Genomic DNA, 72089 nt, shown 5'->3' on the forward strand with positions numbered 1-72089 from the left:
GTACCACGGTTTGTTTTTTATGTATAACGTGTTACGTAATGGATATTGTGATATGATTAATTTGGAATTTATTGTTGATACCTATTATAGGTCAATTTTTTTTTATTACTATAGATAAGTATACCTATAATATGTATGTCTAATAACTAGACTGACAAACCGTCTCCGCTCAGAATCGTTTTTCTTATACAGTGATATTATATCATTGAATTCAAATTTAATACTATCCATTATACAGTGACCCACTTGTAACCTACTGTACAGCAGAGCGACATCCACTTACCCACCTTTTTTATAATACAAATGAAAACGAGTGTGAGAAACTCTCTCACTTTTTAAATAATATATTTCAAAAAGATTATTCACTTGTTTTTTCAATTAAAAATGATCAAACATAAGTTAATCTAAATTACTAAATATAATTTAAGATAGGTAGTATTAATATTGAAGTACTTGCCTATATTAAATATATTTAATACATCTAAGCTAAGAAGAATTGAAATTAAAATGATGATCACTATTATCAACGACAGTATCTCAAACTATCAATTATATTTGAATATATCAAATACTTATCTATATAATAACTTGGTTAAATTATATAATTATATAATTGATTAACTTAAATGAAAGATTAAACAAACTAAACAATGATATTATTGTATGTGCATTTTATTAATTAAGTACCTATCTACCTACCTATATGTTGTTTAATAACTGTTTTTATTTTGATAGAATAGAGTAGAAGAGAATAGAATAGAAACCGTTATTTAGAGAATTGTTATCTCGTCTAGTAGAAAAAAAAAAATCAAGGATACCCATTTTGGCGGAAAACGGTTATGTTTTTGTACAAAGTTTGCAAGACGATGGTTTTCTGATAGACGAAGTATGTTTAAAACAATACTTAAACAAGTACCTATATATTCTGTCCACCGGATTTCGTACAACAACTGTGGTTTGGGTCGAACTAGTCCGGATACGGAACTTACTATACCGTAAATGTATATGATACTGAATCAATATTATTAGTTATTATAATATTACAATTTACATGTTCGACAACCAATGGCATGTAATATGTGTATTATTTAACTATTTAAGAGAAGGAAACAATAGGTGAACAAGTCGTGCAGGAAACACTGCAGTGACGATATTATAGTCTTCGGTCGGGATAATATCATAATTTATATGATTATAGTCATTATATAAAATTTATAATATTCCATAATCGATGTGAAAATGCGATCCGACGACGATTGACGAACGATATAATTTTACATTGTATAATAATAATTGTTAATAAACCTCGGCAGAAAAATGGATCGCTGACCGCTGTAAATCATAATATTATATTCATGACTCATCGTACTGGAAGTTTGAACCTAACCAGAAATTCTTTTGATGGAAAAAAAAATAAATACGTATATTATATTATGTGCCTACTGCATATTGTGTACATATATATAGTATATACTGTTCACAGTGTATATTATATAAATAAAAACCCCGCACGATTGCGGTCTTCTTCTTCTTCTTTTGCGCCTTTATCCCATCTAATTGGGGTCCGCAAATACGCCCTCTCCTACACATCCCCTTCAACCAGTCGTCCTGCACCCGCGATGTACCGACATCTGTTCCCTTTCAAATTCTCTCCTCTCTCGCACCCCCTCGCACCCTGCCGTTACCCCTTGACGTCACATCTATACAGATCAGTCGAAATACATCATAAGGTAAAGTTTCAATTGAAATGTTACGCTGTGTGTGCGTGTTCTCGGGAGGCTGTATGAAACTCCGGTTTCTTAAAATTAAATGGCACTCGGGGACTTTGGATTCATTTTGGCGTTAAATGTGCTGCACTCTTCAACTATAGGCCAGGTGATTATTTATCGTATAAGAGCGACGATGGCACATTGTGTCGAGCACATCACGTACTGCAGCAGCGGCTTTATATATAATATAATATTTAATTAATTTTTAATAACATAGTATTATAACTTAACATTTTACTCTTTACCACTCAATGGATGAGTTAACTTGCCATATATAATATTTCCCCCATAAAGTATAATAGTTTGAGAATCTACAATATTTTGCACCATTAATTATTATATAAATATATATGTAATGCTCAATCATGATAAATCATGGATTTGAATACATCAGTTTGGATTATATCTATTATGTATACATTTATATTAGTACTATTCTCGGATTTTTTTATTAGGCTTAGAGTGTTAAATTTAAATGTTCCATACATTTTCTACGTAACTATGATAAAATTGATTTTTTAAATCAACTTTATTATATGTTATTGTACTAACGCTAATCTCCCTACCATATTATAATTTAATATACACAGATAAAGTAGAACAGTAAAAATACCTATCAATTAAATAATGAATACATACGAGAAAACGTTCGGCAGATTAACTGGCCGTTTTAATTGAGCTTTGTACGTTGTAAATTAAAAATCTTAGTAAGTCTTGGATACATGCCAACTACCAACTGCGAGAACCAAAATAAAATATAGGTATCTATGTAAAGAAAAATATATATCATATGACGAAATTCCATAAATCCATTATTGTTCCTTCAATATAATAACCCGATCTGACAGTTTTCTTTAAATTATGTATATTAAAAATGAAAAAGAGACGGATATAATGTAAATCATAATATAATATAATATGTATACACTATACATAATAATATATCACTCGTGTCCACAAAATTTCTGAGTGTAATTCTACTAAGTAAAAAAACGTCGAGGGGGTAGTATTCGCAGCGAAACGAATAATAAATTCCAAATTGAGGGTATATATATTCGGACCTAAAGATTTTTCCTCGTTGTTGTGCGGCAGTTTAATAACCGCGTAGGCACCTATATATATATATACACGATATATTATATATTTTCGGGCAGTTTCTTTTCGCGGCCGAACAATACCTATGAAGTGGATAATTGAAAATACTCGTTTTTGGGTGGCGGCGGTACCTCGAATCGAAAATGATAAAGTATGGCGCGCGCGTCCGTGTTTGGAATCGTATGTACATATTATTATACACACATCGTACGACCTAAATATACTGCACACTGTAGGTATATACTCGTATGAAATAGCTGCGGTAACAAGTCGAACGCTAATCGGCGACGGCGGCAAAAGGTCTTTGCCTACCTTTATTATGCGTATGATTTATCATCGGCGAATGCAAAGTATAAATATATATCGTACACAACGCGTTTGTATATATAGGTTCGTATTATTATTATAATAATAATAATATTGTGTTCTCTCTCGCTCTCACCGTATCGCGTCGTCGGTTCATTAGGTTGAACGATGTCACACGCCGCCGCCACCGCCGTGTGCGGTTTTGATACGGTCCCGAGTTCGTTTGACGGAATATAAATATTATAATATTGTACAAGTAGGTAGGTAGGTAGGTACGAGCGGAAGAGGGACGCGAAGAGAGTATATAATATTTATTATGTATATATATTACAATATAATATACGCTTTGCATTTAGTCAGTCGCGAGCGCGCGCCCGCGGTGTTAATGAACTTGGCCCCGGCGGAGTTTTATTTCATTTTCGACCGGCGGAAAGAGCAACAGAACGGTCGGACGACGGCGCAGAGGAGGAGGGGAACACACGGAAAAAGAGATTGATTGCCCATTGTGATAGTAAAAATAATAATAATACTATAACGGGCGGCCGCGTGGGATTGTCAGGGGAGGGTCATGTGAAGAGACTATACACACACACACACGGGCGCGTGCGTATAATATAATATATATACTATGCGCTTGTTCCTAAGACCTAAGTACACACACATATATATATATATATATATATATTATACAGGCACGGCCGCGAAGAGAACCACAATATATATAATATCCATGTACCCATATTACAATATATAGGTATAAAAGTATATAAACCTACCTGCGATGAAAGACGGTGGTCGGAGGGGAAAATAATACATACCAAAACGCCCACGACAATAATATTATTATACTGCAGACGACTCTGCCGCAGTGATGTGGTTTAGATATGGACTGACGACGACGGCGGCGACCATCGCGACTCACGACGACAACACCGCGGCCATGTGAATATATTAGAATAATAATAATATATCGCATTATTACTTTTAAAATTTAGGGTAATACGCTCGCGCATAATTTATCGATGGCGTGTGTAGGTATATTGCGCATATTGAGAACGACGTCGATCGGCTATCGCTGCTAATATTGTATTATATAATATGTTAACGTGCAACAAAAAACAAATAGACCGCGGCAGTAGGGTGGGTAGAGCGTTGATCTCGCGATTTCCGTGCGACGATGGTGACTGGTTTAAATTATTATATTATTATGATATTGTTCTGTCGAAACACAATTTTTTTATACACTACGCGTATCGACGACATTCGACTATACCCCTAATGAGTATTAGACGTGTTTATTATTTGGAACACGCACTGCAGTGACATCATTCATATTATTTACGTATGCCTATATTATAATATTTGGTTTCCTACAAAGTGTCAAAAATTCGCCGTGGTACACTCGCCGGTAATTTAATTAGTACATATTATACGCCTGCACGGCTGTCATCCAAATAGACGTAGTGTACCAGTACATGTACCTATACATATGTATATTAGGTATGCGTTCGATTTATCGGCGTAAACATCATTCCGAACGAGCCATTATATTACACAACAGCAAGTGAAATATTTGTTCGGCTCGCGGGCACATGCGTAAATAAAATGGCGTTCGTATATATATTACATATGTACGGTCTATGTGAAAATATCGTACCCAGACGTGGCGTGGGAGAAGTCGAGTGGAAAGAAAAAATAAAAATGGTCGAAAACAACAAGTGGTAAAACAATGATAGTGTAATTATTATCATCATCATCATTATTATTATTATCATTGTGCAAGTAGGTAAGTAAGCTCGCGCGTATTCGATAATATTCTATACATTTTATCATATTATAATATGTATTATATATTATATTATGTATTTGTATAAGCGCACCCGTAAGTGTTGCAAGTTTATAATGATAATAATAATAATAATAATATAGTGGAGGCGACGACGACGGCCGAGAGGCGTCTGTCCGCGGGAGACGGACGGTCATTATTCACGGGGCACACAGGACCGGATTAGTGCGCGACGCGCGTACAAATTAATATCAATAATAATAATAATGATAATAAAAAAATGAAATAAAATTATCGTTTATATATTATATTTTTTCTCGATATTTACGACTGTAATACGTATACATATAATAATACGGCTGTATTAATATTATTTTATACGACGATAGTCGTTTTGTGCAGCGCGCATACCATATTATTATATACCCTTTGGGTGTCCCCGCTGAGCGTGGGCCAGCGCGCACAAATGCGTTTCAATTATATGACCCGGCGTGCGCGTTATAATAATATTATATATTATATTATTTTATGTATAAATGTATACACATATTATACGTATACCTATACAAACAAATAACAGATAATAATAATATGAGCGCAAACGAGCGACAGAGAGCATGATATAAAAGACAAAAATAATAATAAAAAAACAAAACAAGAGCGTAACTTATTTTAATAGATTAGAAAGAGATTTAGCCATAAATCCTGTTTGATTTTTACATTTTTTTTTTATTTCTCTCCTTTTCGTTTCTTTCTGTTTTTTTTTTTTTTTAATCAATTTAAACGTTTCTGTCGTATATATACGACGGCGCGCAAGGCAATAACGATCGCATAATATATTACCGTGTACGCATTATAATAATAATATACACACACGTCGGACGACGACTCGACGACCGCCGCCGCCGTCGAACTACTACAACTACAGCAGGGACACGTTTTGTGGAAACCCGTTATTGTGTGTGTCAATCGTGTTTCCTCGCCACCATCAGCACCGCGTGCCACCACCCCCGCCACCGTGGCCGACAGCCGACGGGTAGTTATACTATCGTTCTTCGCTTATAATATATTATTATTATACGAGTTACCGTACCACATGTATACGTATAATACCGTGTGTGTACGTAATATATGTATAATATATTGAATATTATACTACTTAAGGGAATGCGCGGTGCGAGTCGGGCGTTTATAATTGTGCAGTCTGCAGCAACGCGGAGTCCGCTGGGGGGAGGGCGACAAAAATCCCTCGAAAACACATCCCCCGCAGTAAATTCGTCGCGTCTCGTATACACGACCATAATACGTATAGGTATAACGAACCGATGATGATTTTATATTATATTAACGCGGACGTCGGGTCACACGCACATAATATACATAATGTAATGCGTACGACGCGGTGTATCGAATCGTGCGATATCCTTATAATGGCATTATTCAAACGACGCGGCGGCATATATACCTGAGTTGTATTAATAGTAGGTATACAATAATAAGTACAGAAATATAACTGAAATCGGATAAGGTTTTCTGGTCCGCTGCAATGCCCATTGTGGAAGTTATTACGACACGTTTCGTGTATTACCTATATGTATAATATAATCTCCCTCTATAATATTGTAAGTGCGGCGGGTTAGGGCTGATATGCGTATAATAATAATTTTATATATTATTATCATACGACGACGACCGGACGAATGGTCCGAAATCAGACGTTTGAAAAACGTGCTGCACCTGATATAATATTATTTCATGAAAAATGGTGGAGTTGCAGCTTCGTATGTGTGCAGGCCGATGATGTGTCAAACGGGTGTAATAGTATAACTGCGTAAGTTATATTATGGGGTGTATTTTATAAAACGTTTGATGTAAAAATATAGAATCGCATTAATCGATTATTTTAATGGGGTTTTATTCGACCGTCCGTGGCAATGACAAAATAATTAAGGCACGGAAAAATTCGACGAAGTGGCATTCGTCGTTTTATTCATATCAATCAAAGCACGGATAGAACGAATGATGAATATTCTGTAGTTTTAAATTCGATTATAAAAAACATTTTTAACGTAAATAATAAGAAAACGATAAAAGTTTTAAATAAATTTAAATTTAGTACGGCGGAAAACTTCTTATCTAATTTTAGAAAGTTCGAAAATTTAATGATAATAATATATTAGCTATCGTGCATTCATGGACACAAATTACAATATTATACATTATAAGTTATAGTGCTATATATTATTATAATAGGACATTCGCGGAAGATATCAAATTGTTATCAAAGCTAAAATAACATTTTAAAATCGTGACTATAAATCATTATTATTAAATTATGAAATTTACGGACGCTTTTCAGTATTTTCTTAGTACCTATATATTATATTGCATAATTATTTGAATATTTGAATATTACATAGTAATGTAATGTATGCATTCGTAGTACGGTATCGGTTTTCGTCTGAGAGAGCAATTATTATTATTGGAATAACAATCATTCCACCGTTAAATTAATTTCTAAAACAATAATAATTAAATTATTTTACCCGTCATTAAAATAAACGAATGAAATACAACCGTAGACATATTTTTAAAATATGTATAATACATAAACATATTATTATTATGGTATTTTCAACCCGTGTACGTATACCGGATACAAATTCCCGAAACAATAATATTGGCATTTGATTGTTATTTTCAAAAGTCTCGTGTACCAATGTGTGTACGAAATACAATACCAACCAATTATTTTTGATATAAGTAAAGAACGGATTTTTAGGTTTTTACATATTATATGTATTAGCTTTATGCAGCTCACCGAGGTAAAATATTTACTTTTCCAGTTCAGAACTCATAGAAAAAAATGTATTATTTATATTAACGAACATTTTGTATGTAAAAGAATACTTAGCCTATATTTTAGATTTAGGAATATATTGTATTATTTTTTCATAATAAAGCATGTGCTCATTTTCTATTTTCTTGAGTTGAAAATATGTTGAATTGAAAAATTATAGAAATTTATTGTTTAATAATTTGTTTGTACCTAAATTGAAAATTTTTCAAGGTGTTTGTTTGTTTCAATTGTGACTGAATTACCAAAGAAAAGTTATGCAATAATTATTTTCAAGTTTAAATATAACAATGATGTGCAATCGATGGTAAATGTTAATGTTATAAATTTATTATCTTGTATAAACATATATTACGATGTACTGTATATTTTACATAATAATGTTTCTATTGTAACTAGTATACAGATATTTAAATTATTTGAAGTAAGTATAAAAATAGTATATTTTCAGCATATTTTACCTGTTTAAGGATTATTAAAACAATACTTTAAGGTTTTTTTTTTAGAGCATATTAGAATCATATTTCAACTTTTAAGGACCTAATATTTCGCTCTTTAGTTATAACTTTATAAGGAATAACCGAATAAACATGGACAATTATCGGAAAAACGATGCAGATATTATATAATAATATAAGGTATGTTTTAGCGTTTTTGTTTCTTTCGTACAAATAATATTGTTTAAATTTCCGAGCCATTGCGTTTTGGCTAATAACGTTTTTGACGATCCAATTTGTAATTTCACATATTATTTGTCATGATTCTGATAAGTATCGCTTTATGTAAATACTATATTATATACATTGTACTCTTCATATATTGGTAAATTTACTTATATTATAGGTATGTATAATAATACATATACTATACACATTATAGAAATATTCAAATAGTATAATGTCGCGTCATAATAGGTACATCGTACATACACACATACCTACACCTAGAATCGATTCGATAATTCCTTGTTATTTACTATTAAAAATAGGACCATGACGTGATAAAGAAAGTCAATAGTCCGACTTCGGCCTAATTCACAATATATTGTCATAACTCCATATTCATAATATTATTATATCCTATTGGTTACTTTTTAGGAGAGATGAAAAACGTCTCATTAAAATATTTTTCAGGAAATGTTAATATATTAATATTATATATGATAATATGCTATGATTTATTGGAATAACATTAACATAATATTTAATAAAACAAAAAAATGTCCCCATGATAAAATTATATTCAAACGTTTGGAGTTTGGCTGAATTCGTCGGATATTTATCTGGAGAAGAAATCTTTTAATACTTATCAATAATATTATTATTATCAGTATTCACTATTTATAATCAATGTTAAAATAACCTAGGTATTGAGAATTTACTTTTATATGAATCACCCCACGTAGGTATGTAAGTATGTATAAGTTATGACGAATAGTTACCAAGTACTAAATAACAGACCTATATGGCTATTATACATAATTGTTATTGTGAATGTAAAGCCTATATTTACCTAGTCGTAAAAAAGGAATTAATTTTAGAATTCGAATTATTAAACAAATCTACTGCATCAATAACACTTATAATGGTTGATTTGCATTATAAATCTTAACAGCGATAGTGTTTCCATTATACTCGTTTTCTTTAAATCTACAACCATTTTAACCTGTCACACCGAATACACACGAACGCAGTCCTGTTAGGTATAACAAAGCTCTGATACTTCAATGAACGATTTACATAATAAATCGAGGCTAGAGTACATATTATGCGTTTATACCATTTTAGTGTGCTCGATAATAATATACAACAATTTAAAAATTACCCTGGATTTCTGTTAGAGTAGAATAATTCAAATTAGGGCTGTCAGTCGTCGCTCGTAACAACAAAAACAACAATAATAATAATTCGTACCATACGAACCTCATCGCCACGCGTGTTGTTTCTTATGTATAGACGTACACATAATATTATTTGAAGTTTGAACGATATATTATTATCTATATACTTTGTAATATTATAGAACCCATAATATTATTGAATATAATACTATTGAATATTCATAAAACTTAGTTGACGCCCCTCAGTAGACTAAATAATATGCGTAAATTAGGTGAAACGAGTGAGTTATTGTAATGTTTTAACCATGTTAATGTTAAATTGTATACTATACAATATAATTTAATGTTATTATAAGTCGTTCAACACTCGAATGATTTGTAAACACTATTCAATCACAAAGCATAATATAAGAAAACAATTGTCTTTTTTTCAAAAATTAATTCAAAACGTTGTTTACGTTATTATGAAATTTGATCGAAGAATAATAATGTATCAGTCAACGAATATCTGAACATCTCACAATTTAATATCAATATGCGTAAATATACACATGTTGCTAACAGATACCTAACACAAAAGGTGGAAATGATGGTTGAGGCATTGAGATATAGTCAAGAGATTGTTGTGTAATAATTTATAAATATTACCATCAATAATATTATTAGGTAAGTACTCAAAAATACTCGAAAACTACATTCAAAGAATTAATTTAAAAGTAGCCAAGAGTTACCCACTTATAACAGTAATAACCAGAAAATTCATATACAAATAAAATATGTAGGTATTCCTAAAACAACAACGGTACTAACAATGTCGATATTCGTAAACATTCTACTATAATATACCTATCAAAACAGTTTATTGTACTGTGACGTTATACATGTTACATTATGATATAGCCATTACTATATTACTATTATCATATAATTCGTCAAATTAACATTATTTAATTAAAACCAGATTCTTCAACATAATATTATGTGACTGAGGAATTTTCCGAAATCGACCAATATTATTTATTCGACATCAATTTACTCATACAATAATACTATAATATGAGTCTCCGGAATCCGGACGCTTTACTAACGGCAGCAGTGCAGTACGCGTCTACATGGGTCATATTATATGAAATCTGTCACATTTATTATTTCTGTAAACACTTAACACACACATGCCCCCGGTGTGTATTGCTTTACAATGGTACGTTTCAACGAATTATAAAATATTATATTATAAAGAAATCTTAAGTTGAAAAAATACGAAGAGTGGCCTTGCATTATAATAATAGTTGTAGGTACGAAAATAATATTAATATCTCATCTGCTGGTTTCGATTTTGCGCACCAACAGGTGGGCACAATGGTGTCGTCCCCGTACCACCGCAGAACGCGATTACTCGACGACGACGACCCCTTTCTGCATTGTAGCTGCTCTGGCTTCGTGCCTTACCCATCCATTTACGTAGTATAATACTTGCATCTACCCAACCTTTCAGCGCCTATACCCTGCTACACCATATCACTTATTATCATTAATATTATTATTATTATTATTCGACGAGCGTACGCATATCGTACCCACCCGCGGCATCTCTGCAGAAAACGCGCGTGGGGAAGACGGCGGAGAACTTATGACGACAACGACGACGTACGACGGTTATAGGAATCCTTCGCCGTATTATATTGTGTACCCATGTTAGCGGGGCTTACCTGAAGGGTATTTTAATCTGCTCGCCGCCCGACTACGTGAATTTTTGTCGTTCGACGGCAGCTGCTCGGGAAATATTCGTAAGTGCTCTCGAGCGACGGCCGTGCACAAAATAAACACACTCCACCTCGCGGGCCACGGTAGTCGTCACTCGTCCAGAGATCTACCGGTGCCGATAACGCGATAATATTCGTTATTGTATACATCGCAAAAGAATAATAATATAATAATACACAAACGGGGACCAGTTTCATTGCACCACCGTTGGTACCCACGTCGTCGTAGGTACCCCGCACAGTAACGATTTACGAATTGTGTGTGTGTGTAACTGTTTAATTCCCCGCTAAGACCAGCGTGCGTGCACAATGGGTTCTTGATATTTTTTTAATACGATACAGATATATTTATTATTATTATTATTTTTTTTATACGTACCATTCTCCTTCATTCGTTATTATTGTTATTTGTTACTAATGTAACCGAGTATTATTTTACTTTTTGTCGAAATGTCCTCAAAATACACAGATGTCGCGAGAGATGCCCCGAGCAGATTAATGGTTTCTTTATATTATTATATATTTTTATTATATTGTATACAAGCTATAAGTTTTCATCATTCGTCGACCGCCCCGGCATATCGCGCTGCGATGTTTGTATTGTGTTTTTTTCTCTTTCCCATTATTCCCATTCTCCGTCTCCGCACATTTATTTGTAATTTGTCATGTTTCAGACGAGAGACAACGACGCAAACGTATATTATATGTTATATCCGCCGCAAACGGGGTTGCCACCCACCGGCTCCAGGTGATTAGCAGATCCGCTCCGCGTGGATATGCTTCACAACGTCATTATATACCTACTTATTACATAATATCATATCATACACATAATTGCGGGCACAATTCTCGCGAGCCACCGACGTCACCGAACTGCGTGGATGAATGTCTCGTTAACTAAGTACGAATTCAAAACTCGGTGGAAATATATTAAATAGAATATTATTATGTATGTTTTCGTATTATTATATGAATGGTATACGCGTTGTAGCTATAAGTGCCTCTCATGTGTGTGAGTGTGTGGTTACTGGTTATTCTGTGCATTCAAACTAATCACAGGACTCGCGGAGTATCTATGATAATATACCTAATAAGTAATACTGCGTAATAGGCTTTGGGTGATGGAAAATATACAGTTGATTATTCGTCACCGACACCGAACGCGTTTTTGACGATTCATCAATGATTTCGAAAAAAATCAATGAAGGCGTCAGATGCGATTTTATAGTTCTGGTTGCTGTGCTTCGATTCTAAGAAACGATGAACAAATGAATATACAGTGACCATCGCTCGTCTCGTATAATATTGTTATTGTAACTACGTACGCTAATGATAAACGACTATTCGGATGATGGTTTAACATTTATGTGGAAAAAATGTATTTAATTGGGACTGTGTAAATCATCGCTCGTGCGCCGTAGTGTTCTTATGTTTTTAAACGAATTTTTTTCCTAAGCAATGTACATAATATAATAAGTCATAAATCATAATAATAGATACAACAGAAAAATGTAATGATAATTATTTTTGTTTTCTTCGTTTGTATAACAGCAAGAGATAGAGAGAGATAGTTAATAATTTATACGGCATAATACCTAACCTGGTTTCTGGCTGTATAATGGTTTCGACGTGTGGCCATAATAATTTAAAATCAACCGTCCTAGGACTCACTCGCGGTTTACATACTGGAAATATGTTTTATAATAATATGTAGGTCTCAACTGCAATGAACCGAGCAATAAACACTTTTAATCACTTATAAGTTAAAATAACCGAAAAAAAAGGCTTTTAACAGGGTTAATTGATTTACCCCCTCCCCCAAACACTTTAACCTTAAATAATGAATTTATTAAATTCATAGGTAATTCATAAGGTTTTCATGTATCATACTTAACATTTTTTGTATAAATTATAAAACATAATGTATTTTAGAAACGCCAATAACCTCAGCAGTTGATATAGCAGACACATTTATAAAAAAAAACAAAAAATTAATTGTATTATATAGCACATATTAATATATTATATTGTATATTATATATTATGCAATATGAGTGTTGTATATAACATAGTCGTCGCTACATATTATTTGAATAAATGGTTAAATTATAGATTCTCTATATTATATAGATCGTCTATCACAGGTCCACAGGGTTTATTATATCACTGAAAACTACAATGGTTTTATGGTATAATTGGGTCGAGTGTGAATGATAAAAGAGCTCCGTCTACATGATTTTTTAGTCTTTAGAGAACGGTGCATACATGTATACTGTATATACCACCTATATAATTGTCATATTATATCATATGCTTTGATATTGGTAAAGTACTTGAGTAGCATCGATGGGCATACATTTAAAAAAAATGTAGACTTTATACTTATAATAATTATATTTCTGTCATTAATTCGATATTTTATTTTAAAGTATTTTTAAACACTGCTTAACAATGCTGTTTGATATTAAGAATTACCTATGTATAAAAAAAAAAGTAATTAAATATTATCTAATAATAAATTTTATAAAAACAATAATGTTCCTATATAACTTTCGGTGTGAACTGGTTGTGATTTTGCAATATGATTTTTTTCCAACTGGTTCGATGTCCAAACGTGCTTTGAGACGACTCCTCGCACTCGACCTCTACCCTTTTCGATCACCACACCCACCATTCCACCGCGAAATGAATATTATAAAGTAGGTACGTAGGTTTATTACATATATTATTATATTATACCCGTCCAAACACAATAATTAACTACATCTTATAATTAGCCATTAGGGTTCTGAGCGTGAAATATTTCATGTGAAAATTTCATGTTGATAAGTAAGAAATAAATATAAAAATATATACATATTTTTTTAATATTACTTTTATGCACATGCTTGTATAATAATAGTATGCATTTTATCTATTATATACAAACTATAAACGTATAATTTCATCTAGAACCGATGCGAATTAGATTTCCTATTGATCATTGATGTCGCAGAGATGTAATATAATTACTATATTATAACATGAAAGTTACGGTGCGTTCCATATTGAGTCATAAATTAATACGTGTAATAATAATATTATTTCAATATGAAATTTTCAAGTGTGTGTGTGTGTGTGTGTGTGTGTGTGTGTGTCGGGTATGATTTATTTAATAAGTTGCAGAAGGAAAATCTCGAATATAGGATGTACGATACACATTTTTTATTTTATATTACAAAAATTAAATATTTCATAAAACTTTAAATCGGTTTATGAAATAATATAACATATAATAATATATTTTATGCACGAATGTTTTCACTGCGCGCTATATTGACGTTTTGTTTTTCAATTACAAATAGGATTTTTATCCATTTACTGTTGTAGACCAGTAAGTTGTACCCGTATACATTTTATATATTAATATTGTAATTTATATTAATATATTATGATATTATATTTACAATACGTGTTTTAATATTATGTTTTTCATATTTTCCTCGGCGGCGATGGCGGCCGTACACAAAGTACCCGAATCGAAATGATGATTTTTTTTTTTGTTTCCAGTGAACTTTGTTTTTTCACAACACAATATTTGATCGGCCAAGCATGCAAAGTGATTATTTCCGAGCCGGGAAAACGCGCGTGTAAAATATGCAATGTAAATTCAGAACCATTTTTCGTTGGTTTGTTTGTTTTATTTTTTCCTACTCGAAGAATATGTGTGTGTAAAAAATAATTGCATAAGTATAATGCGTGCATTCGTTTAATTGGATTTAATTAAAATGCAACTGTCAATAACGATTAAACTGACGGATAAATGTTTAAATGTATTAACACGATACACATGCGATATACATAATAATGAGTATTATTGTAATTTATAATTTACAATAATATAATATATAATCAAAGTGTAATCGCTATGCAGTGTTTGCAATGGGTTATTACTTATACATAGATATTAGGTATAGTACTCTTTATAATATATGATTCGTTAGGTATATAAACATCCTATCGTCCGAAAAAACATTGTATAATAAGGATATTCTAACCGTCGGATTTTCGACCGATTGCTTTACATTATACACAGATAATAATGACATATTGCACCTAGAACAATTTTTGCATGTCAATCTTTAATAATTGTTTTTTCTAAAATATGTTTTTTTCATCCTATGATGTACATATGAATAAAATTGAGTGATTAGAAAGAATTAATGTTCAGGAACGCTATGCCCCTATATACTCATCAGAAATGCGATACATCTGAGATATATTCACCAAGTTTTAACAGACCATTGATATGGATATCATAAATAATTCGCCAAGTACAATAATGTATAATAATATTATATAATGGCAAAATATTGTAAGGTTGCAGTAGTTGCTGGATGTGTTGAACACTGTCAGCGTATGTCATCAATTTATAAAACGCGTTTAATCTAAACGAATCGATAAACACCGGTAAAATCTAAAAAGGTTTGTACTTTGTGTTCCATCATACCTAATGGATTTTAATGGGATCGATTTAAAAAGTGCGGCGTGGTTACGAGTTTACAACAGAGGGTCCATCATCGTGACTAAACGTTTTTCAATGGCAAAAAGGTCATGTCAATGTTTCGCGTGGCTGAATGAATTAATATCAATTCCTAATCCAACCATGTCTATTTTACTATATAGTATACCTAATAATAACTGCTACTACCTTTTTTCTCCATTCAAACGATAAACTTCTGCTAGAAATGTTAAAGTATTATTAAATGAATAATTGATATAAGGCGGACGAGTGCCTACCGCAGTACCCTAACAGCTAACCAGCAATGCTCATCTTTTGTGCTATATATTATATAATGTAGGTACCGATTGTCAATATCGAACACTGCTATAGTCAGAGCTGCATTTAGGGAGGGGGGCCCTGGGTACTACTGCCCCGGGTGCCAAAATGTTGTAGCCGAGAAATATGTTTATTTGTGAATTATTAAAATTGTATAATTTTAATTATTTTAATAACAGTATTATGTATGAAGTTTATTAGTATTATGCTGTTTGGCATTTTTTTAAATTAATATTAATTTGCATAGTTTTATATAATTTTATTTTATTTATTCATGAATACCTACAACCTACTTAAATATGTTGAAAAAAAAACAATTTATATGATGAATTATAAGCATGGTTTAGGTGACATAAATTCAAATGTATTTTTGCGGAGAGAGAATCAAGCAATTACTAAACAATATTTTTAAAAAAAGCACACATTGTAAAACAAATATTCTTTTCTGTGCTCAAAATCTAAAAGGTTAATGAGGATCTAGCTCCTATATTTTCCGTGGGTAGGCCCCTTGGAGGGAAGCGATTTTTTTTCACCTGAGCTTAGGGGGCGCCAATTTTTTTTTGCACCGGGGCGCAAAATGTCTAAATGTGGTACTGGCTATAGTGCACTATAATGCGACAATAATATTATATTGTTATTTAATATTACTTCGTATTCTCATTAACCCGTAAGCCACAAGATTTCTGTATCATCTACAATTTACGAATCACGGGCACGAGGTAAAATTATAGATTTAAATTTTGAATTGTGCAAACAGGACAATTTGAGTTTTTTAAAAATAATTTTTATACTCAGACAAAGTTCTGATTCTATATTTAGCTGGAAGCTGTGTAATATTATAGCTTTAGTTGATACAGATTTAAAAAAAGATAATCATATGGCATGGGGTGGAATATCATTAATAATACGATTATCTGCTCCTTTCCTATCTGATATTTTATCATATTCATTCATAGTTGTTATCAGTTTTGCACATACGGATATTTTTTTTTACAGATCCATTTATTGTAATAAATGAGTATGAAATTAAAACCTATGTTAGCCTATGGCATCCAAATAAGAGGATGTGCCAATAGCCTTCCCAGATACGTACCTTCCAGTCAATCTCTCTTCGCCAAATAACATCTCCACAATGTCTCAAACCTTTCACTACACAAAGTACTAAAAATTTAATCCAGTTTCTATTACAAAAACTATTACTAACAATTTCACACCAAATCAGTCAACCCCGCAAATCCACTATAGTGTCTAATCTAGCCAGTGAATCCATCCCAGATAACCACATCGTTTAAAAAGACACCCGGTATCAGGATCTGTTGAATCCCGACATGCATTAATTTAAAGCAATAAACTACTAACCCCCCTCCCAAGTCAGAGAGTTTCCACAATAGAGGTCCTCCCTCTTCATGTGATTTTAATGTTGTATTTAATCTTATTTTTTCAAATTTACTTATTGTATAAAAAATATTACAGATTGTAAATATACTATTTTGTTAAAAAAAAAAACAATATTCTAGATTTTATGTATGGTAGAAACACCGTAATATTATATTCTACAATATTCGTCACTTATTAATTATTTTCTTTTTTTGTACAATGTCACTGAATCGTATATAATATGTAATATTAGTATATTATAATGTTATAAATAGATAAGCAAATCGTTGTTTTTGGACGAAAAAAATTATATTTTAAATATAATACAAATAATAGTATTTTTGGTATATGGTAACATTTGTCCAAGTTTATAGAACACCGGCGAGGTTTAGCCGAGTAGACAATGCAGCACTCAAGTCACAAATACTCAATACATTCCTAATAAAATATTATGCACACATTCGTATATTGCAAATATAGTATACCTATAATCTATATATATATAGGTGCATGAGTATGTCAATTATTCCATCTTTTCTATATAGTACCCTTTTATCTCAAAAACTGTAATTTTAACGATAATTTTTGATAATGATATTGACGAGATTATAGGGACCTATATTATAATATGCCTAAATACCTAGTACGATAGATGATATATTACACTATGAATATTATACGATTGGACGATATTTTGTAATCGTGTGAATATAATATTACAATATATCGCATGATAACAATATGGCGTATCACAGGTCCTGTATATACGTATACTGCAGCGAACACATTATAATATATCACATTATCATCACTAACAGTGGCTTTCTAATAAACAATAATAATTATATTGTATGAAACGTGTATATATATATATATACATCACCGTATAGGCATAAATAAATAACGCCTTTATAATATTATATTATAGTGACTATAACGTGCAGTATACACATGGGTAATATTATTTATAATAATAACATACGTGTACACACCTATGCACCATCAGCTGATGATATCGAACGTTTCGCAACGCATATAAACGCTGCACGCGCCGCTCGTTTATCCTGTGCGTAGCTCCAGGACACCCGACGGTCGTCGTCCGGAGCGGTTTCGGCGCAGAACGGAGTATACGATGACTTAAAAGGATCGTCGCAGTGTCGTGTACGATACATGTACGCGTATATATTGTATATTATATGTAAATACTGACCTCGTGTTTTCAGCCGAAGGAATGCGCATGCCGCAGTATATGTGTATACGAAGGTATATATATATATATATACGAATATTCTCCGTCTTCGCCGTATATATCGGCGCACGCTGAACGCCGTCGAAATTGTGTGCATAACTGCGCACAATATCCGTAGAGTAAATCTGACTGTATAACGTTTTAAATGTTCGGAATTCGCATAAAACATATAATATGTGACACAATAAGACGTATGGGCGATGCGAATAGCGATGTCGCGCGCGGTCGTCGTCGTCGTCGTCTTCTCGCGCGGTTCGCCGACGGGCCGATTTCGACGATTTTCTCATATTATACCTATTATTACACCTACGGACAAACCGCCTGGATCACAAAATCTATCGTCCAAATTACGAACGACGAACTTCTACAACCGTCAGCACAACTGTCAACGATCTGTGTAATACAGGGAGCGTCATAATATTTCTGTAATTGACTTTTCCATGAGAACGATTTCGTGGGAGATGTACACCTTTATATTGGTACAATAACCATATAAATCCGATTATTTTCTTCATAGCTATCGAAAGACCTATAAAGAAATGTACTGCTGGTAGAAAGAGAAGACTACTGAATCCAACATTGTTAGGGCCAGATGTACCGTCTACGGTTAAACTACGATTAAGCTTAATCAGCTGATAACAGATATTTAACCGAGCGCATTCGGCCGATTAAACTCCAGTTAACTTTAATCAGAGATGTTACAACTGGCCCTTAGAAGGAAACAAAGAATAAAATAAGATATTATATAGAAGAACGAATCATTTTCCATCGACCTCCATCGCCAAAATTTGCTTATTACTTCATGAAATATACCTAGTTTTTTTATTTAATATTTTCTTAAACTATAATATGTCTCTTTCGTATACATATTGTTAATATTTATATCTATGTTTCTTCCTAACAATGTTGACACTTGGCAACCTATAGTGTGGTATGGCGGACGCGCAGTTCATATTATAATATTAATCAGTGTATGGAAATATCATACATTTCGATTTCGTTAGTTATTATTTTCTGTGGTGCATGATAAATGGAATAACGAATTTTGAAACGGTCGCCCTGAACAATTTCAATATATGGACTTGCCTGGTTGTTGGCAATCCTATTAGTTTGATAATTGTTATATCATTGTCTATGCGTATGCACTCAGAGAGTTAAGTGTTATAAATTATAATATTAGCATTTAGCATTAACCTAGTACCAGTTTTTTTTTAAAATGCTGGCATTATAAAAATTATTATATTATTATAAGAGTGATTTGATGATGGTACTGCGGGATTTTTTGTCAATATTATCTGGAGTACCTACTTACGATAGTAATAATAGGTAATAAAATAATTTCAATTGAAAATGTTATTTTTTAATTTATTCCAATATAAACTTAATATTCTATCGCTTGATGACTCTGACACGCACTTTTTATTTTATTATTTATGCTTGCCTTATGACGATCAGCAGTTGTACTAATTATAACATGTGATTTTTATGACGCGAATACACAACAGTATAATATGTGTATTCGTAATATTGTATCGTTCAGACTATTATATTATAATCATTTCTATATAATAATATGATGGGGAAAATATCAATACTCACAGTTTTTATTTTTTAAAAAACTTAAAATAATAACACTTGTAGAGCGGGACGGGCTTGTGCAGGGGTGCCCGAAACTGTATAGTGCTCGCTGTAGCAGTACACAGTATTTTTCAATTTTACGTTTTAATAAAACTTAATCTTTAAAAATCATCGAGAGGAATGACAGTTTGTTTACCTCGAGCGAGAAACGGCGGCATATATGACTTGATGAATGTTGACAAAAAGCTCAGAAATCCGATTGCATTTTCTTAGACTTTGACAATTCCCGGTAATATCTCACTGATTGTTCGGTGAAAGGTGCGTTTCCGTATGAAATGCTCGACACAATAAAATGACGACGCATAAAAAGAATCCTTTATAGGAAAGAAGAATCGTGTCCGAATGACAAGTCAGATCTCTTCGTTCATTGTGTTATCAATATAATTTCCTCCCGATGTCGAGTGGCGCGCCACCATTATAATATAAATTTATTATTATGTATTATAATTACGTATAGACGTATTATGTACATAGTATACTCGCAGTGTACAGTGTAGTATAATGTAGCTATATATTATAACACGGTAGCAGACAAAACGCGATTTGCACACATTATAAAGTAAAAACGGATTTTAAATAATGGCCGCAAACAACGCGTTCTTCAATTCGACGAGAGTCGTGTTGTTATATGGCAGTAGTTATTATATTATTATTATTATGTTGTAATCGTTTAAGGATTAACGTGTAATAGTAATCGAGTAAAAGTGACTTTTCACGATCTACAAATAATAATATAATAGCGACATTGATTTCAAAAGACGTGCGCGTATAATGTTGTTTAAGCCATCAGAATATATTATATTACATAATATATAAGTATAAAACTCCCCAATGTTTTATTTTTATTTTTTTGCATGGCACGAAAGTTTATGGTAATCCAAAGCATAAATAAAATACCATAGAGTCATTTGGTTATAGCAGCGTAAAATGCGAACCCTGTATCGATCGAAGATTAATTCCGTTTATTCGTCGCGCCAGAATAATTTATTTTACTCGATACGGTCTTATAAATCGGTATTTATACGAAATTGATCTCTCTCTCTCTCACACGCTCTATCTTTGTTCATGTATTTAAATATGTCTGTAAAGAAGAAAGATAATATACATATTTAGTTTATGGTTATACGAACACATTGAGGTGTATATAATAATATATATAGGTAAAATACACTCACACACACACACACCTATAAGTTGTGCACAACCACGGTGATCATAGAAAAATGCGAATAAGTTGGGATAAGATTTGGATAATATCGGAACGAGTCATTAGGTTTTATGGACACTTTTTTACCGGAAACTGTTCGTTTGAGCGTTTTATTTTTTGTATCGATTCTATATAATTTAATATTATTCGAATACAATGTTATTTGTATATTATTGTGTTGTATAAGTAGGTACGATGCGCGACATCTCGACGACATCGACCGCGCATATGGCGCTAGACGCAAACGTGTTTCTTTACCTCACAATGTCGTCGAATGATGAAATTGATTAAAATGTGCAATCGTTGGTTTGCTATTACAGAATTAGGCGAATGAAATATTCTAACACGCGAAAATAATAATTATGTTTGTTAAATACGTTTTAATCTATTGCATGGCGTGCAGCGAAAATAATAGTCGAAATTATAGGTTGGCGCATAATCCATGTATTATTAAGTCCACGTACACGCACAAAGTATCAATACGCCGCGCCACCTATGTAAGGTATAATAGATATATAATACAAATTGTACATGAACGGTCACATAATACAAAATCGTGGGTTTCTTGGTGATTTTGGCGTCGTTTTTTTGTCTCTGAACAGTGTATTTTTCCGGAAGACATCTATGCCGAGTAAAAATCTTACCTACGCTGCGCGATTAATATTATAATAACACGCATATATTAGTATATTATACACGTTTACGATTACTGGCAAATTTTATTTGGTATTTTTTTTCTCATCGCCAGCTTCCACGAGCTTCGTGTTTCGTGCACAACTATTTCTGCCGTATGTTCTGTTTCTTATCAAACTCGTCAAAATAAATTCATTTTCCTGTGCAATATAATATGTCATTGTTAAGGCAATACAATTTTATCACTATAAAGTTTGAGCATCTGAAGACGTGTATAGTTGAAATGTGTAGTAATTTACCAATACGAAAGTTATTCGTTTAGGCTTATCTTTTTTTATCCTCGAACTTGACTTTTTAACTTTATCTTCCTTGAGCAACAACATCGTTTTTCATCGTCCTTTATAACTCAGAGTTATTAAATAATTTGTACTCTATACATAGGTACAAATGAAGGGGGGGCTGGTGGCTAAAAGTTGTATAGCTCCACCATAAAAGTGAAGACTTTACACATTTACAACAATTTTCAGGGGTTTTGTAGTACCAGAAAAGGTTCATTAGAGCCCGGTATAGACATGAGCTTCAGCCCCTCTCCCTCAAATGTCAAACAATATTTACGCCTATGACTATACGGTTCATATATGGGGAGCATAGTGTTAAACATGGTAATGTGTTACGATAGAAATAATACTTCGATTACAATCGAATAAAATGTCGGTAACTCCAATACTCATCAACCAAATTAAAAGATTTTTTAATAAGCAAACGATCTTTGATATAATCCCCCCAGACTAAACGTACTTACATAATTTGACCTAACTTAACCCTCTTAGAGTCTTTCTCAGGTTATCTACCCTCTCTTGAAATTTAACTTTTTCTAAGTCTTCGTTCTCTTTCCATCATTATTATATAATTTCCACCATTGAATCATCTGGGTTCATTATTTAATCACGTTTATAAATTGTAAAATTTAAAGCCAAACATAATATTGCTATGCCATAAAGTTTAAATAACGGCACGAAAAATGTTTCTTATGACGTGTTCTGATTTTGTGGAACTACTGCTGCTGTAGTACATTCGAATGTTCATGGTCCATGCAAGTCAAGTAAATATTAATATTTGATTATAATATACGACTGATCATCTCATACATATTTTTACTATTATACTTGTAGACCGTCCGATCACTTGTGCACAAAGGTCCCGCGTATATTATACACATGTGCAGTATAACCCGGTTAAACCCAAGCCACCCCACCCCCTGCATGGTTTATGCGTTTTCGCGTTTAATTGACAATAAAAACCGTCTTCGTTGTGAGCCCGCGCGCGCCGCGTGTACGTGATGTATTGGACGGGCCGAGAAGAAAATCGCCGTAGCTTTTTAATAAAAGAATACAGATGCCGGGGACGTGCCCATTTGTTATCATTATTGCACATATTGCAGTGTTTGCCGGAAAAAGTGGTTTTTTTTCACCCCCTCGGCCACTCATGGTTTCCGATACTCGCTCACATCTCTCGGCAGCGGTGGAAAATAAATCTAATCTAATAATCGGAACAAATACACACGACGTGCGTATATAATATAATATGTCGGCCGACCCTGTTTTTCGTCGTTGTCTATAATAATCCTTTGCTGCCCGCCGCCGCGACCCGATGCACTTCGGTCTCCTGCGGACCTCATATCGTAACAATATATATTTAATATTATTGTATGTCACAGTACACTGTCTTTATTGCCTTTCTCTTCGAAATCAGCTGCCGTATTATCGTTATTATATTATATTATTGTTGTGAAACATTTATGAAATGTAAAAAAAATCAATGCTAATAAAAAATGGATATGGACGCTATATATTATACTGCACGTGTATATTGGACGTTATTCTACGACCGCTCATATGTACCCCTTTCACCCTGCATATATATGTAAGCCGAAAAGCAATCCACGGACAGGGGTGCGTATATACGTACAATATCATGGCAGATATATACACACTACTGAGACCTTGAATAAAATATGACTTTAGGCTGCAGATTTGGTGGGTACGGGTATATGGGAGATTCGGCCGATCGCGGTAGACGTCCGTACCGTCACCGTGGTTAAGTCGTTTCCCTTAACGCGGTATACGTGTGTAAGTAGCATTTATACAGCGGCAGTCGGCAATACGTTTTCATTCCACAAATATGTGTGTGTGTTGTATATAAATATATAATATTCAGCGTGCACACGTGGAAAACGATGTTTTATTGTGTGCTCGCACGGATAGTGTAAAAAAACTGTCCCCGAGAGTGTCGTTGAAATCCGTTGCGTACCATACTGTAAAAGCCACATAGGCGTACAGCGTGGTATATACGCTTTTGGTTTTTTCTGTTTTGGTTTTTGGCCGGCTACCAACCGACGTGTAATGGTTTTGCGTTGTATGTACGTCGTACACTCACGAAATTATAATTTGTTTTTCCGTATCAGTCGCGACGTCTTTATTATATTTCGTGAGGACGTGCAGTATATACATAATATTATATACCCGCTACGTCCTATACAATATGTATATCGTATAAGTATTATATACCTATCATATTTTAATATAGGCATATACCATATTTACAGTATGTATACGCGTCTTCGTGTACATATTATAATATGTACAGCGTACGCGATTCACACGTCGCTCGCATTATGTGTGAGGATCAAAGCACCGTGCGTCGCGGCGTATACAGCTGTGCGGATAAACCCGCGACGGACTAATGCGCGGGATTTTAACGTCCGATAATTTTTAATGGCAAACGGCCAAAACAAAAGAGACTGTATTATTATTATTATGCGACCGACGACCATATTATACACATACATAATACTAAACTAATAATATATACTCCGCATATATATAGTATAATATTATATTATATATGCGCTTAAATGCCGGGAGATGCGCTCCGTGCATGGGAGGGCGCTCGGAGTATATGCACATTCACATTTACGACTACGGTGACGTTTATAATACATACGAAATATACCTAGACAGCCTGCTAATAGCAGTTCGTATCGTATAATGCAGCTCGAAACTCACTGGCGCTATATAAATATAAAATTATGTTCCAAGATATTATAATATAGATCGTATCTTTATAACGAACACACGCGCACACGGATCGGCTGTTGCTGCTTCAGCTGTATAGGTATATACCACCGTTATGCGCGATTCCGATCGAATTTGCATAATACACGTCCTCAAAAACGTGTCAATCCCGTCAAATATTATAATATTTTTGGCCTTGCGAACGACGATAAAATATATAATATCATCGTGATCGTGAAATTCCGGTAAATCCATATTATACATATTATTATTATATACCTAGGTGCGTTACACACTGTCCCGCGTCATACGCGAATAATCTCTCGAATTTTAGGCTGGTATTATAATATAGGTACGTCGTGATTGTCAAAGACATATACCAAATATATGCACTATAGCTGAATAATCGATTTCTAACCTTCAGATTGCCTTTGGATCACTACTAATCTGTAACCAATGGCAACCATTTATAAACAAAAAAAAATTTCAATTTCCCCCGTGAATCTCAAAGTACTTGTTTGAGTACCTCCTTAAAATCCGTATTTGGAAAATCCTTTCTTAGTAGGTCTCTACATCATATAACGAAATTACTGACTAAATTTCATGCACATAATATAGCTTCAGCGGTTCCGACCAGCCGCGATGATGAATCGGTCAGTCAGGACAATAGTTATGTATATAGATTATAGTGTAGGTACCCGTCGAATTACCATATACACACATCAAAGTATGGCGGAATAGTTTTTGAAAGCAATAAATATATAATAATAATACGATCGTCGTATGTATACAGTATACACATTCGTGCCGACGACGTCCAGACTGCAGCAGTACGAATCACGAGATAATTTCGGGTTATCCACCACCGCGTGTTGTTACAACGTTACAAGTTTATTATATTTTGTGGGTATACCGTGTACGCGTATATGGTATTTAAGTATGTATATCTAAGCTGCGGTGCGACTCTCTGCAGCAGCAATCAGCACACACGCAACTCAAGGTCGCACCTAGAAAGAGCTCTTTAGGTTCCGTGTATAAAAAATTCGTCTTCTTCTCCGCATGCGTTTAAGTCGTCGTCGTGGGTAGTATAGGTATAATATTATGTTGTCTGTGTCAGGTAATTTTCGAAAATATACGGACATTCCGTTTTTCGGCTTCGCACCAACGGATCGTGGCAATGAATACGCGTAAAACTACATGATTTATTCATAAAATTCTATTATGCATACACCGCAAATATACAGTTATGGGCTTATAGTATGCATGGGTGCCTAATTATGCTTACACTTATGCCACACTGTCACTGCCCGGTCCGAAATATTGACCAAAACTAGTTTCGACAACTCATTTTTTCAAATTATAATCAGTTGAATACACTCTGTTATTGGGATGTATAGAATAATCCATCGTTTTTGCGACGGACGATTTCTACCCGCACATTTCGATATTTTATCCTCACGCGCATCTCCACCACCAGCTAACCTGCGGCACTTCTATACTTCGACGAGGGGATGGCGTTTTTTCGACGAACAAGTTTCCGACCTCAGTCGCAGCTGCGGACGTGCAACCATGGTCATGATGCTAGTCTCACCGCGTATTCTCCTCACGCGCGTTATGGGGGGATGGGCTATCATAAAAATGCGACGTACCTATATCAATAAGCATATAATATAACTACCATGGGTTGGGTCGGTCGGTGTACTTACTTACTTATAATCGTCGAGTCTCTTTGTCGAGTCCGGTCGTTGTCCGCGCGAACGATTTGTTCGTTCGTAATAACTGCGACGCGATAACCACCACACCGCGGCGGCAACCGTTTATTATTGTTTATCATAATATAATATACCTATTATACATCGCTGTGCGCGCCGGCGGCGGCAGATCGGTCCTGTGTAGATATTATATTATAATATTATATGTTATATTTTATTAAAATATTCTATCCGGGGCACGAACGCAACGGAATAAAACGGCAACGGCTACAACAGCGACGACAATAATAATCGCTCGTTAGTCTTCGCCGGTGACCATATAAAATACTATATTATTACATACGTAGGTATTTTAGCTCCACGACGGCGATGGTCAGTTTTGTCCATTTCACACACACACACACACACACACACGCACTGGCTTTATATTATTATAATAATAATATGTACGCACATTATTATGATTATATGTGTATACGATATTACGCGCGTAATATTATCATAACTCCGTTCGCATGTATATAATATATAATATAATATTATTGTGCGATCCACGTCACGAAACAAAAAAAAAAACTTGAGGCCGCTTGTAAATAATAAACCGACCGCCTATGTATGAATATACATTTGTATAATATATATATATATATATAATGTGTATGTACGCGTACACGATGACCGACGCCGCCGGGTCAAAGGGGTAGTATAAATTATATAATATTATATTATACTAGTCGTTTGGCGATGTTATCGCTCGAGCCGTCGTCGTCATCGTCGTCGTCTTTGCTAGTTGTCGTCGTCGTCGGTATACTTAGATATTATATATACTTACACACCGCGGTCGCGTTTAAACGTAGGTATAGGTATATAAACTATATAGTATGTAAAGTATATATGGGTACACGCGTACGACTAACCGTTCAAGGGCGTTCGTCTGCAGTTGGCCGGTCCTCACAGCGATTCTTATATAGGAAACCACCGAGAGAATATATAGTATATTTACGTGCACGGTCCCTATTATGATATACCGCGGTACCATAGTATAATATATTATAATATACCATATACCGTATAGTACACCGGTCCGGTCATCGCGGTCCGCAATTTACGGATGAAAAATAATTTATTGCTATAATATATCGGACGGACTGCGCGCATAAAAAGACGAAAATATGTTTATACATTATATCGTTGATAACACGTCAAGACCGTCTCACGTCTCGTCTTACAGAAGTCAGATATTGTGGGAAAAATATTCCACTTCCGTTTTCCGAAGAAATTGATCATTGAAGTCGTATATGTTGTTTTGTATTTTTAAGTCGTTGAATTTGAAAGGTGGAGCGGTGTGGGGGGCAATAATACGAATATGACGTAAGTACTATAATATATTGTTGTTGTTGTTGGTGAAGGAAACGCGTAACTCTATTCGCATAAGTTTGAAACATTTTAACACTTTTCCTTGCTAATACAACACTGTTTGCGGTTAGGGAGTGGTTCACGATGGTCGTTTATCGACCACGCCGAATCGCGCTGTCAAACTCGGGCGTTTTTATTTCCAATATAAATAATAATTTCGTCCGAGCCATTATATCACCTATATAGTTTTTCTATTTTCGTATTTTCAACCATACATGGTTTGTACACGCTGCACGCATGCCTGTTTCTGAATGAAAAAAATCGTTTTTGTCACTTCCGTGTAAATTATATAATAATATAATATGACCAAATGCTGTATATCAATATGAATAATGTGAAATCAATGCGATGATACATTTAAGCAGGTTCCTACTTGAGTGAAAACTTGCTGAACGGAATTTCTTCATAATATTGTAACGGTTGTCCGTAGTTTTTATTTATATATCTACGGCTTATAGAAAAACTGTGAGAAAATCAGTAAACGACCTTGTCTGCAATAATATAATATACAGCTGATACTTTATAGATATTATATTATCGTATTCTGCAGACTTTTATAATAATTTGATTTTTATAGGTGCTATACATGAAACGTTTTAAGTATTATCATACCAACGAAAAAATGTTTACAGAAGATGGCAATAATAAAAAAAAAAAAACATCATTGTAAAACCAAAATCTCTCCGATCAGAGTCCAAGACATAGCGCGCGACTGTTATCTACACGCGTTTCTCCGATATATTTGCATTCTCGTACGACGGGGTCATCGTTAGCGATGATGTTCCCGTGTCATTATCGTGTGGTTATCTAGACAATCTTAGTCACTATATTAAAATTACAATAGTAATATACACGTATTTTTTTTTTAAAATGAATAATAATAATAATAATGCTCTACGGAAATATGGAATATGCAAATCGCTTTTCGTACAAAATATTCGTGTTTCGATCAATTTTGTGTTGATTGTTTTAAACAAAAACATTTTATTTTTTAATTAATTAATTGTTTCAAAATACCAATTGTTTTTACAAAGTTATACATTATTTCGTATTTTGTTTTGTACAATCCCTGAAAAGTTTTCGTTAATGCTCTAAAAATACATCGGAAACTAGTAACGACTTAATCTTCTCTGTATATAGAGTCTAGTTAGTACTTTAAGAGTTAACGTTTTTAATGTCGGCCTAAACTGTTAAAGCATTTCAATCTATAATCCTATATAACTTTCTATTTTTAATTTAAAGTAAATCCCAAAGTAACAATTTAAAGCACAAAGCCCTTCGTACAAACGCGTTTCAAAAGTAAACATTTTTATGTCTAGCTGCGGTACATTTGTGTTTGTTTATTTTCTTTTTTAAACCTACGTAGGAAATAATAAATTATTAGTATTAGAAATAATTACTTAAGACTCCATTGATGACATTCAAGTTTTTAACACACCGCGGCCTATACAATATAATATATTAATATATAAATAGGTATTAGTATATCATTACAGTAGCGCAAATTCGTTTCTAATAGGTATATGATTATTATAATTTAAGCTACAGAGTAGCATTATTTTTGATAGGTAGCTTAAAGTACTTAAATTAAACCGGAATGCTCTTTTGTGCAGATTAGAAGAGAAAATAAAACAGGAAGGGCAAGGCACAATCGACAAGGATTTGAATTTCAATGAGATCCTTGCGCGGCATATCTGGTTTTATTTTAACGCGCAGTTATTAACTCGTCACACAATCTTATTTGGCGTATTTATTCTTATAATTACTCGACTCCGTTGTATAATATACGTACACACACGCACCGCTACTTCGGATACAGCTAACTGTGCGTAACCATTTTGAATTCGTTGATGAGTTTATAACTGATTGCGCCGAGTGGAATTAGTTGATTTACTAAGAGTAATTCTCACAATGTAAGACAATCATGGCCCTCATTTGATTATAATATGTTAATTACAAAATTGTTTCCACAACATTAAAAAGAATAATTTTTCATGTAACCTATGTAAACGCCTTTGTTCGTTATTTCTTCACCGTCTAATTAAAATGTAAAATACATTTTGTACGCGGAGCTCGTGTGAGGGCCAAGGAAACAGGATAATAAAATAAAAAAAATCAGGTATTATTTTAAAGATGAAATCCGTGTGGCTCAAACGTTTTATGGGTCGATTGAATATTCATAATACGACAATATTAAATTATTACAAATCGTGTAGACCACCAACAAGTGCTGCAATCTTGATTATTTATAATATACTTCGTAAAATTGGCCAATCGCATTCATTTGCACAAACTGAAAACCCATCAATATCCGTGTGCATGAATTGTATAATTAATTTTTATTATTTTTAAAACGAGTATCAGATCAATCGATCGAATTCGTTGATTACGAATTCGTTTACTGCGCGCATCACCTCGGCATAGGTACTATTGTGAAGAGAAGGAGAAATGTGATTTTCATGAAATTATATTCGGGATATTGATGTATTTGTTTGCAGAAACGTAAATACCGTACAGAAATTAACTTCAGAATTAATAGTTTTGCTATCAACGTTGTCTGATGTGTGCAGTTCCAACATTGATTGATCACGGTTTTGCAGTTGACGCACATCTATAAAATTGTCGGTCATGAACGTATATATTATTATATTATTATAGTGACCAATTTTAATGATATTATAATGATTCATACATGTATATAGGTACAAGGCGGTCAAATACCTCGTTAAACGTGACGCGCACGTGATTTTGACCAAATTATTTGACTGAGCAACCGCGGTGATATCACACGTCTCCGTCCGACCATGGTATAAAATAATAATATAATATTTTATTGTTTTTTTAGGTACGCGTACAATGTCTATAGTTTTACACGAGTGCAGAATACACAGTTTTGAATACTACCTACTCATCAAACGACGGTGTTGCGATTTTATAACGATCTGATTTAATGCCTGCACGTAATCTATATACATAGTCGTTTTGCTTTCAAACGACCACGATACGCAATATAATATTGTTTACAGATAATATACAGACATACGTCCTAAAATTGCATTTGTGATTACATTTTACAACCGTGAATACTTATTCTGCTATACGTACGACAATTGACGATCGTATATATTATATTATCATCTATCACAAGTTGCCGTCTGCAAGTATTACTTCCGCGAGGAGCGTATTATATGGAGTATGGACATTTTATATAGGTAGGTATTAAGTTATATAACATACAGGTTTATTTATTTTCTGTTTGACAAACCACTTGTTTCTGAGCTTACAAATCTTTTTGATAATACTTTTTCCATATAATATATAGGGACTATATATCTAATATTATTTAGAAAAAAAAACCACCCATATATATTATATACGATTCTTCGATCGGGTCGAACATCTGAAAAATATAATAATCTCTCCCTTATTTAGCTCTTTCCTATAATATACGGTATATATAATACACCGTATCACCACCGCCACGACGCTATACGACCAATCGAATATTTTTGAACTAGCTCAGAAAGACGACGACATTGGGGTTTATATCACATATATAAATATATTACTATATCTATTATATCTAATATATATATATTTCGTTTCCATTAAATATTATCTTGTCCGTTTGTCGCGCGAAAGCAATAGCTGATCTCCGATGGGAATAACGCCGAGGTGATTACTATTTTGCTGCTGTTGCGGCGACGTGGGATTACACTTTTTTCTAAAACCCCCGATGGCTTATTTTCGACGCTTATCATCGTCATGAGAAAAAAAAAGTCGCGTTCGCTCGTATAACAGGTACCTATATGCATGGCAATATTATGTATAACATCGCATCTTCATGTTATTATATTATATATTTTTTGAGCGGCCGTTTTACGCGATCGGCGTCCATGTGTAGCTGGTTATACCTTATAGAACGGGGGGACGATGAAGGCGATGATGATGGTGATGATGATGACGACGACGATCATCATAATAATAACACAACGACTATACATCGCAGTGCCTATATGTATATACACCGCTGGGCTGACGGAAGTTTATACACGTAACTACATAAGCGTATGCGCGACGGAGAAATATTACGAGGATGGGATCTCGAAGGGATAAAGAAACGTTCCGGGCACAATAACAATAATAATAGTATGTAAACGAGTCGAAACCGCTCCGGTCTGAATAAAATATTGCACGCGTATATTATATAAGAGAGCAGTAGAACAATTTCTTCGTCGGATGTATATGGTTTATAATAACGCACCGAAGAGTAGTTCATATTACATATTGTATACGTGCGCGCACACGTACCTATGTGTATTATATACATATATATAATAGTATACTTTACTATGACGTAGACACCCGATTCGACGTCGAGTAAAACGAATGTAATAATATATACGTCTACTTTACAGTCGGCCACTCGCATAAGCTGGCGAAAACGGATGAGCGCTTATTTTATTATTATGACTGCCTATATATTGTATAGGTAATACAATTGGAGTTGTTATATTTTATTCGTTTGTCGGTGGAGAAATATCAAAACAAATATTCAATCACAATAATATATTATATTAAACAGTATATGTAGGCACTTATAATATATCTTAGACGTATTTCAGCTGTGCACCTGATGCAGACATGCAGTATAGGTATACATGTGTGATCTACTATAGTGCAGTCGTTTATGCAGTATTGAGAAAGGTTTAAAGATGACTGATGAAATATTGTGGCCAACATTGTCGGTTTTGTACACAAATTATCAGTTAAATAATGTATTATAATATTAAAACAAAAATCAATTATAATTTTACTCTTGATAATAATTTCATACAATGTTATAATAATAGTGTATATACTACAGCTAAGAATAATATTGGAAACGTACCCACGCGCGTCTCTACTCTTTGTAATTTATGAACCTTTGTGAAAAACTGCGATAAACTTGACGAACCACGCAAACGATTTGAGACACTGGCAGTAGGGTGTATAGTGTATACATACGTATATTTGCATTTGTGAACAAGATGAATCGATAAACAGGACATTGGAATTTTTAGTTTTTAAACAAGTCATAGGTACAACAAATACATTTATTTTTCGAAAAGACCATCTCTGCTTTGACCGGCCGTCAACTATCTTGGTTAATATTTAATGAAGTACGCCAATATTATTATTAATTTTTTTTCCTGTTTTCAGAAATATTTCTATTATAATAGGTACATAATAAAATAATATAATGTGGTGTGATAAAATAATAATTATAGGTACACCCGTTGAATTGTATAAACGTGTCCTGGTTGACGTGTCTTGGATGTAGAAATATAATACAATCGCTCGTGAAAAACCACCACCACTACCAACGCCCATGTTCTTGTATATATTGATAATAGTTCGAAAAACCGTCTTCCGGTTCTCGCTTTTAGGCTGTTTTCACACCCGTCAAAACCGTATAATATGACATTCTCGCGGCGCATTGTTCACACGCGCACACATTTTAGGGGGCCGCCCCCGAAAACACGTGCTGGTTGACAAATACGCGTTTTGTAAGCTCTCGGTTATAATAATAAAATAGAGAGTGAAAAAAAAAAACATAACCGTAGTTCTAATTCTAAACCCCGGTCCTAAAAACCACGGTCTTACATAATCCCGGCTCCGCTGCAAACGTCACGTTAACGTCGACCATACGAGCAGAATACGGCGCGCCGTTCAAGTGATTTGTCCGCCGCCACCGCCTCGTCGCCGCTGTGCACGTTTATAATATATTATTATAATACATAATTTGTCGCGCACTGCGTCGGAGGACGATCGAGAGAGACAAATCGTTCGGTTAATTCCAAAATCCTCTACATCACCCGCCGAAATGGCTTACACGTGTGTGCGTGCGTGTGTCGTGTGTGTGAGTGCTGCGAGCTGCGAGCTGGCCGGGATTAACGCGTTTATTTTCGGTATCTTCCCGGATATTCTTCTTTTCTATTTTATTTTTTTTCACTCCGTCCCTCCCGCGGTATACACGACGATATACGCGAGCACAGAAGTGCGGGCGAGACACATAAATTAACCGGCAGTTAATTTCCTTCGGTTCGGCTGGCACCACCGGGGTTCGTCGTCGGTGGGTATATACGCCAAGTTGGTTTTTTTCCACACAGCTCGAAATCGTAAGAGCAGAAAAAAACAACACGTCGTATAACTTCGCGCGGTGGAGAACAATATATATATATATTATATTATATACCAAACGCACGAGCAGATGGTTAATTTAATCTGGTAAGCCGCGGCGGAGGTGGCGTGCAGTAATGTGTGATCTGGCGATATTTTTTCCGAGTACTTTGGCAGAGCTTGGCGATATTTCACTAGACGCCACCACAGCTCCAATACACTATCTCTATAATATACGAGAGCTGCACGCACGTATATTATACGCGTCTCTCGCGAAAAACACCGAAGCTATATGTACATCGGAACCGAAACGCGCCACGTAATAATTGCGAACAGTGCCCTATAATTGTGGCGAATATCGCGGTACTGTTCGTCTACATGGTATTATAACGAAAATTACACGTCGGTCGATGATTTCGACAACAATATATAATACGTTATAATCAAAAGTAATAGCTGAAGTCAATATAGGTCATATCAAATATTTCTATATACACGTATTTGTTTATCCAGTACGTAATACAAGATCGAGGGTAAAGCGTCAACGACAATATTATATTATAATTTATATTGCCCATATAAAGCCTATATCTGAACAGTTGTACTATTTTAGTAATTATTTACGGGTTAAATCAATCGAAGGACAATAAAGTTTTGGTAGATTTTTTTCGGCAATTTTATTAAAAGCTGCATTGAAAAGCTGATCTAAACATTCACTCATTTTACACCCTATTATAATCTATCGTATTGTACGTATATTATTATTTTTTTTATAAACTAGTTATTTACTATTCGTGTATTATGTTACATTGGCACAGCTATAAACTTTATTTTATTATTTTACGAAACTATTTGTATTTTTCCTTATATAATTCGAAGTTTTTACTACACCCTTAGATTTATATAAGGTATAATGAAAAAACATTATTATTTTTAAGTAAATTATAAAAAGGCCCAAGTGTATTTTTTTCGTGTAAAAACAATGAAAGTATTTTCATCCAGTTATTTTTTATATGAAAAGATACCCTTCGCATAAGTTTGTCCCTTATACATTTACTGTAGTGGCGTAGTGCTCGTTTCCCACTTAATATTCAGTTAGTAAGGTAAACAAATACCTAAAATGGCTAAAATATATGGTAGTCGGCGTGTTAAAAAATTTGAAAATATATCAAAGTTATGGTAAAGAAAGGTTTTCTCGGTTTTCAATATCAATTGCTAGAAAATCTAATGAAAATTACATTACGTTTGTGTTTATACGTTTATTACAAAACACTGATTTGTTTGATAAGGTTATAATTATTTTATAACCAGTGCCTCTTTTATATGACATTGTATTTGTTGATAAATTACATATCGTAATGTATTCAAAATATGTATGTATAAAATAGCAACATTTTAAAAATAAATTATTTAAAAAAACGTAAACTCGCTTTATTCCGAAGTCCTTTTCCTCCGAATGAAAAATAAAATTGTCTTACATCAAATAGATAATCATATTGTTCAGCGATGCGATAGTATAATAGTTGAGAACATTATAAAAACCGACGTAGGACGAATGTTCTGCACGAAGAGTGCTTACGAGGTCTTAACGTGGTATTAAAATTAAATAAAAAAAAAAAAGATGCGTATTTCCACCTGCTTGCTTATAAGTCGTGTATGGCGATAGTACATTATATTATGTATACACAACGAGATTCTTCCAGCAGCACAATTACACTTCCGTGGTCGGAATGTCCGTGGCGCCTTCCCAGGGCGAAGAGACAATGCGGTATTTACCGGTCGTGACGGCCCACGCTTATTAGGGGGTGGGTGGGGCTCGGCCTGAGACCGAAGGAGAAAAAAAAAGAAGAAAAAATTATATCGAAGGAGGTGGAGGAGGAAGAGGCGAAAATATAGTATCATTGGGTGGTCCGGGGGCCCCGAGGTCTTATTACGTGACGTCACCGGACACGAGATCCGGCACCACGTGACCGGTGCCTTGCTCTGATTACTATAATTAAATTGTAAGGTAAAAAAAAAAAAAAATTAAATAAATAAAGACCGTATACGAGAAGAAACTGGTGGGGAAACTCACAAAAAATGAATCCACGCGGCTCGTGTGTGTGTGTGTGTGTGTATAAATGTGTATAAGAGCAGGGAAAAAACAAACAAACCTCTGGCCGTTTAATGAGAGCCGGCGTACCTGTACATGACATAACAAGCCGATGAGATCGTTTCGCTCCGGGAGCCACCACGAGGGTGGGAGCGGCACGGTTTTCCGGTTTCGGCGGGCCACGCGGCCAAATCTCGTTTGACTAATTTGAACTTAGCACCGACTGACGGTCCAATGCGTATATTTCCTATACTGTTCGCTAACGACACGCACGTCAACGATACTTGCGTACTTATGTATTATAATATTCGCGACTATACTTACATTCACCTACTCATCGAGCGTTGTAGAGGGGAATGGACGGGGGAGCCATTTCAAAGATGGCCATCTAAAAATGTCAGTTTGGGTCCCACCCCCCCACTTAAAAAAAAATATACTAATTGTTTTTAACATTGTTTTATTTAAATACGATGCGAAATATTTCATAGATTACACTTAATTGATTATGGTAACAACAAATCGATAACTATTCAGTTATATATAACTTTTGGTAGAAGAATAAATAACTATCAACTGCTGAAAACAATCTGAAAACTGAAAACGATGGATAAAATATATTATTCTGAGTGACCTCCTTTTTTACTACCATTATTCTTAGAACCACGTACAGTGGCTGTATACCTTTGGTTATATCATGAATAATATAACATATGTGACTTCTGTACGTGGATGTATTGGAAAAGCGATTAAATTTCGATGAAAACTACCTTAAGAACTCTACCGGAGTCGTCTTTACGAAGTCTTGGATGATTGTAGGTACCTAACACATAATTATATTATTTTTATCTATAATTATTGTAATACAAATAGGCATAGAACACTGACTTAAGAGAATAGTATTCTGGAGTTGTATATTATAAGTTAGCTATTACTTATTATACTGCTGCAGTGCCGACGACCCGTAAATCGACTTTAACTAGTATATAATATTAATTATTATTGTCATCCGAGTAATCGATATCATCGAAGCGGTAAAGCGGTAAAGTACGAGAAGCAATTATTATTATAATATTATTTCATTCCGACTGTCATGAGTCTTCAAGCGCATTCGGCCAGTTTACAGATGTATTGCTATTGTATAATTCGTGCAGCTTTCGTATACGATACACCACTGTATGACTCGACCGGACAATATAATAATTATAACAACAACAATAATAAAAAAATTAATTGCAGATTCGTACCTATATGTCTGTTTTATTTTTTTTACGAATCAAACTAGCAGTATAACGGTTTAACACATGTTATATAATATAATTATATAGGCTTCCGGATAGTTGAAAATGAAGTAGGTTTGTATTATATCTTTCGACGATTAATTTGTACGTTTTCTGTCCAATCACCTGTTTTATTCCGACTTGAAAGTCCACTTCATCGCTATCGGACCAGCACTGTAACGAGAATGTGTTACATATAAAATATTATAATATACGTAGGTACATCGCATGCTTGCTACCACGCCGGTAGAACAAACACGTCTGAGAAATTTATTATGTAGATCTAGTTTGTAAACGATAGTTGGTGGGATCGCGGGATGAAGGTAGTGCATTTATATTATAGTTGATAAAAAAAATAATAATAATAATAATGAGAACTCGTTCTCCAGATGATTAAATACTAATCGGGTCGAAGAGCAGCATATAGCTATATCGGCTTACAATTATTATTATTATTATTATTATTATTATTATTAGATCTATTAATGTGTATCGATAGTTTTAGCCGAGGTTTCTCGATCATGGGAGTTCGTAGATGTACATTTCAAGAGTGAATATATATTATAGATTTGAGTGTATTATAATGTTATACTGCTGCAGCCACAGTGCAGGTCGGTCGGTATATAGGTACCGCGTGCGTTGTGTTTAAATAGATTGTCGAGCCGTTAATGACGTTTTAAACAAAGTGTGATTATATAGTTTAAGCTCACGATAAATGGATGTGTATTATGTTGGACGGAGGTGGAGTGTTGTGTTCAGCTTAATACGAACACAGGCACATCGTTGAATAGGATCACCACGTCCAGCTGCATATTGAATACCGCGTATATATACAGCTACTTTAGACTAATATTATATTATAAGTGGAGATCGTTTGTTTTCAAGAATGTAAATTAATTTCGAATACACGGAATGACAGTGTTTCGTAAAAGGAATAAATTATCGAAAATTAACACGCATACGCTGCACCCATTATAGTAATATACATGCGCGTATACTATTATTATATTATGATTTTCATTTTTTTTACGGAGTGGGAATAATAAAGCTGACGTTTTTTTTTTTCATAATCAAACTAAACTATTTTGGACATCATAATAAATTGAAATTAATATTTTTTCGTAGCAAACGGTAATTAGAGTTCGGTGTAATTGATGAGTGTGAATTTTTTATTTGATTATTTGCTTTACACTATTATTATTATCATTTTTTGAATAACTTACATTATAAGTAATATACCTATTATATTATATTATATTATACGTAATATATTATGATACACCTACTCATTAATTACGCCGGCCGAAATACTGTAATTATAATCTTTAGTTTTGACGTTCTAGGGAAGCATTACACGTCATATGTATAAGTATAATATATATAGGAAAAAAAGGTGGTTATTATTTGAATTAAAATAAACCAGATTGTTGGAGGAATTCCAAAGGAGGCTCAAATCTGAGCGGTTAGTCATACTTTAGATGCGTGTTGATAACATTTTATGAAAAATTACACGTATTTAACTCGGCTGTTAAAAAATATAAATAAGTCTATCACGTCGTCGTGATACCATTAAAGTAGTAGTAGTTGCCCTTGTTATCTCGACATCGGTATAATATTAATATTGCGGGCATGTGTGTGTATAAAATGTTACTTTTGAGGACCTAAGCGAACAGATGTTCCAACGACCGCGATTGAGCGGTTATAGGTACATATTATAGGTAATAATAACATCAATAATAATTATTATTAACCGTATAGATTTTCATATTAATTTATCGTATAATATTATTTTAATGGAATAATAATAAAAAAAAATTATAAATTATTATTATTATTATTTTTAATCCGTCAATAAAATGTAATATTATTGCGTCGGGGCGCTGAGAAGAAAACGTGTCGGACAATGTGCGGCGGCCAGTTGATAACTTCTATTATTATTATTATTAATTTCGTCTGTCGGTGTGATCTCTGGGGCTCGATTTAACGTCACGACGACTTTTCTGAACTGCGTGGGTGATTGGAAAATATTATAGTCAAGCGATGATGTGCTGCTCGTACGTGTAAAAAGAAGAACGGAATGAGACAATGACGTGTGCCTATTATTATATTATTGTATATTATTATTGTATAAGTCGTCGCGTACAACACTACAAAAGTCACGCGTATATCAAACAGACGAGACAACTACCTCTACTGCAGTCTCGTCAAAAGTTTTGTTTGTTCTTTGCGTTGTCGGAAAAGTTTTGAATCAATTTATATCGGAATCTTTGTATTTTTCCAGTTCGTAAAACGACAAAAAGAAATCAATTTTTCACTCGATACATAATATACCTAATACAGTTTTCGTATACCTATATATAATACGTATAGCTTGGAAAAAACAGTATGCAAGTAATTTTTTCGAAAACGACAAATAAAACATCAATTATTTTCATTATTTTATTTGCAGCCGCGTTTGCAGTGATAATAACTTCAGCATCGTCGACTTTGGGAAATTTAAGAAAATCTCCAGACATTGCGCACCTAATTTAAAATAATGACGTGTTTACACAACGAATAGGTATATATTGCGATGTATAATGGACGGGCGAATTCTTAATAAACACCATAGGATGAAAAAAATATATAATCATTGTTGGCGAACGCAAACGAATAGAATTACGCACACCGTCGAGAAATTCATTTTAACGCTTATATAAGTATATAACGTAATGTATATATGTATGTATATTGTATGTATGACGTATGTATTTATATGTAGTATAACCTAAATTTGGTATGTATATACACATTTTTTTCCGAGGCCAGTGAACTCGTTACGGTATTTAAGGGTTGCACTGAGGAAACGACACGACCGAAAGAAAACACGTTTTAACCCTCATATTGTCGTTGTCATACCAAAGTAAAGTATGACCGGACGCTTTACTGTCGCAAGCCCACCGGGCTTAGGTACTGCAGTTTGAAATCTTTCCTTTATTTATTTTTTCCCCCATGCTTTTACTCGGTCTACTGGTCCCGGACCCCACGGATGACCCAACTATATCGTCTGATTATGCTCGAATATATATTTTTATGTTACATACGTATGGCCGTATGGGCATATATATATATATATATCTTATGTTATAAATCACGTAATGTAGAAGTGCTTTTACATATTATTATTATTGTGCATCGTCTTATATACGAGTAACACTTATACTAATATTATGCAAATTTAATAAAAATAATAATAATAACAACTACACCTTCCTACGTTATATTTACATTCGACTTATTGATTTTATAATACCTAACGTATAATATTATAATGAAGTTTAATAAAATGTACGATTGTACCTATTAGGTATATCACATAAATAATATTCAATACTGTCACGCTGCAACTAATTATAAATAATTTATTGTTCAATAAATTATAATTGAATAATGTTACACATTCCATAATCGTGTTTCTACACTATATTATATTCTGGTTAAAGAGATTTCTTTTCTCCATTTAAGTATACTAATTAAATATCTGTTGACCGTTTTCCCATTCAAACCTTATATTACCAATAGAAAAACGCGTATATATATGTATAAATATACTTCAATCTATATTACACATGTACAAGTATAATATTATATAGTGGATTATACATATGAGTTATATAAGGAACTGAGTGTCTGAGTGTCTAATCAAAATTTAAAAAAAAATAAAGTGTATCATCTAGTTAGGTATAGGTATAGAACTGTAATTTAAAACCACAATAATTATCAATGCACAACGAATTTCTGTATACCTATTCGCGAGTAAAAACGTATATTACGTCTATGTATCATAACTCATTATAACGATATATATTGTTATACCGGAAATATTAGAAAATATTTAATAATTTTACCTATGTACACATCCGCACAACCGTCGCTGATTTTATAGCGTACCTACGCGTTTTTCACCAAATCTGTTCGGCTTGGCAGAAGGAAGAAAATAACAACTAACGGTGGTTTCGTGTTCTGGCGAATATATTTGGTTCGCAATAAATCCACCACCACTACGCACACACCTGTGTGCAGTGTGTCTGGCACTTGACGGCCGGTCCAACACGCCGTCGACGCGACTGGTTCATTATATAACAATTATTATCATACGTATAACTATATAATTTATATGGATATATATGCGATTAGTTGTCTGCGGGGTGCGCCCAACGCGCGATTTATGCTAAGTCCGACGTTTTCATTTGCCGCGGCTGCTGCGGCGGTAGCCTTTACGGCCGTGGGCGTAATGCTGGACGGCTGCCAACAAATCGCCGGTCGGAATCCGCCTTTTTCGGATATCCGCTGACCGATGATTAATGTGTGTGTACACCGGACACGTCGGTTTTCCGTGAAAACAATCGGCAAAGACCACTACATATTATTATATTACGCGGCATAATCGTTTATATATATACCTATAGGTGTATTATATTATATATCATAACACCGTACAATAAAATACTACTACTAACTATTATTATTATTATTATTATATTCATACAGCTGCAGCCTTTGGAATTCTATGAATATCCTCTCGCCATACCATGTCAAAACAGCGGTTGTGTCCTATATAATATTATGTCTATATGTGACGATGATCGTCGTGCCAACCAAGTTGTATCTCCGTCGCCTTTAAATACGCCTCTTTTTAATACGCAATTGGACAACATCTGAACTCATGCTGCACGTCACATAAAAAACTTCACGATGAGCCAGGCGAGGTATTGCTTATGACAATATGATCTATGCACTTTCATAATAATATAAAAGGTATATGCACACGTGCATGATATTATGCACATCACAAAATAACAGATAGCTGATAGGGTTCACACATATAGATAGGTAGGTACTATTGAAGTTATCTATTTTCTATCTTCTTCCAACTATATAATATGATATTATGTACAAATGTGAAATAAGATTCAAGAAACCACTAGACCGAATATTCAATAAAAGTTATATATATATATATATAGATTCCTCGAGACTCGCGGAGGAGGGTGTCTTAAGCTTATTTTTACAATCACTATACTATATAGTTAGGTTGCTATAGGGCAGCTCACACATGAATTTCGTTTTGGTTAACGAAAATCGAATAGTATTTTGCTGACGATGTAGGGTCACCATTGGTATATAATAATATAGAAATAAAATTTAAAAAATAAAAATCTGTAGATTTTTTTTTTGAAGAAAATAGAAAATTATATTTAATTTATTGTTTGTTATTTCTTATATTCAAACGTTCATTTCATATTGTAGCTTATAGACTCAAAAACTATATACCAATACTGAACCGATTTTGTCAAAAAAAGTTTTGGAAATTGTTCTTGTATAGAGATATCTGCAGAAAAGTTTAGGGAGTAGTTTAAACCACGTTAAAAAATATACCAAGTGCTATATCCAATCCGCCACAAGTGGATTACCCATCTCGGTCGAATCAGTCCACAAAGTGAGGTCCACCGATTACTATATATTTGTCTGTGAACTGAGGTATGTACACCGATGTATAGCGTGCTGTATTTTATATGTAGATTCCTTTTTTTTCCGGGCGAAGTGTATAGGGTTTTACTGTTGCTAGTACCGATACTATATTATTGATTACCTAGGTACTAAGTACCTACGGGAAATGTGTATAGGATACTGTAGTTTGGTTAATTATTTTATTTTATCGTACGAGATGAGATCCAACAATGTAACACTATATAATCAGCCTGTATATCCGAGTTGGAAAACAACAAAGACGAAACATGAAACAATAATACTATATCCATATAATACGGAATATGATCTACGGTGAACTTTGAATAAAAACAAATAGAAATAACGTAAAAAAATACAAACATTTTTTTTTATTTCTGATACAAACATAGTAGATAATATATATAGGTATACTTAATATTATATCAATGATATATATTTGACAGCATAAACGTTTCTGGTTAAACAGGGGAAAAAAATATGTCTTAAATCATAAACTAATTGGACGGAGTTCTCTAGTTTTTGATATGTCATATTTTTCATACGTTTTTGAGCTTAATTTTTTTTTATTACCAGTCCAAATATGAACTTGTTTGTTAAAGTTTATCACGATTTATTTTTTATTTTATTAGACATAATTCAATATTCTACCAACGCACAGTGTTTTTTTTTAGAATTTCTTATTTACAGACAATTTTATATTCATAAATATTAAATATAATATATTTCATCATACTCAAACATATACACATTATACACACACACTTGCAAAAAGTTGTTATGAAAATTTATTAGCATTTTCAGTGAATTTATTGTGACACATTCTCGGAGTTTTTATACCAATAAACAACCTATGCTCGTAGGTACCTAATATAATGTATTATTGTAAATAGTAATTAATTCAACTAAAGACCTTGTTTAAAACAACACTGGGTATCATATTTTTAGATAAATCATTTTTTAATTGCACAAACATTTGTTCATACATATTATATGCCACCCAGACCCAATCTAATAACACAGAATATGACAAATTATTCATTAAAAATTGGTCGTAACAATAATATGTTTTTATACATATATATTCTATATAATATAATATTAGTATATTATACTTTTTAATTTTCAGCTACTTATATAATAATAATCTGATAACATAAATAAAAAATAATATTATTTTAAGTTTGAAATCGTGAAATAATACAATTCATAATTTCAGAAAACGTATTAATTTTTTTAAACGAGTAAAATGTCAGGTAGAAATTAAACCTAATAACCATGCTTTACTATTATTTTTATGACTATAAATCAAATATAAATTACAGCACGATTACTGAGTTTTGCATATTTTATTATTTTTTTGTATTATTGTGTATATAATAATATTATGATATAAACGTATAAGACACTACATTTTCATGGTACCTATTTAAAATACAGTCGATTCGACTCGATTTTCATTTTTAAAAATGTATTATTGATGATATCCGATCCCAAATATAGATTATTGATTTAATACATCTTCGTTCTTATCTATATAAATACTAATAAAACACATTGTATAAACTGAAAAACGCAACGAACAGAAAAGTTGTACGTGAACACAAATTGCAAATGATTGTTCTTGCAGGTAGTCGTCCTTATTTCGTTATAGGTGTGTGTATTATGGTAACGAAATAAGGACAGGCGTCAGGCACGCCAGAAACGCGATATGGAACTATATATCCTGCAACACGATCCCTGTATAGTGAATACAATATTTATGATGTACCTATATATCGTATAAGAACGTGCATTGAGAGCTTCAATTATAAATTCGGTCACTTCAGGGTAGAGTTGATGCATTTAAAAAAAAAAAAAATAGTTTATTAGTGTCAGGGTTGGAATAGTCGATATATACTAGGGTAACTGAATATGGCAAGCTCTGATCACCCCCTCCCATAGTTGCCTCACAGTATATATTTAATGAATTTGTTCAAAGTTAATTAATAAATGTGTAATATTGCCGGGTCCATAATATGTGTATATATAGTTAAACGCAGCTATACAGTCCTGTATATATATAGAAAGAAACTAATAAGTCAACATGTTTAAAAGAATCGTTTTATAATATAACTTCCTTTATGAGATTCTGAGCTTAGAGACCTACAGTATTCATTCTACAATGACTCATATAGCTAACCTAACCTTAATTTATATCATACCTAATATATTATTTACTTTATTTATTCTGTTTCAATATCGATGAAAAGGAGTGCTGGGCTTTTATAGATCAAAAAACGTGCGAGAGTATTTTTATTAAATAATTTCTAGTGTGCAGGTTTCGATTGAATTTCGCTCAAACATTATATTTTTTGAATGCCGCGATCCATCATCATCGTGTTCACTATTGTTCAACTATTATAGATGAGTGATGTTATATTGGTGGGTTTGAATGAGATTTCACATTCACCGATATAATTACGTAAAAACAGTCCACTTACTTAGTTAGGTATAATGAGTGAAATATTGGTAAACAAACGTTGAATTTGGTTTGGCTTGTTGTAAATATTTGTAATTAATTACCCCTATCAACTGTCTAAATGTTAAATATTGTTACTATTTTATCAATAAGTTAGATGACCTTGTATGTCAGGAACACTTTATAATTAATAAAAAAAAAAAAAATTTGGTTTGGCGTGCGCGTGAGCTCGGAATAAAAACTTATATTATGATAATATTATAATACCTAAAGAAAAAAATATCCGAACGTTACGTAGGTATTTATATACTGTACTTATTACCCTACACAATTAGTAAGCCCCGTGTCTGTGTGCGCGATAAATATAATATATAGTATCGAGGGTCGGTATCTTGTGCACGTGCATATTGTAGTGTGCAGTCCAAAACAGATATTATAATATAACATCGGAGAGACTACGCGGTGTACCCCGTCGTCTTGCGTCGTCAGTTGTGCAAACTTTTATACCACCGACCCTTCGGAGGGGAGAAGATTCGTTGGTGGGGAGAAAATTCTGCGGCTAGGCGGGGAAGTGCTGCTGATGCTGATGCTGCTGCTACGAACCGAGTAAGGTCTCGAATGTGATTTGGAGGATTAACACGCCGCCACCGCCGGTGGTCTCCCGTATGCATAGGGCCAACGGAATAAATCCTGATAAACCGACCCGAATTAATCCGCAAACAAAACGGAAGAGGGTTATTTACAAAATTTATAGATATACGCGTATGGTACACATATGTGTGTGTGTTGCACATATGCGGTGTGGGTGTGTGTGTATATGAGTTTAAATGAGACCACTGTCGCACCGGACGCGCGCGGGGCGATCGGCCGAGTAAATTTTATTGTCACATGCGTATATTATATTTGTACACGATTCGTATGTATACAAGAGTGAAAGAAATAAAACAGCCACGCGGGCGATTTCGTTGATTTCGGCAAACCGACGATGCGAATACAATAATTTAACGATCGGAGAGGACTCTATACCTGCCTATATCATAATGCAATGATACCCATAATAATATACTCGCGGTATTTGAGCTACAAGAGTACAAGACCGTTGTAAGCTGCCGGTCATCGTTTTGTCATAATAATAATATTATATTATATTATACAACACTGCTGTACACAGTTTCATGTCCTATATAGGTGTATGACATGATGTTACCGTGCATATTATACTTTGCAGTCGCTGGCACCATAATACCGCAGCAGTATTATTGCTCCACTATAATATTATACTATTCGCGTAATTTATAATCTCATGTACCCGATGTTTACAGCGTTGCGAAAGTCCCGCATTTGGGACTGTATATAGCGTCTGATAATGATGTTACATTACGATAGTTTCTAATTATTACGCTACAGTAAAGAATAGTTATCTATTATGTAATAGATGCTACTTATATTCGTACATTTATAATATATTAATTACCTATTATAGTTGTAATAATATGACGTGTTTTTTTTTTTTTAAATGAAAACCAGCAGTGTACGACGTCGACTCACAGCGCTCGATCTCGACGAATATAAGTTATTTTATTATTATAGGTAGGAGCTCACGATATCATAATATGGAATGCAAATAATTTTGTTATTACGTTGTGCGTGCGATTTCGTCGAAGAAATAGTTTTTGGAAAAATTCGATTCCAGCCCGCAGTCTCTGTCGTGGTATTTTTCCATCACTCCTTTTTGATTTATGATTTCGTCAATAATATGCGACGTGTACACGGTCAAGTCCTAACCATTGCGCGAGACGTTGATAATAATTTATTTATCGTAAAAATTCAAGAAAAATATATAAAAAAAAAGAAATATTTCTATGTGTAACGTCTCGAATTATGCGCATATACGTATATAATATAGGTACGTATATACTATTCAATTATGTTCGACGCTGTGGAATTCTTCAATAAACGGTGAAAATCAATAAGTCAAGACGTGTTGGAACGCATCCATTAGTTCCGAACCCACGAAAAACGCGTTGTCGAGATCCGTTCCGCCGATTTACGGGGTAGGATGGAACATTTTTTTTCACCCGAAAAAACTCAACGTTCCCATCGTTGTCTAAAGGTGTTGAACGAAAAGGCCTAGTCAATTAGTGGATAGATTTATGACGATAGTAATATTTGATAAAATAACGCGGGCATCAATAACCCTAAATTATAATAATATATGTACCATATTTGTCTAAGTAGGTACTCGAGTACTCGTATTTGTGGTACGTCTACGCCTCTACGGATAGATATAATTACTGAAAGTCAGCTGTTATTTTTTTTTTTGTCTTGAAATTATAAAAATTACTGCTTCGACTACTTAGGCCATTAGCATTACATTTGTATACACGTTGCTAAAAATCTATAAAGAGGAGAAACATTTTTTTTTTTAAATTATATAGTTTAAAATTAATTATTTAGATATTTATGTACATTGCAATTATTGGCTTTATTACATTTTGTATTTTAGTATTTTGACTATTTCAAATAATTCTATCGTGTTGATTGTGTTGTCAGGATATGGACTTGTTCCAATAAGGAGACCTATGTTATGTTCCTTTGTTTTCGTACTTTCTGGACTCCTTGAAAATGTGTTTGATTGTGAACACGGTGCCGCACGATTGGCATAATATTGGCGGGTCACCTTTTGCCATCAAATATACATGTGCCAGTCTTGTGTGACCAACTCTAGCTGATTTAATTTTTTTTCGTTTGTTGTGCTGTTTTTACTTTTGTACATGACGTGTAGATGTATGATATAAGAAACAATAATCTATTTCCCGCAGAATAATAATTGTTGCAGAATATATCATCGCTCATCTAGACTTAAAATATTAATAGAATATGAATTATAAACAACTACATATTAGGACAGTAGGTTAAATTTGAATATTCATAAATATATAATACAAATATCCTTCAAAATTAAAATCAAACTATATATATTAACGTTTTTATTTTTCAAAGACACAAAAATTTCAGATGCCTGCAGGAGGGGACGATGATATGCAGTGGCGGATTCAACATCGGAAATGCCCAACCGTCCCTCGCTGACTAAACATAAAATTAAGATTAATCGAACATTTTCGAACCACTTGGGCGTCTAAAAAATAAAACTCCAACCGAGCCTTATTCCTGAAATCCATCACTGACGCGTACAGTTCTGTTTTAAAAGAATTACACACATATTAAGTATTTAGTGAAGTCTATGGATTGTGCGATTCGCATAATAAAGCGTTTGCTCGGTTAGGCATTTGAGCTCAGCAGGATTGTTTCAAACGCGGATTACCCGTCGTCGTTTGACGGCCGATGTGTGGCTTAAGACGTCTTATCTCAAGTCTTTGCAGAGGAGACGGATAACGGATACCTACTTATACGCCTAAACTGCGACGTGAGATATCGATGGAAAAAAAATCAGATAATACGGTAACGTGTTTATGTATAATAATATTATCGAGAGCTGGCCGTATAAATAATTTATGTAGTTCTATATACGACACGTGGCGCACATGACACACGGTGCGTAATATAACGACGACGACGACGACCGTTTAATGTATATACGCGCGAGTGCATATCAAAAGTCGCATTTTTCGCGGACGCACGTCGTAAATATAATATAAAATATAATGTCGATCTGGGAAAACAGACCTGCAGCATCCGTGACCCGCGGACCTCATATAATATCTACCTTGTATAAAATATAGTAGGTAGGCACTCCTCTGGCTAGTACTGTACGGCAAACTGTAACTTTTCATATTATACGAAGCAGGTTTATGTATTATAAAATAATATATGAAAAGACGGAGTGAATAATATGAAAAAATAAAAATAAAAATGCGAATCGAAAAGAAAGAAGATGAGGGACGGACGCGTGAGCCAAATGGCGAACGCCGTTTTTCTTTTTCCTGTACAGTGCAGTATATATACAGGATGATTTACCAAGTGTGCTCACCCTTTTTTTTCTTCAATAATGCGCAGTAGTTCAAAATCCGATAATTTGAATTTTTAATTAAGTACTCCTATTTTATGCTGTACTACATGTTCAAATTCTCGAGATTTTTCGTACTACTTGAGAAGTGTCCCATGGTGATATAAACTTCTGTTTTTTCAAATGAGACCCACTATTTTACTGGAAATTATTCAGTTGTTAATTTGTTTTAAATTTTCAGGTAACTGAATCAAAATTCGAACGATTTGTTTTGAGTTATTTAGCTTTGTGCGATAAGAATAAAATGGTAATAAGTAAAAACACATGACAATTGATTTGGAAGATAATAATATGAGTGCTATGGTGATTCGATTTACATTTTAGTGATTAATATCAATCTAACATCGTTAATCATTTTTAAAAATGGACTAGAGGTATAATGGGTACAGATCCAATTTATATTTTTAAGTAGGTACTATAATTAGTACTATCAATTTTAGTAACAGAGAAACTCCTCGTTTGATTTTTTACCCATAAATAAGTAGAAACATCAACATGTTCAACACGGTTAAATAGTTTACAGCATACGAAATGCGGGGGGGTGGGGGATCTTTTAAAAACAGAAGTTGTATCGGCACAGGCTGTTCCTTATGGGCAGTAAAAAAATTCAAGATTTTAAAATATGGTCTTTGAATGTGTTTAAAAATTGCAGAAATCAGAATCTGAATAAACCATTATCAAAGGAAAATATCCGTAGGGTTAGCATAATATGTTTGCAGGGAATCACCTTGTATCACATGACGTATAAACGACCGTTCGCGTTACAAAAGCTATAGCGTCTAATGCGTCTATGCCGACGCCATATACACGTGCACATATCATCATAATAATAAAAATTATGATATAAACTTGTATTATAACATTATACACACTTGCACACTGCGCAAACCTATACACACACACATGTATGTACCTACCCACTTCCTAGTCGAGTGCTGTGCATGGTAGTATACACGATTCACCATTCGCGCATGCGCCTCGCGCCACAATAATAATAATAATAATAATATGGGTAGGTAATATAGGTATACTGTTCGGTAAACAGCTGGATGTCGTCGACGGGGCGAGGGCGAGTTTGTCATCGTAATGATATTATGTTCGTAAGTAGGTAATGGAAAGTTCGCCATCGTCGTCGGCGCGTGCTTTCGTTGCCAGCTCCGTGAAACTGTGCGCTCATTTCAAATTTTGCAAATTTTTTTGCGTACCTAAATATTTAGCACGTGATTCGCATGAATTTGTACTTACCGTTTCCGAAATTTGTACGGCATCGGTTTATCCGGGATATTCAATTTTCTATGGGTTGGGTGGGGCGGGGGGAAAATTGTCTCCATCCCCGCCCATAGAAAATTGAATATCCCTGATAAACCGATGCCGTACAAATTTCGGAGACGGTCGTACGATAATTCATGCAAATCACGTGCTATATATTTACGTAGAAAAATTTGCAAAATTTGAAATGGTTGGGGCTGTGGAAACGTACGCCCGAACGTACGTACCGTCGTTGAAGTACAAATATCATGTACAAAATATACAAAGTTAGAAGCAAAGTTTAAAATCAAATATGTGTAACTGAATGTGTAAATGTCTATTATTGATTAGGATGTAATAATTGTAAAAGGGCCGTATACATTAATAAACATAAGTGAGACTCGACACCCCTTAAGTAGTACAAAAATATCAGGAATTTGAAAATATGGTGTTCAGGTACTCAGGTATAATCTTAAAAATTCTTAAAATCACAGTTCGGATAAATGCGTACTACCTATTATATGGGGGTGAAAAATCACCCTATATACTATATAATATAAGCTACTACACGATAATATTATTAACGAGGTGCGTAATAATTTGGAAAGCTTACACTCGGCACAATGGACTTCGTTAAGTCGTAATCCCCGCCGCCAGTAAGCGTTGTAAGTATTCGATCGTTCGTTTTTCTCGCAAATATATTATGTACAAAATGTACAAAATTAGAAGCAAAGTGTAAAATAAAATATGTGTAGCTGAATGTGTTAATGTCTTATTGAGTAGGATATAATAAATATAGAAGGGTATACATTAATTTACATTAGTGAGACTCGATACTCCTTAGGTACAAAAAATATCAGGAATTTTAAAATATGGTCTTCGGGTACTCGGGTATAATCTTAAAAATTCTTAAGAACCACCCTGTATACTATATAATAATATAAGCTACTATACTCTGTTCCACGAAAGAGTGTACTCGTTTTTTCGTCCGTCGCTGCGCATCCCCCACCATTTTCGCCCGTTCGGTTACGATCGTCAACTGCTCGGCCCGGCGGTCGGCGGTCGGCAATGACTCCTCTCATGAGTATGCGCCGCTGGACGTTAAAGAGTGGGAGAAATTGGGGTTCCGCGCTGTGGGTGGCGTCAGTCGGCTGCGCGAAACAAGTACACTCTCTCGTGGAACAGAGTATACACGATAATATTATTAACGAGGTGCGTAATAATTTTGAAAGTCCTCGCTCGGCACAATGGACTTCGTTAAGTCGTAATCCCCGCGATCCGCCCGGGCGCGTTGTAAATATTCGATCGTTCGTTTTTCTCGCATTACCTATCCCCGTAAGCCCGATTTTCCCACCGTTCTCGGCTTTTCCAGTGCGAACGATAATTATTATCATATAATAATAACAATAATGCCTGGTTAATATTATATATAGTAAACGTAGGTATCGCAAGCGCGGGTTATCGCATCAATTTATAACAATTTATTGTATTATAACATCATTGTAATTGGGTGAAAAAACTCAAAAATATTGTGACTTTGCAGTCGCCGACGAACTGTCATCGTTAAATTCGTTCGTTATTCAAATGTTTTATGAAATATACATAATATAGGTAGTTCTTATCGCACACACCCGACTTATTTAATACGTTACATACGGTCGGTTCAATGTTGCACGCCTCCCCAATGCGGTCGCATATTTCCAAAGGGTTTTCAAACGGCTGCTTCACACACACACACACACACACACACACACATACACATATATATACATAACGTCGTTAATATTTTACAAACGGTATAAATCATCTATTATTTCGTTACGAAAACCCGGGCACAAGACGTGTGGGATATAATATTTATTTAATATAGTATTAGGCACACGTATATATATATATATTATGTGTACACTGCGGTATACTATTTGCTTTTATATCTCGCCATTTCAATTCCCTATTTGCTGTACGGTATTTTTACATCGCGTACCTACCTACCAGTTGTTTATGGTTATAATGAACTTTGTAACACACCTATAAATCCCCCTTCAGAATACTATTACGTCCGACGCGCGCGGTATTCATCAAATTTAATGTACTGTGGAATTATTTTTTTTCCTCCAAAAGACTATAGAAGAAAACCATAATAATTATAATGTGACGTCTCATTTACAAAACAACACGTGACTGGAACACATCTTTGAACACCAAAAAAAAAAATTAAATTATAATAATAATTAGATTGGGAAATAATGAGTTTTTTTGTCTTACTTAATAATTACTATTTACACCACAAAACGCTTTAGTTTTTTTTTACAAATATATCTGTCATCAGTCATCGCGTAAAAAACATAATATCTGTATTATGGTGCGTAAATAAACCTCTAATATCTAGAACTAATACTATTATTGGTGTGTACTGGATGAGTCATAAACAATTACAATTATGCATTTATGCTCTGTTGTTTTTTAAAAAAAAGTACTCAATTCGAGTGCGATTAGATTTATTAATATATTCTGTTACGAGTTATAAATGATTAATATGAATAAAAATAGCAGAATGACTAGGACAAAATATTGTATTCGTACTAAAAATTAATACTTTAAACGATAATATTATAATTTAATCGCATGATAATTGTGTAATAGTTGTATTTTTCTTTTATTTCATGGAATAAATTCCAATTAAATTTTAAACATACAAGAAAGTTACATGAGTATCTATTTAGAGGAAAAGGAGAGAGAGAGAGAAAAAAATATATACATGAAAATTGAAAAATAATAAATATATGAAGAGAGATCATTAAGTGAACAGTGAAATAAATCTACATTATTTATAGAATTCCCTATAGCCATTAGAGTATTATAAGGAGAGAATGACGTATATTTGGATGAATTGTTTGGTGGATAGAAATGTTGTTTATGTCTAGAGTTTAGGGGGTTTATTTTGAAGTATAAACGTTCAACTAGTTCTAGACAATCCATAATATTGTGTAATAGTTTATTAAGGAATTTCAAATTTAGTTGTTTTAACCTTTTTTCAAGTGGTAATATAGAGAAGAGCCTATTTAAAATACTATAATCAGAATGAGGAGCTCTATAAATGTGACATTGAAAGCTTAAAAATCTTAAAAAATTATTCTGAATTTGAGAAAGGTCTTTATTTTGGGTTATAGAGTTAGTGTGAGAGCGTTCATATTGTGCAATATAACAAATTTTACACCGTTCCTACTAATATCTAATTATCTAAACCAGAAAAACACTCTGAATATCCTCAATCGAGTTTGTATTCAACTCATAAACTACGCTGGGTGGATGTTGCGCTAAATTGTATACAATTTAATACAGTTAACTAAATTTATTCTTAGAAACGAGTGTAGATAAAATCATTTTTTAATATCAATTAATAATAATTACATTAGTGATAAATTAGCCAGCAGTGCTCGTGGTAAACAAATAAATGTTGATTTAAAGTTATTAAAATAATTAATAACTACCAATGTTATGCAATATTTATATTTTATGATAGTTTCTTTTATCTGTTAAATAATGAAGTGAAAATACATTATTTTTTTTTTTTATGTACTGTACAAGTAGTTTACAGCGTGTAATTAAATTTCCTTAAATGGGCTGTTATTCACATATTATTACTATCTATTTTTATAGGCCATTAATTTTTCGTGAGATATGTTTTAACGGGATTACATAAAAGTTTAATACGATACATCCAGAGTGAATTATTGAAAATAGTCTCAATGACAGTGAAAAAATGAAAAGACTATATTATTATACTACGGTAATAATAAAAATATATTATTTCATGACAATAATATGGCTGTTATATTCCTATACCTAAGTAGTGGTAACCGAAATCGCATATATATTCGAGAAGTGACGTCGGGGATCACGGTCCGCGGAGCTCCATTATCTCCGTCGATCGGGAATTTAATTATTTCCGTTTACGTTAAACGAGTTTTTAATTTTTATTACCCACTCGCCGGGGGAATAAAATTAAAATCTCCACACGCTAAAAATGTACGTGTAAAACCGTTGATGACCCATCGGCCGTATAGACATGGAATATCAACGTTGAATACTAATCGAGAGAAAGAAAAACACGTCTTCTAAACACACAAATCGATAATATTTCACTATACTACAGCCGATCGACGCGTCCATATTGTAATAAAATATAATAATAATTTTCGATTGAACGCATAATCAAATATTTAAAGAAAGCAATAATAATTATAAATATAACGTTCGTACGGAATAATAATGGTATAACATACGCACATTAGTATTTTATAATATTATACTGACGCCCATTTTTTACACAATAATATGTATATACGAGTTCCATTGACGCATAATTTATTTAAAACGTATAATTCCAATTCAATTCAAAATTCTATGACCGGAAACAATTAATTATTGTTTCGACGATTAAAATAATTTGGGTAGGTTTTAGCACCTACGTGTATACACTCGGACGCGATAAGCTCACTTAACGGTTTGAATGAATTACTTTAAATTAAAATCACACTTTATGCGTTTCGATACCGATCTTCCGAATTATATAATCGGTTTGAATGCAATTTTAATGGACCAAATAAAATATTTCTTTCGGCGCTTCATAATAATAATTGTTATTATGTTGTGCGCCAACAAGATTTGGCAAGGTTGGCGGCTGTATAATGAGCGTCTGAATTTAAAAATCATCACGAATGTCGAACTTAGTCCGATTTGTGTAAACACTTCACGTTACCGAGCATGCGCGTTTAACTATAAATTAATATAATAATATTTTATCGAATTTAAGTTTTATTTGAAACGCGTGAATTATTGTTACGAGTTGTTGGTATTTAAAAACGTTTTATGGTTAAATGCCGAAGTCATTAATAATATCCAGTTTATGATGTCTTGAAACCCAAACAACTTCCGAATTCAAAGTGTTTCCCTTCTTATTATAATAATGTATACAAAGACGCGTGTAATTCATATCGTGTTTACGATATTATATTTAACGAGTTGGATTATTCGATATATTGGCAGGCATAATGTTCGCAGTTACTGAGCACACACATTATACTGATTTAGATAGATAGAAATGAAATCGTGATAATTATTTTATTTTATAAACGAAAACACATGATTGATAATAATATAATATTATTTTTACAACAATATATATATAGCCTAGATCGTTGTAAATTCTCTCATAACCGTGGTAGTAAATTTTGTGGTCGTTACTGTGGAAAAGAATAACGCAATAACGCATAAAATATTATGTATACAATACGAATTTAACGTTTATAGATATAGATTTGAGATCAAACAGTGCTTTCACGTAATAAACCTTGTAGATACGTCGTAAAAATATCCTACGAATATGAAAAGTCGATTTTCATATTTTACGAAATCACGAAACTTCTACTCATGCCACATACTACATAGATATATTATATTACCTATTATATTATATGATTTTTCTACGACATAAACCTTTTGTTAAAAGTTTCTAATTGCAGTATTTTTCAATAGATCGATTGTTATAATATGGCGTGGAAAGCTTAAAATTCAATATATTAATTTTTATTTATTACATACAAACGGGCGTGAGCCCAGGTTACTATTATGGTGTATAGTGTTGACTAAATAGAAATACTAATTGAAATCGTGGAACATAGATACAATATAATGTGTAATATATAATAAAACAAAATTAAATGATAATAATCTAGTATCGTAATTCTATGGAAGAAATGACGGATTCTCATTGGCTAACTTTATCGTACGGTTCATGGGGGGCTCGTTTTTTAAATAATTTGTAGGGCAGTGTGGAATAAAAAAAATATGTGTGTTTCGGGTGCACTTAACAGGGGTTTTAAAGTTAATTAGAGCAAGAAGTGAAGAGGAGTCGACAGAGCCGGCCGATAAGAGCTTATTAAGAAAAGCAAGATTATGAGATCGGCGACGGTCAGCTAAAGAAGATAAGTTAAGGAAGTTAAATATTATCATACTTACCATAAAATAATAAATAATATAACATCGGAGATATAAGATTTAATAATAATTAAAATAATATATACATTATGACCATAGTTAACTATTAAACCTATTGACTATATTGACTGCATAGTATTATTTTTTATATTTGTACATTATTTAGCTGCAGTATAATAGTTGTATATAGTCTGCAGCTAGTGCTAGTGCAGCTGGTGTACGGTGATTTATCGGTTACTTTCAAATGTCATAAATTACATTCAAAATGGTATGTGTTTTATATAATTCGAAATGTGTTATACTCGCTTGGTTATATTTGTATAATATTAAATTCTCCTTATTATTATTATTGCTAACAAGTTGAAAAAAAATCAAATTATTTTTATTTTTGTGTACCGCAGTGTCAATTGTATTTATTTATTGTTTATTAAACGTCAACATAAATTATTAAAATATTATTAATATTGTTTTAAAAAATCACGGGTTTATGCGTTTTAAACGTGTATGCCGTCGTTTAAATTTATCGTGTAAAATAGTTGTATGGGATTACATATCGTTCGGTTTTAGAAAATAATCGCGCCATAATTCATCGTCTTAGGAGCTATAAAATATTAAACCATAATGTACAATAACGCGACTCAGCTTGTCTAGAAGATAATTAGGTACGTTTAATTGAACGGTCCTGTTTTATGGATATTACAAAATAATTAGACAATAGCAATTAATGCTCTTTCGATTCGCGATTGATCAATCGTTTGTCTTACATAATATTATTATATTATTGCGTAGGTATATTGAAAGTTTGAAAGAAAACTTTAAGTGCGAATTCCAGATAATAAACAAAACCAAATAAAAAGTGAAAACTAAATTCGGTAGTGATGGAAAATGTTTTTGATTACGTTTAATTAGTCGTTTAATTGGTATACGCGTATTATCGTTACAAATGTGTTAGTTTATTCTGCAAGGGTTTTATCGACTTCACGAAGTAGGTTAGGTATATCGAATTATTAATATCAAATTGGCGGTGTTAGATGTATATCGTTACCACATTGCATTTCGTATGATTGCAGTTTGCATGTTTTAGTGAATAGCAAAGTATACACACTATCAATATTATAATAATTATTTTCAAAATCGTTAAAGTTATTGTTTGCATAGTGTCGAGGTAGGTACCTAGTCAGCGTATATACACTCAGTGTATGATTTAAATCATAAATTAATGTTTTATAAACCCTTAAAGCATATACGCTATAACGCTTTACTGAATGATAAATTCGTGATCCATATACATTATATTATGACTGCAGTATACAAATATTAATAATATTGCATTTTTCAAAAATCTGATCAATGAATTAACAGCGTTTTAGATTGAAAATAAGAAACTATATAAAATTTACTTTTTGTTATAATTTCAAAAAGTAATAATAGTAATTATAAAAGTTTTCTTATATTTTAGAAATTCCTAGAAAATAAAAATTATGTGACTTTTTGTTCTTTAGCAATCGTGATTAGTGATGAAATGATTACTTATAATGACGTCTAATGATTTTCATACAAGCAATAAAGTAAATAAAAAAATTAAAATATATAATTACATAATGATAGTATTTGTTATGTGTAAATAAAATATAAGTTATGGTGTAACTATAAACCATACAAATTGGATCCATCAAATCAACAGAACTGTTTTAATTCCTAGTTAAATACTTTGTGTATATCGTACAATTAAATATATTTGTTATATTTATTGTATTCGTCAGAGCTATTTTTGAGTTTATCATTATATAAATCTTTGTAGATTGTGTGGTTAAAAAAACAATAATTAATTGACGCTTTGATTCACATTTGTCTGTCTGGTAGTTAATGTATGTATACTATATTGTCTACCTATATTTTTTGATATTTAAGAAAAAGTTAAAAGTTACAACTTAAAAAAATACTTGTTTGGTTGTATTATTCAGTAGATTTAAATCGGAATAAATAATGCACGAGTGGGCTTTATAACAAGTATATTTTATTGTAAAAGAAAAACTCAAAGAAATAAATTTAATTATTTTTACACAATTAAAATTTATAAAGTTTACAATTATATATAAAACGGAATTATTCTCGGTAATAAATACGAATAGGATCATATTTTATCCAACATAAATTAACCTTCGGCTGGATGGTTGATTAAGAATTAAAAATCAAACACAAAAGTATAGTGAAAAATTGATTTAGTGGAAAGAAATGTTCTTTTATTTTCGTGTCACTAAAAAATATGTAACCCTTATACAGTCCTTAGAAAACTGTCGATTGATTTTTCCACGTGGTAGCCGGCAGGTCAATAATAGCAGACGAGAATAGATGTTGGTCAATCACTACATAATATATAAAATATACTTTATCAACTCTTTTATATTATGTCTACGCGAATAATACGAGTGCTTGGGTGCCTACCTACCTTATATTTTCCATCAAGAAACCGTACAGAAACGGCACGAGATTCTTGTTATGCTGAATCGTATAAAGTTTTTGATTTGTTAGTGAGTTTAATAATGTTATTTTTACGAAATTTCACACGGACAATGTACAACTAATTAAAATAATACGCGCCGAGCACAACAGTTCTGTATAGGAATCGACGTGCATGGCATTCGAATTTCGCTTACACAAACCCACAGACAAGAATTTAATTTATATTTTGCTAATTTCGTTCGAATTACGCGCAGTCGGAAAAATGCACCGTTTTATTTGGTAATTTCGTACGACAATTTGTCAGTATATTAATGGTATAATAATAATAATAATATGCGTAAATACATTTTTTTTGCCATCGCGGTGATGTTTTTTTTTTTTTTTTGTAACAGTAAAAACGTAAAATCATTATATTATTTTTATAACGTCGCGAGTAATACACTGCAGGCATGTGTATACCATAGTATTGTGCGAGACTTCCGTTATATTCTCATATGACTATTAGTAATGTTATCATTTTCGTTATTGTACTTATAAATCACTCAATGGTATCAGTTAGATACCTGCAGTTATACATATATAATATATTTGAATATAGGCTGCACGAATAAATATAATTAGAATCGCCTTTAATCAACCGACTGAGCGTCGTGCCTACCATCTATGCCGACGGGGAAAATTAGGCGGAAAAAAACTACCCTCCCGACGAAACTCGGACGGTCGTCTGACAATCCGGCGCCGGTCGTCGGACACACATAAGTCGTTCGCAAGACTTAGTCCTGCAGCCCGCCTCTCTCCTACGCCCTCCCCACCGCCCATCACGTCCCCCGTCGGAGCTGCATCGGCCGCGGGGGCGCGGGCAGGAGGAGTAATTAAACGATGGGCGACGGGCTCGGTTGAGCGTGCGGAAAATCGTCAATGGATGCAATATCCCTGGCAATTTCACGGTCCGGCGGCTGCAGTTTAAACGCACACCGTCGATGATTTCCGGCCAAACGCGCACTTCTCTCCGCCGCCGCTCGCGGACCACCACGCCATCCGTTTGAAAACTGCAGCAGCAGCGCTATCGTCTCCCTCGACACAGTCTCTCTTTTCACCGCCACAGTGCCCCCCCCCCACCCACTGTAGGTACCTACCTACCTACCTACGCTCGATCGAGTCCAAACCCATCACCATTCGATAATGATTCCGATCGACGCGTATTATACTGTCGTCGATATTGTTACACATATCGTATATGGTATTGACAGTGACGAAATCGATGCAGGACACTGCTACAGCTCACCCACCGCCATGATACGACCCATTTTTGTTTTGACAATGCAATACCAACATAATATCAATTTATTATAGGGTACCCACTTATATATATAGATTAGAGCGAAGAGGCAATACGATTTCGACCTCACGCCACCCGCGATCGTGGCCCGCTCTCTTCTCGAGAAATCGAGCGGAGAAAACGCAATGGGATGATATATAATAAGCGGCTAAAATCGTAAACAATTTTAAGTTCACTTATTCTACATATTATATTCGTACATTTTACAATACTCGTATACTAATATATGATGTTTAAAAAACACAATGCACGCGTCTTGTGACTTTTTTATATATCGATAATTTCTTGGAAATCTCAGTACATCCGAAAGAGAAGGTCGTATATTCGTTAATCACCAAATATACTAATTGGTCACCCTAATCAAATTCATTGGATCCGATTTGTTCCATAAATATTCCACACAAATTAAGCATAGTAAAATGTATTATATCGACTGTATAGGTGTCAAACACAGTGGTCTGAGAAAATAAAAACTTGCCATATCACCTACACAAAATCCACAGACTGAAAAATTACTGAGTTTTGACAACATATTTTCCTAATATTCTAATACGTTTTACAGAAAATGAAATCAAGTTCTGAAAGAGTGCGATTCTTTTGTGTCAATATAAATGTTAATTGTAAATATTGAAACGTGTCTACAAGTCGCAGGTATATATTTATGATAAATAAGTCAGAAATAAAAAGTTTTGAAAAGTACATATTGTCTTGTTGAATCCAACTCTTTTTTAAAATAATTGAAACTGGACAATACCACGAGGTACCCATGTAGACATTGTGTGTATATAGATATCACATTCTTCTACTAGCACACTGCATTGGCCATGAATAGCGTTCGGCGTCTGCGGACTTCACGATCGCAATATTGCTGTCTGTTTGTAATAATTAATACTATATAATACAATAATATATTTCATGTTTATTCTATATACCTACACCTACCTAGCAGGATTATTACCGGCTACGTCGACGCGTGGTACAGATATTGTTCGAAACGCGATGCACCTTTTATTAATAACGTCGGAAATTATTGTTTGAGCCGCGGTGTGTATTGTACTAGTGGTATAGAGCGTATTCTAAAAATCATCGTGATCGAGTATATTATAATGTTTTAAGTACGCGTTATTGAGATGAAAGTATATTACGGAGAGTGCAGTCACACGGTTTCAGGTGAAATTATTAAACAAAGGAAGTGCAGACTAATTGAACGTTTATCGAGGCACGAGAGATTACCGAACTCCGTGCACGCATTATGTGAGTGTATACGATATATACGCAATAATGCGAAGGGAACGGTCGAAGGGTAATATAATACGGGTTGGATATACACCACCCCGTCGCCCCCGACGCACCGTGACCAGAGAACACGAAACAAAATCATCGAAGAAAGGAAATTTAAAACATATTATGTATTATACACTGTCTGCACTATACTATACGCATTATGTATATAATATTACAATTCAATAAATGATTGAGGATAATGAAACCTCCCTTTGTCTTAAATGAATTGTTGTTATAATGTAACCATACAAAACAAATACCAAACAGTCGACGATAAATATTATTATTATTACTACGGTCCGCTTTGCCGACAAAGAATTTATTTTACTCAGATATTCGGTACACGAGAAGTAATAGAGGGTAAGTATATTAGCAGCGGTGGGCGAGCGACGACGCATTATTTCGAGTAGAATCAAAAATGCCAAATCAAAAGTCAATAATAAAACACTGTTGTTGTTAAATAACTATTATGATTCGAGTTTGATTTGAAAATTGTATTGAATATTAATTACTATACATTTTCAAATAACAAAATATAAAAAGCTATTTTACATAAAAATGACTGCAGTAAAATAAAATACCTCTTTTAAATTATGTTACCTATAACTTATAAGTTGTGAGTAAAATATACTTATATTATTATGTTTTAGTTGAAAAAATAATGCAATCTAATTATATGGAATTATTTTACAGTCAACATGTTTGGTCAACTTTGGTGTCAACAACCTAGAACTTTGAAAATACTTATTACTAAAAATATACTGTCATAGAATATTAAAAATATCAATATATGGGATGATACCTATACGTTAAACGTAATAATATACAAGTCATTATTTCAGAAGACACTAACATTTTTGAAAATATTTCTCTTACTTAATCGTCGTTCAAAATTTTACTATTTTTTATCGGTATAATTTTTTTGAGGTTTTTTATTTGTTTAAATAACAACATACGTACTTGCCTAAATTTTTAATTTCATATTGTGGAGCAGAATATTCGGAAGTATTTTACACATATCAAAGTACCTCAAACAATTATTCTGATTTAAAATAAGAAATCAAAAAAGCATGTTGTCAATAAAAAAAATAGTTTTTATTAGAAAATGTTGTTTTTAATTACTGAAAATTATATAGTCAAAAAATTTCAAAAACGTTCAATTACAACAATCAATTTTGGAATATTGGGTGTCTTGCGTTAAATGAATCGCATGGCAGGTATACCTATTATATTAATATATAATTAGAAACAGAGTGATATCTAAGACATAATATCAAATTTAAACTTTGAGGTACGGTTTCACATTTAGGTGATAAGTCAACTTTTACAACACTGTACCTAGTATGTTATTTAAATACCAAAATTCCAATAAGCTTTTATCGTGATGTTTAAATCCAATTAAAATTTACCGAATGCACAATAATATTGTATACAAGCAGTTAATACTATAATATCTCAGACTTTGGGTCTTATAATATAAGGGCGGACAAACACACAAACCCGAGTAATTGACGTTATTCTTGTCAAAAAATATTCTCAGTGACTATAATCTTTACGGACAACGGGAGAAAGTTGTAAGTTTTCCCTCTAATGTGATTGAATTACCAAGATGAAGTCTTGTATAAATATTTCGCATCTAAAAATAACTTTTCTCGTCTTATTTGATTATTTCATTTATATTTCTGTCCGGCCAGACCAAAACTTTAAAATTATTTTAATGGAAATGGCACGGCCTACGTACAGCATTATTTCATCGTAAACTTTTTCTGGTCAATAATACAACCCCAACAGCAGGACATAATATTTTTCTCTAGCGGTCGCGTTCATAATGAGATTTTCAAAAACATCACAGTAGGTCGTATTACTATCGAGTGAAAATAAAAAAAACATTAAATGTCGTATATAATATATTTTGTAGTTCCTATATATAAATTATTATTCATAACACAAATGAGGCCCGTAAAAAAAAATTCAAAATGCAGACTAACCTATATATGAGGTTTAGACAAATAACGCGGTTCGATACTACGGGCATACGAGTTCAACATTATTATGCACCTACACGTGTAGCTTTTTGCTTAACCAAACACCGTCGTGAGCGTCCTTATTGAGCACCGGAGAAAAAACAAATTGTCTTCGGGGCCCCACATAATATAACAAATTCATAAATATGATAATTTAAACTTAAAGAGTTTTGGGTTGTTAGGATAAAAATAATATCATGTAAAACAGTGTAATCGAATTGAGATTATATTATTATAACGTGAGATTACTCTTATTTTAAAATATTTCTCGTAAAAATTCGATATAATATGATAAAAAGAAGACGAAAAGTTACGGCAGAGTATAATTTATGTAGAATAGCATATTGCGTGTTCGAAATAAACAAATCCGAAAAATCGTCGACGGAAAAATAATAAATATATTTTTGAAAACGGAAAAAAAATAGAACAACAAATAAGTAATAATCTCAAAATATATAATATCGTAACAATATGACGATGTCGTAGTAATATTACGGTCTAAAAAGTACAATCTCCTAGTGCGCCGCAGCTATAGTATATATATTCTCAAATGAAACGGAGAAATAAATTTCCCGAGCGTACGTGATGCGACTAAATATTTCGATCGGGCGTGCGCTCACAATACTTAAAACGTTGCGATATATATTTTATAGATTTTTTTTTTTTATTTCCATTCTTCGCGAGTGCCCCTATTATTATGTAAACAAAAGACTGAGCTGGTTTTTGGACGGACGGCGGCGCGCGACGACGTTGCACTGCAAGTCAGTGGTTGTCGTCGCGGAAAAACAAATTCGTTTTGCGCGGTTCTCGTAGGACGAATCGCGTCGGTTCGACTATATTATTTCAGTGTATAGGTATTGTAACATAAAGTGTACTGCTCACCACGTGAGTTGCCAATTGGACACTGTTTACTGCTCAACGTGTTCATAGCTATTTTTAAGAGAATTATACATATCATTGAATCGAAATACCTAATTAAAATCGAGGAGTACAAATATAACATAAATATTGTAACAGTTTTGAGTATAGTTTAAACAGTATAGCTAGGTAAATACTATATGGGCTTAACGTACAGAGAAAAAAAAAAGAATATTGATGGTACTGGATTATTCTCATGTGGTGTCCTCGAGCACCGTTATAGACACATCTCTACCGATTTATGTTTCGGAAAATCGTGAGTTCTGCAGGAAGAAAACCGCTCCTGCTCCCCATATCGCCAGACCCCAATCCTTTTGTTGTCAATCGATTCTTCAGATCCGGCCGTATACATATATGGAACGTAAGTCGCTTGTGTCTCTATATTGACGTCTTCGACCCGAGTGAAGACCTTTGTTTGCCGTTATATAATATTTCACACGATCGGCGTCCTCCCACAATGAACGCGCAGTTAACTCGATTGACATTGCAGCGGTGCAGACGGCATACGGCCGATGATAAAGGATGATGATGTCGTCTTCGTCGGCGCCGTAATAAAGGGGTTCTCGAAGAAAACCGCATCGGCGTAAAGGCTACATAGAATTGTGTGTGTACGCGCGACCGACGAATCGCTCGAGGATTGCAAAGGGGGTAGGTTATATACGATACATTTGTGCGTGAATGTGTGTGTGTGTGTGTGTGCGTGTATTATATATTGACGCGGAGTTCGCGAAACGACTCTTTGACCTTTGTAATCGACTTAGACCTTTGAAATTCGGCTCCGCCGTCGAGAAAATCTGATCCGAAGAAGAGTGTATATACGATATCGGGTACTCATATAATGTGTAGGTATTATATAATGTGGGCTGACGGTGTATATACTACGCACGTTATTCGTACACATAGGTACTCGTATACATGTGTATAATGTATATACATAATGTGACTTTGTGGCAACTACGGCGGTTGCCAAAAGGCGTATTTGTCTTACGAGTCACCGCAAAAGGTGTTCTTTGTGAATGCGGCGCGGAGGCGTAGGTATCGATCAGTCTGGAAACCCGAGACCACGCGCGTCATCGGTCGTTAGCGACGAATTCCGCCTTTTCGGTATACGGCCAACGGAATACACATTAAATTATATCCTGTCTGAGTCGTCATCGTCACGAGGGACCCGAAGATCGTTTCGTATAAAGTCATAATATTATATTATCACATTTGAAACGCGGCGTCAGGTTAGGTTCCGTTTTCGGGGACTCCACCTAGCGTCAATGCCCGCCGGCGATTCGTTCGCAGGTGACACGTCGAACATATGGACGACCGCGGTACGACATTATTTTACGGTATATACCCAGGACGCGTCGCCGATCGGTCGGACGTCTTTCAACTGAGCGATGATGATAATACAACTTGGACGAGACCCCGCGCGATCGAGACGAGCACCGAAGTTTCTCACGATGGTGCAGTGTCGTTTCACACACGTTGAATGACTGTTGGCGAAGAGTCGTTTCGAATGGAATGAAAAAAAAATCGGAACGTTTGCGCCGAGAACGAGCATAGTATGGGTACCCTTCTTTGCCCGTCCTCATCGTGCGTATGAACGATAAAAAAGTAAAATATTTAACCGAAAAAAAGAAACCCGTACGCAAATGACTAAGCAGAAAATTATCATAACATTATAGATTTATTTGTTTTGCCCTCGTCGTCATCGTAGTAGTAGTGTGGTGTGACCCCGCGTCCGCATTTTTCTCCCGGAGAATACCACTCTATATATTATATTATTATTATTTATTTTATCATTGTACTATCGGTGCTCCAACCGCGTTGTAAAAATATTGTGCCGTATCACTCTCTCTCGCGCGCGCAAGCCAAGCAAAACAAACACTGCTGCAGCGCATTGCCTCGGCCCCGAACGTTTCGTGTAAACAAAAAATAATATCAAAACCGCGTGATGAGTTCATATATATATATGTATGGCAGAAAATGCGTAAGACAACAAAACCGGCATTTCTGGAGCAAAACACACACACACACACACACACACTAAGATCGTTAAATGATCAGAACGTATTATTATAAGACCATTATGGCATCGAGGAACTCTTCGCCGTTTAATATAAAATACGCGTATAATATACGAAAAGCCTTGACTGCAGGATTAATGCGCCCCCCCCCCCCCCTCCCCCCGTTGAATTTCGGACATAAATATCGATTACAAGTCTGTCGACTCTGCCCAGAAGATGAGAGCGGTCCGGTCGAGTGTCCGCGGTATATCCGTGCGGTGATGATTTTCTGCAATCTAATAAGAAAAACAGATGAAAAACCACGAGATAACCGCAGGAAAAGCGAAAATCCTCGCAGCACAGCTTTCACGTCATCTGCTGTTATGTGACGAGTGCGTCGTAATGTCACGACTATGATGCTAAACGCAACTTTTTGCCCTAAAAAGTAATCGAATGTGCGCTAAAATGATATGCGCATATGTTATATATACGAATTCGTTATTTTCTCGTGACAACAACAAAAAATACCTACTAGGAAAAATTAGGACTGTGCGGATGAGTAAATAAATCAATAATAAAACATACGTAATGAAATCGATTTTTATTCGGGTAGATATTAAAATGAAATCATAAATTATAATTATTGTAAATTGATACAGGGTGAATAAATATAATTTCTTTTTCTTTTTGAAATCGTTCAAAATGTTCGGTATTCTTTCTTTTTACCACCAATTCATAAAGATCGTATTCTAATCAAATAACGTCCTTGAAATGTTGATACATCAAAATATGCACTAAGGGCCAGTTGCACCGTCTACGGTTAAACTTCGATTAAGCTTAATTAGCTGATAACAGATATTTAACCGGGCAAATTCGGCCGATTAAACTCCGGTTAACTTTAATCAGAGACGGTGCAACTGGCCCTAACACGTGAAAAAGAGTTAATAATATCAAAAATATCCGAGAACAAAAAGAATTTAGTTTTAAACGATCATTCCGACTTCTATAATATAATAAGTCCGAAGTCCCTATACTTAGTCAATTATAATTAGCGTACCTATATCGTTTACGAGTTTTGATGCCTCGGTCGGAAGTGGACCGGCCCCGGAACCGACATGTGTGCGCGTTTCCGGACAACCTCGAGTCATTGCTGCGCATTACGCGTTAATACCTTTAGGTATTATTATATTTTGTACGCGTACGCGAAGTTATTATACTTATTAAATAATACGTATAATAATAATAATTAATCGTGCTAATATCGTAATATAATAATATTCTTAGACCCGTCGCGGCCGGCCGGAAAGAATGATTTGCGCACATTATATTGGTGGTAATATAATATAATATATATATCGTACAAACCGCTAATGTGCTCACGCTGAGACAGGAAGAACCGAAAAGAGTTAAATTACGATTGATGATTCGCGTCACTCGATACCAGCGGGGTGGATGTGCTTTATTTGTTTTCGTTATAAGAGTGAGGGCGGGCCGCCCTATGCGCGCGTGTGTGGGTGTGTGGGTGTGTGGGTGTGCGCGTTTAATTACGAATCGCGGCCGAACCCGACCCGACCTTTGCGCGTCTGCGGCCGGACGACTACACGACGCGAGACAAATGCGTTTTGCTTTTGCACTCGCGATTATTGAGCGCTGCGGCGGACCTTTGAAATCTGTGCGCCGCGGGTAGGATTGCTCGGAACTGCATGAAACAGGGCCGAATTACCGCGGCTTGACGGAAAAACAACGATACGACGACGATCTAACTACTCTCAGCCTAAAAATGAAAATCTGCGCCTAGGAATGAAAATCTCGGGTGAAACCGTTTCAGCTTCCGCGCAAGAACGTTTGGTCTTACAGTATCTATATCGCGATTTTCCCGACACGAGTGTCGTACGACACGTGATGAGCGCGTGACGCGTCAGTGACGATATGTCATTTCAGTACTATGTGCGTGTAAATGGTTTTTTTAGAACGAAAATATTGTTTATTTGGGCGTCGGATGGTGGAAATATTTTACCAGTTAGTAAGTGTAAACGTTCGTAAAGAGTGTAAATAGCGTTAGGGGTACAGCCGAAATGTTCAATGTTTACAGTGGAAAATAATAATATTGGCGTGTCGCTGTCACCGTTTTAGAAACGCTTACGGTGAAAAAAAAATAAGTACCGCCGTCGCTACTTCCAACCACTGAATGCGGCAAACCGTCTCGTCTCTACTTCCAACCGCCGAATGCGGGAAACCGTCTCATCGCTACTTCCAACGCGGTCTACCGATTTTGTTGGCGCGGCGTCCAATCGACGAGTTTAGTCAATATAATTATTGACGATTATGATATTGATACTCGTATGATTTCGGCCCGCCGCCGCTGCCGTCGGACCTGCTTATTTGGACGCACTATTGTTCATAGTCGCTCTCGCGCAATGTGAGTGACTGATAACGATAATTATTACTGTTATCACTTGTAATTATTTCGTGAATGCTAAATCTCAACGAAGACCACGCTATATGCATATGGAAAATTGGAAAAACGGTAAATTGATGTACAGTGTATCGCCGCACTTGCCAAATGCTAAGCTAACCGAAAAAGAGCCTTAATCGCACCACCTCCGAAAAATAAGAGAAAACACTTGTGCGCGTAAAAAATTGCTGCGATCGTATATCGTAGGTTAGGTATAAATCGTACCTATACATAATATATCATAATATGGCTATATATGATTATTATTGATAATTAGTATACTTAAAATTTTTTTGGCTTCATTGTTAACGCAATACCTAATAGGTTAGTATAAATACTAATGGTTGGGACATTTTACAATTTTTGTATTAAATTATTATTATTATTATTATTATAATATAGGTACCAAGCACTACCACGGCCATGGTATATTATATTGTATAGCGCTTCTTCTCGACCGTTTCGAATATAGACACCCCCCAGACGCACTGCAGACGCTGTTTTTATGCCTCGCGCACACACAATTATAATGACGTTCTCATATACATATTATGTACACGTACGCACAAGACCGCATTACGGATATAAAAGAATACACTCGCGGTGTATAATGTATATAAACGAGTGGCGGTGAATGAATAATCGCTACTGTACATTTGATAAATACCTGTTATTCAATTATCATTTCGAATGTATATACGGTATGATAATATATGGTAATTACAGGAAACACCGGTACGCCGAGCATATAGCGGTGTGTTTGCTGGGGTCGCAGGGGGTGGCGAGGGCGAGTGATGAGAAAACACGTTATATACGATGACGAACCGCAGTGGACACCCGTTTCCACCCTCGCTCGCACGGCACCGCGTGCCGTCTGCAGTGCCGCCCTAACCTATATACCTATAATATTATTTTTCATATTATTATTATTATTATTTTATGCCGTTAAACCGACCTGAGTAAAGACTGCAGGTCTATACGCGAGTTGTTCGTATATCCACTTCGCTGCAAAGTGCGAGAAGAGTCTGCAGGAACTCAAACATATTGCGTAGATTCGCATTCGTCCGCGGTGCCCCATACGTTTCACCGCTGGCTTGGTTGGAAAGAAAATTAAAATATACATATTTTTCACGACAAAACAGATGAATTTTTGCCAAGCTGTCGATGCGCGCTTACAATGACATAAAATAATCAATTGTGCAAATGCTTATAGCTACCATTAAAGATATTATACTGGTTACACGACTGATATGTAAAATAATACGAATTTTTGGCCCCTATATATTCCGTTATGTTTCGTTCAGGCTCCCAAATGCGTGTAGAACTAATGTTTAGCACTTCTAGAGAAAAATTGCAATCGGTTATTGTCACGTTTGTATACCCTTCAACCGTGATTATTGTATATTGAATACATTTAAGAGCACTGTGTACACGATGTGAACATAATTTAATTAAATTGAATCAACTTTACCTAAACTATAATGACAACCTACCTACCTATTTGATTTGATATTTTTTGTTTTTGATTTTTACTGTTCTTTTTATGTTTATAATATAATCTCGATTATTAATTATTATTACTCCAATTTCACTAATAAGGTGTTATTATATTCACCATATTCTTTTATTGTATACTTAAATGTATCTACACGTAGCCAATAAACATCATATTATTATTATTAATTTTTTATTGACTATATAGAAAACAATATGGTTTCAACTTTTTTTCAACCAGAAGCGCTAAGTATAGCCCAGTTGCCCTTTACGTGATATAACTGATATCACTATAAGCGGGAGGCCAATTTTTTTGCCGACTATAGTTCTGTTTTTATGACCCATATATAATATCTTTAATCGCGCATATAGATAGACCTGCAGCTTTATCGCTGCTATACAGTTGTACCTCTCGAGGACGGACGACAGCGGCTGCGGCGACGACGAGCTTGTTGAGAATAAAGAAAAAAAAAACGGTGCGTCGCGCCCGCGGGGCCGATGGTCGGTTTCGTTTATTTCGTGAGTGTGTGTGTGTGTGTTTTCCCCCCCGAAAAAAACGAAACGAAACGAAATCGTTTTGGGAAATAATAGTTTTCGCCCAGAGTGACGTCCGACGAAATATTATAATAAGGAGGGCTGTGCTGTTGACCGGTTCGCGTCCCGAGGCGGTTTTAATTCCGTACACGCGCGCGCACATAAATTACCGGACAATTAATTCCGACCGACGTGAATTCCCGCGCCGCCGCCGTCCGACTTGCCCCCTATCAACGCGCGACCGGCGATCTCCGCATCGAGTCCG

Source organism: Acyrthosiphon pisum, chromosome A2 (genome assembly GCF_005508785.2).
Source record: "Acyrthosiphon pisum isolate AL4f chromosome A2, pea_aphid_22Mar2018_4r6ur, whole genome shotgun sequence".
NCBI classification, from domain to species: domain Eukaryota; kingdom Metazoa; phylum Arthropoda; class Insecta; order Hemiptera; family Aphididae; genus Acyrthosiphon; species Acyrthosiphon pisum.